Below are 72,089 nucleotides of genomic sequence, written 5' to 3'. Positions count from 1 at the left end.
AGGGAGTGCATTACTAATACCCTCAGCCTTACTACGCCTCACCCCTTTCTTTGTTGCCTGTTCACCTGCCCTCCCAAACTGTGTGATGGGACTAAGGAAAAGGAGCAACAGTTTCCACTCAGTTTATGGGGCAGGGCCATAGCTCAGTGGTACAGTATCTGCTTTGCATGCAGAGGATCCCAGGTTCGACCAGGTAGGGCTGAGGAGACCCTCGTGCCTCTCCAGATAGGGCTGAGGAGACCCTTGCCTGAAATCCTGGGGAGCCACTGCCAGACACTGAATACTGAGCTAGATGGGCAAAGTTCAAGGCAGCTCCCTATGTCCTCTGCTTCTGGGTGGTGGCATGAATTGGGACCAAAGGGACTGGGCAGGTGAATGGGTAGCAGAAACAGAAGCAGCAATAAGGAGAAAGTGAGGCTTATCAAGGAGGGGAAAGGCCCTGAAGTCACCATGTCCAAGAGTCCCTGAGCATAAACAAACTCCTCAAAGCAGACAATGACCTAGGGTGGAGCTACATTTGGATCCCCTATCTGTGTAGACCCTGAAGGAATAAGAAGATTATTAATCTATTCATTGCAGCCTTTGGGAACCTGGTGCCCTCCAGTTGCTTTGCACTACAACTCCCATCAGCCCCAGTTGGCTCATGTACTGGCTAGGCCTGATGGGAATTGTAGTGCAAAGCAACTGGAGGATATCAGGTTGCCGGAGGCTAATTTATTGGATGTTTCTGGGTTGTATAAAGACAACCTTTTCTCCTAACAGCGAGAACATTGCAGAAACACCTGGCTCATGCAATATGTCTCTTGTGAGCTTCAGGAGAAATGAACACTGTTGCACTGGATCTTTGAGGGTGCGTCTGGAGGGGGTTGGAAGCTTTTAGTTAACACGTGCTAAGGCTCTCCCTCCGATTCCAGGACTGTTGTGATCCATTACTGCCTCTGATGTTTCTCTGAATGTCACAGCTGTCTCAGCCCTGCACCGTTGATGTGGTGGAGCTCTTAATTAAGCACGCAAATGGGACAGCTGAATTTGCTGGAATGTCTTCTCTGTTTGAAGTTAAGCCTGCGCTTCGGGGCTTACTGGATCCAGACCTAGATAAGCTCCAATCTCTTAATGGGCTGGAGAGCACAGAGCAACAAACGTCCTCCCTCTGCACACATGCTCAGACACCCACATGAACACACAAACAAACTCTTAGCAAATGAGGAATTAAGTAAATACATAAATGTGTTAGTTTACAAACAGAACTGTTACTTGTTACTCAGAGTATTAAACATCGCTTTTCCTTTCCCCCCTTCTACCTCACTGGCTGGCTTGCTCTCTCTCTCTCTCTCTCTGTGTGTGTGTGTGTGCGCATGTATGTGTATGTTTTTTGCTAAGCTGTGAAAGACGTTTGTTTCAGTTGCCAACATCTCTGCAGAACTAATGTGGGTGGATTGTGACAGATATAATTTCTCCATCCCACAGTTTCATCAACTTGAGTTCTGTTAAACTATACCCGCTGGGCTTAGCTCCTTTTAAAGTTTCCGCTTTGACAGGTAGATTTATTAGTCTTGAAATTTGTACAAATCAGATGTCACTTGTGGCAACTTGTCAAAATGTCAGTCTGGCGAGGGAGGCATGAAAGGATTTTCTGGAGAGAGAGTGAGAGAGAGAGACTGAGCCAGACGGGAAGCAAGCTTTAAAGAACTCGAGTAACAGCAGAAGAAAGGAGGTTGTGGCCCCTCCCTGTTCCTTGATCCTAGGTTTTGCTTTATTAAATACATAGCGCCAGAAAGTGGGAGATGCCATTGGAAACCAGTCTTCTGCTTGTCAAGGCTGACAGCCTGCAGAGATAGCCTCTGCCTCTTATTGAATGAAGCTTCTCAGCTTGCGATGGGGATACTCAGTGGGCAAGCCAGAGAGACAAAATTTTAGCCCAACATCATCGCCCTTCAGTATTTCAACCATTCAGTTTGATCTCTTGACAAGCATGATCAATGTGGCAGAATGAGTTTCAGAGGATTCTGTTTTGAACATTTTTTTGGGTGGTGGTGGGGAGCTCAGCATTCGCTGAGGGTACATGGAAGGTTTTTGTTTTGTTTTTTTAAAGGAAAATGCTAAAATGCTGCAAAAGAAGGCAGGAAAAGCCAGGTTAAAAAGTGGGATTTTCTGCAGTTTTCTTCAGGTTCCACAGCAGAATAACTCTCTTTTACTTTGGTGAAAAAGGTGCTCAGCATGGCTTATCTTTTATCCATTGGCATAAAGTTAGCAAGAATATTGTCAAGATCCTCCTGATGGCGGGTTATGAATAGGGATGTTGGACCATTCCATTGGAAGCAGAATCTAGGACTGTGCACAAGACTCCCCCTTATCTGGGCCAGTGATACAGTTGGTGAATGGACGATACAATCCTGATGGGGTCTGTTTCCCCAGCATGTTCCCTGCAGCCTTCCCATTGACAGCCCCAGATCACTCTGGGATTATTATTTTTACCAGTCTCGGCCCATGTCTGGATCCTCCTGAATTAGCTTGATTCAGTTCAAAATTCGGCCAAATCTAGAGTCTACTCCTAGCAGAAACGAGATCAGAAATCACCACAGTTCACATGTTCGCCCAAGGTCAGGGATGGTATTCACCATTATTTCATTTTTAGTCTGCAAACATTACCTAATAATTATATTATTTTCTGCATTGTTTTTGCTGCTTCCTGTCCATTGAAATGCATCAAAGTTATAGTGAGTCACATAACTGATGGCGTTAGTTTTGGCCCTACAGAACAATGAGAGGAACACAGTAGGTTTTAGCAGAAGTCAAACTGTATCTGAACAGAAGGAGCGCTGTTTGTGACAGACACTGGATTGAACAGAAATCACTGCCTTCTTGCATTCATAGAATCATAGAATCATAGAGTTGGAAGAGACCACAAGGGCCATCGAGTCCAACCCCCTGCCAAGCAGGAAACACCATCAGAGCACTCCTGACATATGGTTGTCAAGCCTCTGCTTAAAGACCTCCAAAGAAGGAGACTCCACCACATTCCTTGGCAGCAAATTTCACTGTCAAACAGCTCTTACTGTCAGGAAGTTCTTCCTAATGTTTAGGTGGAATCTTCTTTCTTGTAGTTTGCATCCATTGCTCCGTGTCCGCTTCTCTGGAGCAGCAGAAAACAACCTTTCTCCCTCCTCTATGTGACATCCTTTTATATATTTGAACATGGCTATCATATCACCCCTTAACCTCCTCTTCTCCAGGCTAAACATGCCCAGCTCCCTTAGCTTTTTAGTTATGAAAGAGAATATAGAACAGATATGAAGCACCTCAAACCCAGGGCCAAATGTGGCCCTCCAGGTCTCTCTGTCTGCTCATTTGGTCACACCTCCTTCTCAGTGACACGCTTCCCTCCCCCCGGCCGTACACCCCACTGGCCTTGCTTTGCTCCCACCTTGAGTGTTTGTTCCTGGATGGAGTGCATCTGTGGACTCTGTTAATGACTCCTGCTTTGATCTGGATGCATGATAGAGAGGTTTGTGTGGAAACTAGCCTATTGTGCACAGATAAAAGTTGCATTCTTTATTCCACCCACTTTCCCCAGCTAGCCCTGCCCCCAGCATTGTGTACAGGCAACTCCCCATTTGTGCATGTTGGACACACCATTTTTGGTGCTGGAAGGGGGTGGGGCAAGCTTATGCACACCAAACTGACATGTGTGGTGCCTCGGAACGCAACCTCCACACAAATGGGGAGTTGCCTGTACTTTCATTAGCACCCCCTTAGTATCCATGGATTCAATGTTGGGCATGTGGGAGCACACCTTGCTCCAGCAAAGGAACAATCAAGCACTCACTTGAACCTCCTGATTGGCCCTTTGAAGCCCCACCCTCACCAACCTCATACCTGATGTCATTTATTATGCCAAGTGTAGGGTAGGTGGGCGTGGCTTTTCCAAAATGACCTGGTGAGCCAAATGGGAAGGCCTAATGGGCCAAGTTTGGTCCATAGCCTAGAGGTCCCCCACCTTTGCTACAGATCTTCATGCTGCATTTGCAGATGCCTCTGGGCCAGGATAAGATGAGCATATGGAACTGGAGTAGTGCTAGCTGACATGGCCACACTCCTGCATTCCTTCAGCTCAGTGGTTCACAATCCCCCCCCCTGTGCCACATTTTCAGAATAAAATTTTGCCCACACCACACTGAATCTTTTTATTGGTAGCAAATACATCGGAAAACAAAAAGAAACAACTCCTAGCAGGGCTTGACTTATAACATAGAACACAACTACTTTGTAATATGATCATGGGACATCCAGAAAGTATAATGCAATGCAGCCATGTAAGAACATGAATCATATCCATAATATAATTATAAATGAGCCTCTTGCATATGTATGTATACAAATTCAATGAGAGGTGTGAGCTTGCTTTTGCCAGGTGATCTCATTTCTATGAGGTCTAATTTGAGACAAACAGTCTCTTATCTCCTCATCAACACAAATTCCTGTTCACAACAATACGTCATGGAGAGCTGTAGAAGAACTTCTTGAAAAGAAGCATGGATTATGACTGTATATCGGGGGAAAAGTTATTTTGATATTATATTATATTACACTGAAATGTTTAAATGTTTATTTGATCATCCTTGAATCTTCCTGCCACACTTGCCATCCTCTCCTGCCACACCAGTGTGGTGCACCACACCCTTGGAGAACCACTGGTTCATCTCAGTGACTTGAACCATCAGAATGTGGTTCCAGAGATGTTCGGAACAAGCCTAAATCACACTTGTACTTTAATTTTTTTTAAAAAATAATGTCAACAGCAGGTCTTGGGGCATGTTGAGTATAATAAGGATCATATCAGATGCTGGATTGTGACTGTCTCTGTTCCCCTTTTATAGGGGTCAGCAAACTTTTTCAGCAGGGGGCCAGTCCACTGTCCCCCAGACCTTGTGGGGTGCCAGACTATATTTTGGGGAAAAAATAAAAATGAACGAATTCCTATGCCTCACAAATAACCCAGAGATATATTTTAAATAAAAGGACACATTCCACTCATGTAAAAACATGCTGATTCCCAGACCATCTGCAGGCTCAATTTACAAGGTGATTGGGCTGGATCTGGCCCCTGGGTCTTAGTTTGCCTACCCATGCCCTTTTAGATAGGATAGCATTGATTTGTGAGCCCTCCCTCAATGCACAGGGTTCGATTACATGATTTCTATATCTCCTTCCAGCCTTTCAGTTCTATGGTTATAATTAGGAAGGCCCTGGAAGCCATGTGTGCACATATGCACTAATTAGTCATACCCAGAACAACCTGTCATCAAATTGCCACCATAGTTGCTTCTGTTGAGTTTTTCTTTCCAACATGAGCAAGGAGTTCTGTGGTGATGCAATGAGAATGAAGCAACATTGTGAATCTTCCCACCTTGGCCACAATTTCTGAGTGCAAGTGGCTTTATAGCCAATAAGGAACAGAAAAAGTTGCCTTATAAGAAGTCAGTCCAATGGTCCGTCTAGCTCAGGAGTAGCTCTCCAGATCCCTCTCAGTCTTGGAGGATGGCCTAAAAATATATGATTGGGCACTAGTAGAAATTCATATTTTTATATCAGCTTTATGTTTACCATGCATGCACACACAGTAAACACATGGATATAGTTGGCAGTTAAAGGGGTTCCTACATACACCTGCAACAACCTCTTCTCTATATAGATCAGTCAAGTGGTTACCTTTGGGTGCCAAATTGAATCCTACAAATTCCTTGACCACTGAGGAAGACATCTCGGGAGTCAAAACACATTTGATATCCAGGTTTGCTTGTCACATCAGTTCGATGTATAGGTGTCATTTTTGAGAGATGCTATCTAGATCATTATAGATCTCACTGACTGGCAGTGGCTGTCCCAGGGTTCAGTCTGGGGTCTGTCTGAGCCCTGCCTGGAAAAGTCAGGCATTGAGCCTGCATGCAAAGCAGGTACTTCCCCCAGGCTGCAGAAGGGAAGAGAAGTGTGTTTGCATGTGTGCAAGCAAAAGGTTATGTTTGCTTTTGCCCCAGCTCCTTCCTATTTCAGCTTCACGTTCAGGGATTACACAAGTGTACCTTTGCATACACCTCAAGGAAGCAACATACTTCAGCTACAGATTCAGGGACTGCACAAATTTACCTCTGCATACATCTCAGCGAAGCAACAGATGCAAATGAATTATTGTTTCCCCTTTCTCTCGGAGAGGTGTTAACTAACCTAAGTCTTCAGGAGCTGCCTGTATCTCTTTTACATGTGCCTCTGTCACCAACTCATTCCATGGCTTTGCACAAGTCAAGATTTCATGGCTTGGAACGTCCCAGCTACAATACAGGAAGTGGAATATCCTGTCTCACAGGGCTGTTGCTAGAGGGGTAAACAAGAGGGGGACAGTAAAGTAGGAGCAGATGGCTTGGTGGAGTGCCACACTCACCTGACCTCCCATCAGCTGCATTGCTGCTGCTTACTGGGAGGGAGACGGGGGGGGGGGTAGGGTGGTGCAGTGCCAGGGCACCAGCAGGAGCACACAACTGCAGTAAGATGTGTTGCACAGAAGGACTCAATGCATTTCCACACCCTGAAATGCCACAGAGCAGGCAAATGGTGAAAGGATTAAAGCTGCAATCCTAACCCCACTTTCCTGGGAATAAGGCCCATTGAATTCAGTGTAACTTACTTCTTAGTAGACATGGTTAAGACTGTGCTGTGAGTGCATGTAACTAAATACAGCCCTACAATGCTTTAAGTACTACTACTACTACAATGTAGTATGTTCTAAACTTGCTTTATTTAAAATATATTTACAGCACCAAATGGTTGGAGGCATGCTGTTGTCCATGAGATGTTGCTGTACTCCAGATCCCATCACTCCTACCTACATGACCATTGGGCAGGGACTATGGGAGTTGTAGTCCAAGAATAGGGTTGCTATACATCTGGTTTTTCCAAGACATATCCAGAATACTGCAGTTGGGTTAGTGCATGTCGGCAGTTCCATTTTTGCCATTTATCCTTAAAAATAGCTCAAAACTTTAAAAACAACAACTTTTCTGTCTGGATTTTCTGTCCAAATGTTTGAAATATGGCAACCCTGTCCCAGAACCTCTGGAGGGCCTGCCTTTCACTGTTCTTTTTGCAAACAGGGATCTGTGCTGAAATGGGACAGGATGGACTTGCACACGTGAAAGTGTCATGAACCAGAAATAGACTGATTTGTCCGTCCCTAGCTATTGTGCAGATTTGAAGTGGCAAGCCCACAATGTAGGGAATGGGACATTTTTCAGCTTGAGGGACACCTTCCCTTGTGATAAATATTTGGGGGGGGGTGCACATGCTACCAGTGGGTGCAGCCAGAGGCAAAAGTGGGCTGAGCAACACACACACACACACACACACACACACACACACACACAACCTTTGCATATTAGATTAGTTCCCAAGCAGTCACAAACCCCACACTCTCCTCCATTCAGGTAAACAAGAAGCATTTTCAGAGTTGAAGGACACATTCCAGCAAGGCAAAAACACTCAAGGATGGTATGAATCAAGGACAGTGAGGGGTGTAGTCTGGGGAGAGGGTGTGTGGCCAGGAGAGTCCTGTGGTACAGATACAGTGGCCTCGATGACCACATTCAGTCCTGGGTTTGAGATTCCCCTACCCTTCGCCTACAGGAGGTTTGGTTTAATTGACAGCTCCCATTGCAACTCAGATTGCCTTGCCGTGCTGTGCCTTGCCATCAAAAGAGACGGAGGAGGGGGAGGAACGCTTCACACAGAAAGATTTCCTTTAAAAGCCCATCATTTGATGTCACTGTGTAGCTTCAGCTACTTAAATGCGGCAAGCGCATTATAATGGCTCATGCCGTGCTTTAAATACCATTACGGCAGGTACGCCAACCCCTTTCCTGCTTTCTAGGCCACGGTGATGTGCCTTGAACATACTGCGGTCACTTTCAATGTGTTTTCCTTTTAAAAACGATTCTAACGAGAGAGGGAAAGAAATCAATTTGGGTTGCTAAAGTATGATGTGGATTTCCTCGTATGAGAGTACAGAGTGTAGTCTACTTAGCGAGATCAGCTCCGCCAGCAGGAAGGAGCAAGCAGTGGAGAAGGAAGGGGGGGGGGGAATGTCTGGCAGGAGTTCAGAAAGCTCTCCAGCTCACACATCTGGTTCTTATATTTCAAAGTTAATTAGTCATATTGAGGCTGTCTGAAGATAAATTTATCATCCAGAAAAAACACAAACAGTTTGAAAAATGAAAGGAAGTGAGGTGACACGTCTTGACGTTTAAATAAATCATTTTAACATGATTAAAAAACTTGTCCTCTGTGACACCCGGAGCTTGGATACTTTGTAAAGACTTTTCTGACAAAGACACGTCCCTCTTTGGTATACAAAGCCCCTGCCATTCAATTATACAGAATAATCTTTGGCCAATTACTTTCCTGACTGACTACTGGCGAATACAATGCACAGCTGCCACATATTTTTTTTGTTCATTGGGCCTAAAGCTGAACTGTACAGAAACTTGGAGAAGGAAGAGTTCAAGAAGACCTTTACATTTATTTTTAATTTTTTTAGTGCAGAGGGTATAGAATACAAAAGGGAGGTTGAATGACTGTGTGTGTTCTCCTGTTGCGACTTGAGGTTAAAGAGCATTAAAGGGTCTAGAGATTACATCAAGCGCTATGGCCTGCTTCTGATGTAATGACCGTTGTCCAATAAACTGTAGCTTCTTGGATCAGGAGCAAACTAGGCACCTGGATGCTCTCTCATTCCCTCTCACTCAGATCTTAACTCAGTGCTTCCTAGGTTGTTACACCACAGTTACCTATGGCATCTGAACTGGGAAACTGTGGTTTGCTCCTACAAAGCAGGATAGTACGGTAAATTGGAATCAAAATCAAGATTAGTATTCTGGTTTTTAGAGAGCACACAAACCAGTTTCCTAATCTTGATATTACAGGAAACTGTGGTTTAACAAACTACAAAGCTAAGCTATGGTTTGTTGCACTAGGATTGCTACACCTGAACTAGGGCTCTTATCCTTTCAAGCTGGTCACAAAAGCCATTCACTTGCCTTAGGGCTAGTTCACACAACCCAGTTGACATGTTAGGAATGTGAGCAAGATGAATGAGTGCAGAGTTTGCCATGCATTGAAAGTGATCATGTAATTGTTCATGTGAACCTATGTCAATGTTTACATCCTTGAGAGGCTTCTGCATCCTTCAAAGAACACCTGCTTGATTTTGCTCAACCAAAAGGGCTACACAAGGAAGGGGAACCCGTGATGCTCCAGATGTTGCTGTACTCTAATTTCTATCCTGCCTCAGCCAGCATAGTCAATGGTCAGGGATGACAGGAGTTGTAGTTCATCAACATCTGGTGGGTTGAGGGCTGAGTTATCCATCACTGTTCTACACATAAGAATGATCTTCTAGATCTTTTGCCAGAACACCATGACATCTACTGGTGGCTGCTCTCTCTAGGTGTGGAACTTGCATCATCCGTATGTCTGACAAAACCCAAGCTTGAAACAAAATGAAAAAATCCCTTCCAGTAGCACCTTAGAGACCAACTAAATTACCGTAGTTATTGGTATTGGTAAGTTAGTTATACCAATGACTAACTTAGTTGGTCTCTAAGGTGCTACTGGAAGGAATTTTTTTATTTTGTTTTGACTATGACAGACCAACATGGCTACCTACCTGTAACTAAAACCTGAGCTTGTCTTCTGAGGGTGTTGAATGGTCAGGGAGCAGCTAGCAGATTCTCTTAATGGTGGTTTTATTTAAATATGATCTCTACCCCTCTATCATCTGCAGAGCAGAAATGCAGAGCAGAGGAACACTGTGGAGATAGCCACAGGCCATTTCCCACAGTCACGCTTTCCAGAATGCCTTAGGGAACAGAACTGTGTGTCATGATGAAGCAGTTTGCAGTTTGTAGGAAGCAGCAGAATTTAATATGTACAGAAAGAAAATGGAAAACTTGTGGCCACTCTGTAAAGTTAAATAAAGTAGGTAAAAATCCCCTCTTGAACCTCTTGGAGACATTTCATTCACCAAAAGACTTTGTAGGGATGTTTTATTTCATCCTCACCTGCTCAAGAAACGGCTTGAAAACAAATGCTGGGAAATTTCAGCATAGCTCTAATACATATATTTATTACAGTGACTAACAAAGTAGATATGAAATTATTAGAGCAAAATGTTTTGATTTCTGCCTTCTTCCACTGCTCTGATGATGATGTGCTTGTACCATAGACCACTGGCTTTGAGGTTAGGACAGATATTTAAACTAACAAAGGAACAATGCATACTACTCTTCTAGACAAATAGGCAACATGACTTGCTTGCACATGAACCACCTTCTCAACAAGTCAGTTTGGTTGCATGAGCCTCTGTGAGCCTGGCTTAAATTGTATCTACTCAGAATCAAGAGTGGAGGAGAAATTCAGCTTACTGAATTAGCACTTCACAAAACCGACATGTGAACAGAAACAAAAAGTCCAATATCATGTATAAAATATGTATATTAGGGGAATTGCTTGCAAAAGTGTGTGTATTAATCAAGACTGCACACACAAAAGTGTATACAGTGGTACCTCGGGTTAAGTACTTAATTCGTTCCGGAGGTCTGTTCTTAACCTGAAGCACTCCCTTTAGCTAATGGGGCCTCCTGCTGCTGCCGCGCCGCTGGAGCACGATTTCTGTTCTCATCCTGAAGCAAAGCTCTTAACCTGAAGCACTATTTCTGGGTTAGCAGAGTCTGTAACCTGAAGCGTCTGTAACCTGAAGCGTATGTAACCCGAGGTACCACTGTACTAGGAAAAACAAATGTTAAAATGCTGATTAAGTTACATGAAGATTTTATTTTGTTTCTTGCCCCCTAAAAATGCTAATTTCTCTGGAAATGTGGAGAGTTGAATTTAAGATGGGCAATATGAGAAACTGAGCGAAACTGAAATGGACAGATTCATCTCTTCAGGGGGATCCCATCCCTATTGAAGTCAATGGGACTTACTTCTGGGTAAGTGAGGTTAGGATTGTTGCCTTTGTCCCGGTTCAGCTGTCTGATTCTTAAAATTCACAGCTGCTGTTCTCTTTCCCACAAAAAGAGAGAGAGATACGCTGTTTGTTCATTTGCATCTGTTGGCCTTTGCAAAATGTACCATATTATCCAAGGACAGGGTGGGTGGGGAAAACCAAGCCAAAAGCCCCTATTCTCCAATTCCCCAGGAAGTGACCTGGTGGCGCCAGAATTAAAACAGGACGTCCCCCCACCCAGCACACACACACAAACAGGGCACAAGGAGTTCATGGTAAACTAGCGAGAACACCAAATGACTAAGCCATTTCCATGTGGTTTGCTGCCATGCCCTGACAGAAAGCACATTTCGATACCATAAATTTTGGTTGTCACAGAACATTCCTCTTTCCAAATGGTAACATATGCAGACTTCCAGAATTCCCTGCAGACCAGCAATGTTTTGAGATCCGTTTCCCAACTATGAGAAATTCTTGTTTAAAACCGGGGGAGAGGGAGAGAAAGAGGCAGAGCTGACTGGCAAACATCTCTGTTTGTCTGCTTTGGATTTTACAGGTTCAGTAGGGAATGGTGTCCCTGCCACCAACTCCTGGCTCCTGTGCATTGTTTGCCGGGATCTGCCATCGTGTTTGTTTACTGGACAGTGGTCATTTGAATGTATCATCTCTGTATGTGTCCACACTAATAGCATATTTGTAGTGATGAGTCTGCTGTGCTTCAACATGCATGGAGAAGGTAGATCTAGGTTCCATATCCTTGCTTTTCCTCCTCATCCTGTGGGGAGAAGAACATCTGAAGAAGGCTTAGATGTTGCTGAGATCTCCAAACAGCCTTCTCTTGATAGTGTTGGAGCTTCATGCTCCGGCACCCGGGGGCAGAGAGCAGGCAGAGGTGGGGCTTGCATGCACCCCAGGGGCATGGTGCGCTGCCTGCAGTAGTGTGACGCGCATCCTGGGGGCGTGGCACACCACCTGCAGGGGTGTGGCACCCAGCGCGGGCGGGGGGACAGCACCCCACCGGGATCGCACTTCTGGGGGCGGTGCGCTCCCCCCCACACTCCTCTTCCTCCGCCAGTGTCTCTTGGTCTATATGTCAGAGGGGCTGGGCAGCAGCAGGGCAGGCAGAAATCCAACCAGTAAAATGTTACCTGTCTAGGGGATGCCACAGTGGGCAAAGTGGTAAATTCTCCTTTGTTAGAAGTTATTAAACAGAGGATGGCTGCCCACCTGCTAGATGTAGTTGCTATAGCAGTGAATTTCTTCCATCAGGAGAGGGGATGGCATGGAAGACCTTTGAGGTCTCTTCCAACTCTATGAGTTGGATCCAAAGTAGTGCTATGTGAGCATTGCATCAGCACAGGGATTTCTGCTTGTGCAATGGAACGTTCTCCCCTGGAGTGCCCTTTAAATATGTTATAGGGGCTCCCCCAACCCTCTGCAGCAGATGTGGGAGGGTGTGGGGCCCCCAGAAGTGGGTAGGAGAAAGGGAAAATTCTGATGTTCAAATATAAATCCTTGGGCTAATGGAACAAGTGGATTGGACACCGCAACATCAACTTCGTTGGACTGATCATGTTGTGCGGATGCCTGATTATCGTCTTCCAAAGCAACTACTCTATTCCGAACTTAAAAATGGAAAGCGTAATGCTGGTGGTCAACAAAAGAGGTTTGAAGACTGTCTTGAGGCAAATCTTTAAAAATGTAGTATAAACACCAACAACTGGGAAACACTGGCCTGCGAGCGTTCCAGTTGGAGAACAGCCTTTACCAAAGGTGTCATGGACTTTGAAGACACTTGAACTTAGAACGCAAGGAAGAAACGTGCTAAGAGGAAGGCACGCCTGGCAAATCCACACCGTGATAAACCCCCGCCCGGGAACCAATGTCCCCACTGTGGAAGGATGTGTGGGTCCAGAATTGGCCTCCACAGTCACTTACGACTCATTGTTAAAACCGTGTTTATGGAAGACAATCTTACTTGGCTATGAGTGATCGCCAAAGAAGAAGAAGCTGTTAAAGGCACAGGACCTCTGCTAGGATAATAATGGCAGCTCTACTGTTGTGCCCTTTTGGTCACGTGGGAAGACTTTGGATCTCAATCAAGAGCCAGTCTTGCTGGGAACAGTTGAAAGGATGGCTCGGTGGCAGCAAAGCCTTTGTCCCCAGTGAGAACTGGAATTCTCACACATATTTGTTGGAGAGGATTTAACAGGACTAGAATAAATTCTTTGCTTATGCAATGTTTCTTGGACAGAGGGTGATAATTCATCATCACAGAAAAGCAATGACTTCAGCTTTCAGTGGTTTGGAAGCCTTTTCTTCTCCCTAAAGCCTGCAACACAACTGAGTTCAAGCTGAGATTCAGGAAATTACCATATAAGGGGCTGCTTGCCTATGTATGCCAAATCTTGCGAGGAAGGAATCCAGGACATTGCATTGGGGCTGCACAGTCTTATGAGCACCTTGAGAGGGATGTTGCTGAACCAGCACCTGCAATGGCACAAGCAACAAAATAAGCACATGAAACACAAAGTGCAAAATAAGGAGTGATGGGATATGCCCCAATGAGCATTGTTTCCAGGTACACCCCTTATTTTCTGTCCCTATTCTAGGATGCCTTAAAAAGATGCTGTTAACATGTGTGTTCCTTTGCAGTACACAACAACACAAGAGTCTGTTGGATCAGGCCAATGGCCCACACAGAGAACAGCATCCTGTTCTCTGAGTCATCAACCGGATTCCTATAGGAAGCCCACAGGGACCTGAGCACAACACACTCTCCACACTTGTGCTATTGGCCATCACAGGTCCTGCTTGTAGGCAGCTGGTTATTGACCGTGAAGACTGGCTGCTGGAGGAGGTGGACCTTTGGCTTGGTCCAGTGTCAGCGGCTCCCGACTGGTTGCCCAGGAAAGTATAAAGTTTCTTAACCGTACTTTTTTATTTCAATCTTTACAGAGAGAGGCTATAGAACCCAGCCTATTGGATAATGGTGTTGTCCCAAGTGAATCTCTACCCCAGTCTCTCCCACTTCCTCATTTGTCATTCTCATCATCTCCTCTAAAGAGCCAGCATTGTGTAGTGGTTAAGAGCGGCAGACTCGTAATCTGGTGAACCGGGTTCGCGTCTCCGCTCCTCCACATGCAGCTGCTGGGTGACCTTGGGCTAGTCACACTTCTCTGAAGTCTCTCAGCCCCACTCACCTCACAGAGTGGTTGTTGTGGGGGAGGAAGGGAAAAGAGATTGTTAGCCGCTTTGAGACTCCTTAGGGTAGTGATAAAGCAGGATATCAAATCCAAACTCCTCCTCCTCCTCCTCTTCTTCTTCTCCTTCTCCTCCTCCTCTACGGGTGCTGCTATGCACTCTCTGTCTTTGAGCTCTTTGCTCTCCTACTTTTAATGCTCAGCGGGTTCTGGAAGATGGAGGGTCTGGAATGCTTTCTAAAGACACTGTGTCAGCCAGCTGCTGCTCCGCTTCTGCCTCCTCCTCCTCTCCCATGATTTCCCAACTTTCCCCCTCCTCTGCCTCTGAGCTGTGACCTCCTGCAAACCACTGTTGTAAATCTATACTGTCTTCCTCTTCCTCCTCCATGGGAGGGTCAGTCCCTGACATCCAGCAGCACTCTCCTTATGTTATTTAATATATTGTTGATGTACTTTTGGGTGGGGATGGGGACAAAACATTTGTGTAGAATTTCTAGGCTGCACTCACTTGCCCTGCCTTCTGCCACTGATGCGCCCTGAGCCCACACACCCTGCTGGTCATGTGTTTGGTGGCCAGGCCAAGCAGCCCACCAAGCGGTTCCCATTCACAGGCCATGGCAAGTGTGCGCACCATTGTCCAGGGTAAGTTGCAACACGTGATCCTGCCACCCATGCAAACATGATGGTGTTTGTGAGAATGCCCTAGGCTTGGAGGTGGGTTTTAATTGTAAGCTCCTTTGGCAGCCAGCCTTGTCTGAAAGGCAGGGTAGAGATTCATTAACCAATTAATTAAACAGTAACAGCCCTTAGTCTATGTTCGTTGCTTTGGAACTGAAACATGATGTCAGCTTCTCTTGGATGATAGGCTTGGCCATCATGTTTTTTTATCATATTGCTTTCCTTTCTTTCGTTCCATTACTGATGCTATACAGGAGTGATATAATCCAACCTGAAAGTTTTCTCCTATTAGCAATTTTGTCTCATCAGTTTTGTTAATGGGATAACATGAGGTGCTGGTTAGGGTGCAAGAGTCTCATCATGTCGGTAATTTTCACTGTTACATGTTAGCAATCTGTCAGTATTTGTTCCCACTAATTCCGCACAAAAGTCTTATTAGATCAGTGGCTTTGATTTTTACATCCTTATTATCCAATCCCTCCCTCAACGGCACGAGGCTGGTGATAAAACGAAACACTCCCTGGGCACATCAACCAGGAGAAATTCTTGCATGTCAAGTTGACAGCATGTCTATGGGTCGAACATCAATCAATGTGAGGGGCAATCAGCATAGCTGATGACCCAAAGGATGTGCTCAGCTGGTTTTCATTCCTGTCTCTTGTTCAGTCCCAGATTCTGCATTTCCCTTAAAGTAGCTATGATTGCCGCTATTGACACAAGCAATTGCACAGCAATAGAGCTCTCTGTAGTTGCGTTCACACAACCTCATGAAATCCTTGTGAATGTTAAATTCACTGCCTGGGGCCAGATGGATATATGCAGCTCTCCAGTGCACATAACTCTGCCACAGTACATTCCCTGAAGAGTTTGTGTAGGGAGCCACTTGCACAAGAGGTAACTGGTACACAAGAATGTTCAGAGTAGTATCAGTTGCAGGAGCAGATGGGAAGATAGCAGGGCCGTCTTAAACATATCTGGCGCCGTGGTGCAAAGCTCCCTCCAGCACTGCCCCCCCATTTCCCAGAGTTTTTTAGGGAGGACAGTGCTGCCTGCGGGGCTGAAGGAGGCGGGCAGCAGCTGGAGGGCGGCTCCTCTGGCAGGGAAGAGGAAGGGGCTGGATACAGCACCTCCCGGCTCAGCTGGCCACTTCGTGCCGTGGTGGCCATGGCAGACGGAGGCTCCGGGCGTGGCGCTGCTTCGGCGCGACATGGCGGAGGTGGGCGAGGGCAGTCAGCTGATGCCGGGAGGCGCGCATCCAGCCTCTGCCTCTTCCCTGGTGCCCTCCAGAACTTGGCGCCCTGGCGGCCCGAACCACTATCCTCTATGGGTAAGACGCCCCTGGAAGATAGGTGGCACACTGAATAGTTAGGACAGGGATCAGAGAACCAGTGACTGCCCAGCTGACCCCTGGCAATGCAGCTGGGGCTGATGGGAGTTGAATCCCAGCTGCGTTGCCATCTGGAGCGCCACGGCTTTCCCATCCCTGAGCCAGGCATTCAATGGAAATCACTAGCCCTATTCACACATTCTCCCCTTGAATGATAAGAACACGGAAAGCTGCCTTCTGAATCAAACTTCCTGGTCCATCTAGCACAGCATTGTCTCCACTGGCTGGCTGCAGCTCTCCAGGGTTTGAGGTTGCGGCACTCATCTTGCTTTACTGGCCGAGAGAGCCGACGTTTGTCCGCAGACAGCTTCCGGGTCATGTGGCCAGCATGACTAAGCCGCTTTTGGCGGAACTGGAGCAGCGCACAGAAATGCCATTTACCTTCCTGCTGGAGTGGTACCTACTTATCTTCTTGCACTTTGACGTGCTTTCGAACTGCTAGGTTGGCAGGAGCTGGGACTGAGCAACGGGAGCTCACCCCGTCGCGGGGATTCAAACCGCCGACCTTCCGATCGGCAAGCCCTAGGCTCAGTGGTTTAGACCACAGCACCACCTGCATCCCCATTGAGCAGACTACAAAGCCTCAGAAGAATTGGGGCTTTAAATATTATTTATGAACTGCAAGAGCCCTCTTTGTTCCAGCTCTGTGAAGCACCCTCTCAAAGATGTGTGGATCTATTACCCTCTCTGGAATCCTGGCAGATCCAGGAGAAATGTGTCTGAGTGACAAGAGGGTAAGCTCCGCCAGTTCTTCTCCTATATCCTATCATTTCTGAAGACTGATTCACCAAACTGCTCCTGCCACAGCATGTGTGCCCCCCAGCCATAGTTTGCCACACCTTGCCCAGCCCAGCTTTGATATTAACTTGATCCTGCCCCAAAGTAGCAGGGGTTGCACTGAACACCAACTTTTAAACAGTGTCAATTGCCCCCAGTTGTTCCTCCATAGCTGTGACTTGCCTTTGGGGCTGTTTCCAATGCAAGCCCCTTTGCTTTTGGCGGGGAGCTGATCTACCCAGGAGCTGATTTACTTGACATGCAAGTTCAAAGTCCAATGGATGAATCTTGAGAAAGGGAGATCAGGGTAGGGCTGGCTTTGCCTTGCATGGGGCCAGTGGGCTGCGCCAGGCATGTTCTGCCGATTGCATCCTTCAGTTGTGGGTCTTTGGTAGCAGGTGTGCTCCTCTGAGATGACCCCCCCCCCCCAGTGTTCTTGGTGATGGTTGCTGGTTTCTTTGACATATGGCAGTGTAAGGTCTGCATTACTGAGACCTGGGTGGGTGAGCAGGGTGGCGTTGGTCTCACACTGCTGTGCCCTTTACCACAGCATCAGGGGAAGTGGTGTTTGCTGCGCAGCATGGCTGAAGCCCAGTCCCGGAAGCCATCTTCTTCCTGCGTGGCTGTAGGGGGACACTCAGCGCCTTCTCCTCCAGCTCCACTGGCCTGGTGGGAAGGCCCTTTGAAGGGGCCAATCTGGTCATGGGTGGAGGGGGATTAACCAGCTCCACCTCTGCTGTATTTAAGAGGGTGGCCTTGGGTAGCTTATCTTCTTGGGAGAATGCTGTGAGACCACACGTCACCAAGGCTGTAAGTGGCTTGCCCTAAGGTGAGTGAGTAGGTCAGGGTGAGGGACTTGCTATGGTTTATTCAGTTGCCTTATTTGGGGCCAGGGGAGATTTTTTCCTGCAGATGAATTGGCCGGTCTGCAGGTTTTTGCCTACCTCATAGCCACAACATGTGGGGGTAGGACATTGGGTTGGATCCTTAGCTGATCAGGCAGTCTGTTAAAGGGGTTCAGGAAGGGTGTCTCTGTCCAGGAGTTCACACTCGGGGGGGAGGCATAGCACCTCTCCAAATGGTGGCCTGAGTGTGATCGCAACACCTGGTGTATGTCAGAGACGATTCCCCAACTCACGGTTGACTCTACCCTACTTATCAGTACATGCCCAATGCCTTGTTCATTTAATCAATGAAAAGTTGTGACCTAAAGGTAAAGGGACCCCTGACCTCGTGACCGACTCTGGGCTTGTGGCGCTCATTTTGCTTTATTGGCTGAGGGAGCTGGCGTCCAGCTTCCGGGTCATGACTAAGCCGCTTCTGGCAAACCAGAGCAGCGCACGGAAACACCATTTACCTTCCCACTGGAGCGGTACCTATTTATCTACTTGCACTTTGACGAGCAACGGGAGCTCACCCCATCGTGTGGATTCAAACCGCCGACCTTCTGATTGGCAAGTCCTAGGCTCTGTGGTTTAACCCACAGCGCCACCTGCATCCCTATTGTGACCTACTTCAACACAAATACAAATCTCCTGCATTTATTTCTATGGTTCAACCCCACATAGAACTGTGGCCATCATGTTACTGTATCGGCAATTCCGTCATTTTGTTTGGTTATGTTCTCATGGACTTCAAAGTGGAAAACTCGTAGAGATTCAGCTGAAGCCATTTACATCAGCTGAAACCGTCAGATTGAAACGATACTGCAGATATGGTCAGATAGCAATGGAAATGTGTAGCCGTACATTCTATCTCATTCCAGAGCTCTATAGCAGCTCAGAGAACCTTATCAGGAGGTGTTTACTGTGATTGCAACTCAGTGTTATCTTTGTCTACCCACACAGGGTGTGACTGCATTCTTCAGACAGTGGATGACTTAGAGTTATCTCTGGGAGATTCTTCCATGGAACATTCCAAGCCTAGATAACAATAAATTAAACACAAAACAAAAATGAAGCCCTATCTTGCTGGGGAATCTACTGTAACTCAAGGCAGGTGGTCTTATAGTGCGGTCAGAGACTGGGTCATTGAATCCGATCAACAACCCATGTAGTAAAGGGCTGAATGAAAGTGGCCTCAAATTTCCCACTCAATTTGCAGCCAATGAAATCGGGGGAGCAATTTTGCCAAATTTTCTCCAGGGGGTGGTGAGAAATTAAAATGGAAGATTTCTGCAGAGCTACAGGAATAGTAAGAGGAGCAAAGGGGGAGGGAAGACAACAGCTTCATATTATACAGATAAATATAAGCTTTCTTGAGCTTGCAGGGAGAAGACACATGAAGCATTAAAAAAGAGGAGGGGGGGGAATGAAACCCTGATGGATTACATGAATATTCAAGTTGTTTTCAGCAAAGATTCTTTGACTTTGGTGCTACTTTACAGTTACAAGGTTTGTGCGTTTTCTTGCTGTCAAACCCTTTGCCGTAATTGTCCAAAAGTTTCTTGATTATCCCTAACAAAACTGTCAGCTGGCTTTGAAGTATCAGAAGAGTCTCATCATGCTTTATGAAATAATAAACATCATTTGCAAATGCATCGGTGATATAGACAACATGCCAGCAGGAACGTCAAATAAGAGGGGAGAAGTTTTCGCAAAGAGATACTCTACGGCGAAGATGCTGTTCTGCCACTGAAATCTCTGAGTTGTGAGGAAAAGGGTTGCTTTTGAGGCCGCCAGAAGTTTTCACTATTACTGTACTCAGTGATGGGGGGTATGCAATGCGTATGAAGAGCTTCCTGCTTATCAGCTGGTCACATTGGGCTTGGGTGGATGGCTCCTCAATCCTAGTAAAGTGTAGTGGTTAGAGCACAGAGGCCTCAGATCATATCCCCACTCCCTACTGCCATTCTGGGCACAGGAAGGGCAACAGAAAAAGGTTGGGAAACACTAGTCTAGGTTGCAAATAGTGATACCCATATTGTGCCTATCTCAGAAGCTGTTGACGTCTGTGTGCACACAGCTGCTCCATAGAGCATTGGAACTGCAAATGACAGCTTCTTGGTGAAATACCTTCAGGCCCTGGGCTGATTTTGCCCATCAAGGCTGGTCATTGGTTCCTCCTGGACAGGAAGGAACATAAAATGGCTTTCTGAATCAGTTAAAGCCTTGCTTAAACAACAATGTCCTTCCTGGGCTGTAAAGCCTTCTCTTCTACTTTTTATTGTTCAACGCCTTTTACAAAGTGCCTGAAACCGACTTCCAAAATATTAAGACACACAACAATGTATTGAACATTCAAAATCTATAACAGAATAAAAGAATAATAAGTGTTCATTCATCAACAAGAATAAAAAGTAGAAATTCCACCCCACTCCACTAAAAGGTGGCACACCAAAACAGGTCAGATTCATACTATATTAATATCAAATTATGATCCCATAATTTGCCCGGCACCTAAATGCTGACAATATATAAACAGTGATGAAGAATGATACCATTGGCTTTGTGCTTTGCTGCTTTCCTGTGGCAAAGTGACGAAGAGAGATAAACAACTTTTGCATTGGGGTGGGGAACCGCCAGGTCTTCTTGGGTTTCCTCTATTCCCCACCCCCCCACCCTGCGGCCAGCATGACCAATGATAAAGGATGATTGTAGCCTAACAAATATCTGGAGAAATATTCTTTTTCTTTCTACACACCCACCCACCCACCATTGATTGGGCTGTTATTTTAGTTGCGATGTTGACACTTCCATTTTGAATATTAGCAGCAAACATCTCCCCATCATAATTGAGTGCATATTTCCCCCCAGAAACAGCAGACAAAATTGCTTAATCACCAGCCAATAAAATATTCAAAGCAAGTCAAATGTTTTTGTGCCATTTCCAGTAGTGAGAAACTTTTACTGAAGCCTGAAGTGCCATTCAAGTGCTGGAGCTTCCGCAGAAGAGCAATTAGCTCTGAATTAGTAAAGTCTCCTTCTAATTGCTTCCAGGTGTGACACATTTTGTACTTAAAACCAGGGATGAGAATCACATCTCTTCCTCCATACGCCCCCTTCTATATTTGTGCTCAGAGCGGGGATTCACAGGGTCTTCTTGACAGCTTCATGTGAACATTTGCTTACTATTGTTTGGTTCTTCAAAATAATACTAATACTAATATGTCAGGGACTGGCTGGATACTGAGGAATGGTGGCTGGATTCTGATGGGTGGGCACCTGGAGAAGGTGGGGTTGGGGGTTGACTTTGATGAAGGGACCCGTGATCTGGGGGAGCTAATAATAATAATAATAATAATAATAATTTATTTGTACCCCACCCATCTGGCTGGGTTTCCCCAGCCACTCTGGGCAGCTTCCAACAAAGATTAAAAATACATTAAAATGTCACACATTAAAAACTTCCCTGAACAGGGCTGCCTTCAGATGTCTTCTAAATGTCAGGTAGTTGTTTTTCTCTTTGACATCTGACGGGAGGGCGTTCCACAGGTCGGGCGCCACTACCGAGAAGGCCCTCTGCCTGGTTCCCTGGAGCTTTGCTTCTCGCAGTGAGGGAACCACCAGAAGGCCCTCGGCGCTGGACCTCAGCATCCAGGGAGAACGATGGAGGTGGAGACGCTCCTTCAGGTATACTGGGCCAAGGCTGTTTAGGGCTTTAAAGGTCAACACCAACACTTTGAATTGTGCTGTAACAGCCAGGAGACCAGAGTCAGACTCAGGAAAAGCTGCAGAATTGGTGGAGGAGGAATGAGAGATAGGACAGTCTGGTGTAAAGTCAAGAGTTTCCACACTCCTCCTCCTGCCCCCATCTCTCCTAGCTCCACTGACTCCTAAGACCATAAGAGGATGGAAATGGGAGAAGCAGAAAGTTACAGACAGGCAGTCTCTGTGCCTGTTTGCTTGCAGCTCAGGTGGGGAAGATACATAAGCCGAGGTTGGGGGCAGAGGCGGAACTAGCTGATCTGGCACTCAGAGTGGCAGGGGCCATGGGGGCGGGGTGAGTGTCCCAGAGGGCGGTGGGGAGGGAGCCGCACCGCTTTGCCAACAGCCTTCCTCCCTTCCACCTTTCTTTTGACAGCTCGGGAGAGGTCCCCCCCAGGAAGCAGCCCAGGAGTGGGGGGTGGTAATGGCGCCACCTGCCCGCATCTGGAATTGGCAGAAATGACTGGCAGAATCCGAGACCAGGGAGAAGAGATGGTGAAAGAAGACTGGAAGAAATTTAAAGACTATTTACAGAAATATTGTAAAATTAATGAATGCTAGAAGGATGTTGGATAGAAACTAAGGGGTTTCCAGCTGTAATGCTTTAGGAGATACGAAAAAAAAAGGTTTACAAATGGGTAAAAGCTTAATGGTAAGGATTTGCTGAACTAACAAATTGAAGTGGAATACAAAGAAGGGAGGTATGAGGAGGTCTGGGGAAATAAGTGTAAGGAAGATATGTTATGGAAAATTATTTGTTTTTTAACGGTTTTTATGTTGTATTTTGTATCTTTTTATTTTTCATTTTCATTGTTATATTTTAAAAAACTTTAATAAATATCTTTTTAAAAAAAAGAAAATGAAGGGGGAAGGGGGGGAGGCCTCCGGCAAGGCGGTGTAGCTCTTCTCCTTCCCCCAACAGCTCGGGGTAGGCTTGGGAGTCGCGGGCAGGTGGCGCGCCAAAAGTCACCCCCCTCAGTGATGACACCTGGGCCGCACCGCCCCCACCACCCCCTTCTCTGCCCCTGGTTGGGGGTGGGGCCTGTCTGTTGTTGAAACTGCCTCATTGGATGCTCACCTAAGAGTAGTACAGTTGGTAGATCATGAGATTCTTAATCTCATGGGTTGTGGGTTCAAGTCTCTTGTTGGGCAAGAGATTCCTGAATTGCAGGAATTCAGGAATGGACTAGATGATCCTCGTAGTCCCATCTAACTCTATGATTTTTTGACGTAGGACTGAGAGACATGACTTTCCTAACTTGAAAGTGTACTTTTGACAACAACAGCAATAATAAATTTTATTTATACCCCGACCTCCCCGGCCAGAGCCGGGCTCAGGGCAGCTAACACCAATAAAATCACAGTAAAAACATATTAGGGGAAAAAGAGGAAGAAAAAACCCCACCCAATTTAAAATACAGGTTAAAATGCATTTTAAAATGCAGCCTCATTTTAAAAGTAGCCCATAGATCAAAACCATAAGGGGAGGGAAACATAAGGGTCAGACTGAGTCCAAACCAAAGGCCAGGCGGAACAGCTCTGTCTTGCAGGCCCTGTGGAAAGATGTCAAGTCCCACAGAGCCCTAGTCTCTTGTGACAGTGCATTCCACCAAGTCGGGGCCAGTACTGAAAAGGCCCTGGCCCTAGTTGAGATCAATAGAGAGTTAATTCCTCATTCTGGACATTCCTCGCCTGTCATGGCCATGACGTCATCATCTTCATCATGGTCCAGTCTAAGTGAAAACAGACCAATGTGAACCACATTGAAAAATCTTATTTGTGCATCTAGCGGAGGAAGGGAAATAAATTTAATGTTTATTTGGTAGTAAGTCCCACTTCTCTCAATGGGACGTACAATATTCTGACAAATATTAGCAGCTTTGGGTTTGATAGAACACTAGAAAGTTATAAGTATTGCAAACATCTACACACCTATATAGACACACCCTTGACATTTCCCCTGAGGTCGTTTCTTAATATCTAACGGCTTCTCTGAGTTCCCAATTACTCTTTGATGAATGTCACACCAGAAGTGGAAGCTCTAGATGTCTGCCAGTTTGGTTCATGATTCATTAGCAGACCGAACAGCAAAAGATCTTCCAAAAGATAGCCAGCCTTAATTCCGTATCAAAGATGTCTGGAGATCCTGTAAAAAAGATTTTAAATGCTTATCTGAAAGAGCAACACCAAAACGTTTGAAGTACCGTCATCCGTCACTGCTAGTCAAAGATCTCTTTTCAAATGGCAAAGCAGAACCCTTTACAGAAGAAATGGATTATTCTGAGTTGCTAAGCAGCTGCCTTTAAGATAATAATCTTTTCCTATGTGGTTGACATAGGAAGCTGCCTTAAACAAAGTTACTATGTTTGTTCACCTAGCCTAGTAGTGTCTTCTCTGACTGGCAGCAACCTCTCCAGGGGTTCCAGTGCAGGTCTTTCCCCTCATGGTCTACCCAGTGATACAACACCAAGAATTGAAACGGAGGTCTTCTGCATGGAAAGCATGTGCTCTTAGCATGTAGGCTGCACACACATGACCATTTACTCTGTGCACTCCCAATGCTTATACCTGAATCCACATACAGATGTTACCCATGAAGAAGAAGAAGAGTTTGGATTTGATATCCCGCTTTATCACTCCCTTTAAGGAGTCTCAAAGCGGCTAACATTCTCCTTTCCCTTCCTCCCCCACAACAAACACTCTGTGAGGTGAGTGGGGCTGAGAGACTTCAGAGAAGTGTGACTGGCCCAAGGTCACCCAGCAGCTGCATGAGGAGGAGCGGGGACGCAAACCCGGTTCCCCAGATTACGAGACTACCGCTCTTAACCACTACACCACACTGGCTCATGATGCAGAGCTAGCCTGTAGTTTCTTGAAAAACACTGCAGTTTGATGTGGTTTTCCTCAAACCAGCTTCAGTCTGAAAGGAAAATGTAAGCCACATTCACTTTAAGATGAGGTGTGTATGTATATGTGAGACAGCTCTGTGCATGCTGTTGTTATTTCATTATTCACTGAGTATTTGGAATAATAATAATAATAATAATAATAATAATAATAATAATAATAATAATAATAATTTATAACTTATACTCCACCCATGTGGCTGGGCTCCCCCTGCCACTCTGGGCGGCTTCCAACAAGAGATTAAAAATACATTAAACAGTTCTTATTTCTCCACCCCCTCACACAATTTTCAAGGCAGGGGTTCCTCTTTCTTGATACCTGATGAAAAACTTCTGGAACTGTCAGAGGAGGAGGAGGTGGAGCACGTTGCAAAAGCTTTGGGGGTTAAACTGTCTCAGAAATCTCCTCAGCAAAGAATCCCCCAGTCCTAAAAGCTGCTCCTCAAAGAGCAACCATGGCCATAGCTCAGCTTCTAGGTATCTCACCAGAGCTTACACCACACAGGTAGGGCAATGAGGTGGAAAAGAGAAGGCGGATCCTGCACCTTCAATAAGTTGTGTAGAATAGTTGCCATGTGAGCTAAACCAATGGACATTCCCTCTTCCTTGCAACTATTAAAGGTGTAGTAACCCTCCCCTCTTTTTCACCTGACTGCCCCATGTTGTTGTTGTTTAGTTGTTTAGTCGTGTCCGACTCTTCGTGACCCCATGGACCAGAGCATGCCAGGCACTTCTGTCCTCCACTGCCTCGCGCAGTTTGGTCACACTAATGTTTGTAGCTTTGAGAACAGTGTCCAACCATCTCGTCCTTTGTCATTCCCTTCTCCTTGTGCCCTCAATCTTTCCCAACATCAGGGTCTTTTCCAGGGAGTCTTCTATTCTCATGAGGTGGCCAAAGTATTGGAGCCTCGGCTTCAGGATCTGTCCTTCCAGTGAGCACTCAGGGCTGATTTCCTTAAGAATGGATAGGCTTGATCTTCTTGCAGTCCATGGGACTCTCAAGAGACTCCTCCAGCACCATAATTCAAAAGCATCAATTCTTCGGTGATCAGCCTTCTTTTTATGGTCCAGCTCTCACTCCCATACATCACTACTGGGAAAACCATAGCTTTAACTATATGGACCTTTGTCAGCAAGGTGATGTCTCTGCTTTTTAAGATTCTGTCTAGGTTTGTCATCGCTTTTCTCCCAAGAAGCAGATGTCTTTTAATTTCATGACTGCTGTCACTGTCTGCAGTGATCATGGAACCCAGGAAAGTAAAATCTCTCACTATCTCCATTTCTTCCCCTTCTATTTGCTAGGAAGTGATGGGACCAGTGGCCATGATCTTAGTTTTTTTATGTTGAGTTTCAGACCATGTTTTGCGCTCTCCTCTTTCACCCTCATTAAAAGGTTCTTTAATTCCTCCTCACTTTCTGCCATCAACGTTGCGTCATCTGCATATCTGAGGTTGTTGATATTTCTTCCGGCAATCTTAATTCTGGTTTGGGATTCCTCCAGTCCAGCCTTTTGCATGATGAATTCTGCATATAAGTTCATGGATCACTGCCCTGTCATGGCAAAGGGGCTTGAATAACTCAGAGAAGCTATGAACTATGCTGTGCAGGGCTACCCAAGACTGACAGGTCATAGTGGAGAATTTTGACTAAAAGTGATCCACCTGGAGCAGGAATCAGCAAGCCACTCCAGTATCCCTGCCAAGAAAACTCCATAGACAAAGACAACAGACTGCCCCATACACAAGGTCACAATTTGCTTTCCCTGGTTCTTAGTTTTCAAATCACACTGCTTGGTATTTCTGTTTAACTGCTCTTGCTAATATTTTTATGGGAATTTAATTTTGATATTATGTGTTTCTGCTTAGAAATTTGGTTATATTAAGCAGCAAAAAAGTGGTATGCTCCCATGGGTGCCCTCAGGGGCTGGGCCCCAATTCTAGGAAGGTATAAGCAGCGAAGGGACACAGGTGGCGCTGTGAGTTAAACCACAGAGCCTAGGACTTGCTGATCAGAAGGTCGCGGTTCGAATCCCCGCGATAGGGTGAGCTCCCGTTGCTCTGTCCCTGCTCCTGCCAACCTAGCAGTTCGAAAGCACATCAAAGTGCAAGTAGATAAATAGGTACTGCTCCGGCGGGAAGGTAAACAGCGTTTCCATGCGCTGCTCTGGTTCGCCAGAAGCGGCTTAGTCATGCTGGCCACATGACCTGGAAGCTGCTCCCTCGGCCAGTAAAGCGAGATGAGCGTTGCAACCCCAGAGTGGGTCACAACTGGACCTAATGGTCAGGGGTCCCTTTACCTTTATAAGCAGCGAAGGCAAATGGGACAGTGCTACACCAGCCTAATTCTGACCTCAGAAACATGCCACCTGTTTGCCTTTTTACTTACAAGCAACTCTTGCTGTTTGCTTCTTCCTCCTAAGTCCCAGTTTTGCACCCTTGCAGAACTCAGTAGGGAGGAGGAGGAGGAGGAGGAGGAGAAGAAGAAAGCCAGAATTAGATGACTCTGCCTGTCATTAGCTCTGCCTGCCATGTACTTTGAGTCTACCTACCAGTAGCCTCCTAGCCTTCCACCCTACTAATCCTAATGGGCACCAGACACCACTTGGTACAAGTCTCCAACTCAAGAAGGAAAGCAGGGGTGATGAAGTGGCACAGACCAAGACAAACGAGGGCTACAAACAGGGAATTGGTCCAAAATATGATTCAAATGCAAATTCAGGCAGAAAGTCAAGGTCATCACAAAGCAGCCATGGGAGCCAAGGTTCAGGATCAAGGAGCCAGAAATATGTGTCCCCACCAACTGGGAGGCTCAAAAAGAAGAGTTGATGCACTCTGGCCTCCCAGAACACACCCTAACCAGAGCTGCTGGTAATGATGGTGTTTCACTGATTCCTTGATCTCAAGGAGACTGCTGCTTGAGGAGCCCTTTAGTCCCAAGGTGCATGAGTATTCGGGGTCTGCAAGCAGGTACTATGTTGACCCAGGGCTGGACTTTTTGATGCTGGCATCCTTGAGGGCATCAGCCTTTGTCTCTGGTAGGGCTAGGATTTATTCAGCAGGTCTTTCCCCTGAGGGCCTCTCAAGGGGTTCCTCAAGGCCCTTAGTCTGCGGGTTGTGCAGTTTGTCCTCTGAGGACCATGTTTGGTAGTGGGTCAGGGAGAGACTAGAGCTAGCCTGGCTCAGTCTTTATGACAATAAATTATAAAGATACATGAACAGAATAAAACAAGAACTTTGAAGACTCCCCCTCACTACAGCCAAGTTTTGTTGTTAGATGACGTATGTCTGTGTCACAGCAGGGATCAATATTTAGGAGAGACATTCCTTCTTTAGTGAGAGCAATGGGGGGGGGGCTTCTTCCTCGATGGGCCCCGCAATGTACAGCTTTTTTCCAAGAACATATATTTCAAATGAGTTAAAGGGTTCTTGTTATTTTAAAAGGCATGTTGCTCAATAAATCGAGGGGAACCAGTTTAGTTGATCCAAAGATTTGAAATGGTTAATCGAAAAGTTTTGTTTGTTCTGTTGTTAACATCTCTTTTTCATGTTTCTGGATTTTTAGATTTGCTGTCAACATCCTTGCCAATTTGGTTTTTTAAAAACTAAACAAATCTCAATAACCCAAACATAGACAGAAATTCCCCTGAAAGCCTCTTATGGGAAAGATGGCAAGGGAGGAGAGAGAGGATTCAACCGAGGCTCTTGGGGGGGGGGAGTGTTTTGATTTGTAGCGATGAATAGGCCTTTTCCATGCTTCTGTGACCCAGAGAAGATGCTGATCTTCCAGAGGTGAGGTCTCTTTTATTGCACCATGTGCACCATCATCCTGAATTGTAGCCCTTGTTGTTGTTCTTGCTTTGTGAAATCATGATGACTAGGCAAAGCCTTTCTCACCTCTTCCTCCCCTGGGTCAAGGCAAGAATGTGGTGCTGCAAACACCAGCTAAACAGCCCAATGCTGACATTTTATAATGTGTACAAAAATGTGTATATTAGGGGAACGTGTGCGTGTAAATACATACATTTTAAGTGATGATAACATACAAAAACGCATTATATTACGGAAATTTGCTTATAATAATGTGTATATTAAGAGAAATGTTTCCTAAAATGCAGACAAATTTGTGTGACTCTTCTTCCTTTAAAAATCATAATTTGATGTGAATAACTGAATTTAAGATTAGAAAAATAAGAAACCGAGGAAACCCAAAAATAACAGATTAGTCCATCTCTACTAGTAAAGGGCAAGATTTTTTAAAAAAAGAAAAGTCCACATTTAAAGGCAAATTTGCCTAATTTCCACTTTCTGAAACAAAATATCCTTCCAAATCTGCCTGTTTCTGAATTTTGCAATGGAGTTCTCCTTCCAACTAATATGTACTAAAATGCATAAACTATAAATGCATATATTAGTAAAAAAAATATGCCGTATAGTTGGACAAATTGTTTTGCAAAAATGTGCATGCAAGCATGTGTTTATTGGGAGAGATTAGAACTGAAATTCTTATGAATTTTCATGCAAAGTTTTTTTTTTTTAAAAAAATTGCAGCCTGATGTGGAAGTGTGGAGAGGCAAATTTAAGACTGAAAAAGTGAGAAGACGAGAGAAATCAAAACTGACACCAATCCCATGGGGCATGTCTGCCATTTTTGCACCACTATGTTTTCTTCTCCCTTGCTAGGTTATACTTCTATAGGTTTACATTGGTGTAGCACCAACAGCAACAGCAACACCCCACCTTCCCCTTCTCCAGCAAAACTGGAGTTCAGATTGTAATCACATCTAGGTGTGTATGCAATCGTGCTGTTAACATATGCAGCTTTGATCTGGCATTATTTCATTTTGGACTGTATGTCTCCTTACAGGCATTTTAAATAAAAATAAATAAAAAGAATATAAGCTAGTAAAACACACACACAATATTATCTAGAACTAAGTCTGCAATCCTTCAGAATTGCAGAGCAATTCTAAACTCCCTTTGGGTGAGGTTGGGGACGAGTAGGATGGGGCAGAGGTGTCTCTTTGCCAAGCACTGTCAACCTCCACCAGTCTCTGCTTATGGAGTGATGCCAGCACAGTGCCCTGCCCCCCCTCCCGACCTTCCATTTCCTTAGGGTAGTTGGGTAGGTGGAAGCTGTGCCACAGAGTTACCCACTTGAAGCAATCAGCAGAAAGCCATGAAATGAAGTGTTCTGGAGAGGGAGGGGCTGAGATGGCCTGAAATCCATTGGTTCCTTGGGTGTTATGTGACATCATCAGGCCCGATGGCTGTGCAACTGGCCCCCCTCCACACTGGCTGGAAATTTGAGCAGAGCTGCAGATGCAGCCACTCCATTAGATCCTGCCAGGCAGTGGCTGGGGCCAGGATTGTACCCCAAATCTCATTTAACTTAGTGGGACTTGGAGTCAATATACACATGCTGGTTCTGCACATCGTGCAATAGGATGAAGGCTGCCACATTACATTTTAAAATAGTAAAATATCTCTAAAGGTCTTCATTTTCCATTGAAAAAAGCAATCAATTTAAACAAACTCACTTCTACAGTGTCTAACGTAATAGTTGGGGTTTGGTAGTGAGTTTGTCAGCAGCATAAAAGCCACAAAGGAAAGGGACTTAAGGACATTAAGAACTGCTTAGCAATCTTCAGTGAAGTATAAGAAGCAGCTGAATAAGTAACAACAGCCGAGACAACTAGGAAATTGCAGCCAGAAGATCAGATTAAATAAGGCCTGGTCTACACATGCAGAGGAATGAAGGGGTAGAGCCCATACCCTCACACCTTGCACAGATGGAAATGAGGTCAAACTTGTGACACCACTATTTTTCATACCAAGGATCACTGCCCAACTTCCCCCCAACCCCCTCCATACCTTATGTGTTGCTGGAGGCTATTCCAGCTGCTGTATGCTGTATTCTTACTGTTCTATGAGCCAAGACGTTTTGTGTTCTTTAGATTAAGAAACATGAAAACTGAAATTGTTATTGGGGAAGCTTCTACCACCACCACTGTTTCCCTGACTTTGAAGTTGTCGTCCTGTGAGATTCCTTGTGAGCAGGAACGTTCTCTCCTTAAGTCGGGGATGGAGAGGTGTTTTCAGCTCAATGGCCACATTCCCTTTTGGACCATCTTCCAGGGACCACATGCTAGTTGTGGGTGGAACCAGCAGATGGATGAATACAAATGTTATCTTTTGTGCAGTGGGCCAGTTTCTTCACTCTTGCACCCTGCTCTCTATTATCCACCCAGGCACGCATGAAGCATGATTAGCATTAAAGGACACATTCTAGCCAGGCAAAAACACTCAAGGATGGTGCAAAGCAGAGCCAGTGATGAGTGTGGTTTGGAGGAAGGGGCTGGGAAGAGCCGTGAGGGTCACAGAGAGATTCCTGGAGGGTTGCCTCCTGGGTCTGAAGTTCCTTATGCTTGCTTTAAGTCCACAAGTCACCATCAGCTGGACTTCACCCTGTCTTTATTGTGAACCTTGCCTTAGAAATCTATAGCATGGACCTCAGCTGGTTAGAAGGGTGAGTGAGAAAACTTCAGAGCAAAAGTTATATCACTCCAAAGATCTGATCTAAGAAAAAGACAGGTTACAAAAAATAAAGAAATATTGTTTGCCTAATTCATATCTACTTGAATTAAATCATAAAGATGTGAAAGTGAAGTGCATTTCTACAGGTCAAGGGCCTGGGGTCCATCTTGTGGCCTTTGCACAAGTTTTCCCAAGTGACAGTGATGAATGCATCTTTGAAATTATCCATTTTTATGTTGATTCCCAGGAGGGAAAGTAGCAGAAACCAACAAATGAGAGGGAAGTTGTGGAGGTTGATCTCTTAGGGCAACTGCAACATCACCCCACCTGTCTTGATCTGCCCTCACCCAGACTTTGTTCTTACAACCAAGTCCAGCGTGTTGCAGCAATACCTGCCAACTTCCTTTCCCTTAGCCTCAGCGTTGTTATTGTAGAACTCAGCAGAGAGGAGGATGGGGGACAAAAGTAGAATTAATTGGCTCACTTAAGATATCACTGAGGAAATGACTCCATGGCAAAAAAATGGATTTTCCCCCCCAAGGGAGGAAAAGATATGGGTTTCGCTCTGTTACAGTCCCATAATTAGGGATGGATGAATCTCCCATTTCCAGTTTCCAGTTTTTCCAGCCTTATGTACCGTTTGCTACATTTCCACACCAGCTCTATTTAAAAGTTGGCAAAAAATATTTCTCTTTTAATGCACAGCTTTCCTAATACCTACATTTTGTATATAATTTTGCCCAACGTAATGAACTTTTATACGTTATTTGCAGTAATATACACATTTTTGTGAGCATTTACCCATGTATACTTTTTATACAGCTGTACCTGGGTTTTCGAACAGCTTAGTTGTCGAACAAATCGGCTCCCGAACGCCACATACCCGGAAGTAAAGTGAACGTCTGACGCAGCTTCTGCTTGAGTTCAGGAAGCTCCTGCAGCCAATCGGAAGCTGTGCCTTGGTTTTCGAATTGTTTTGGGAGTTGAACGGACTCCTGTAATGGATTAGGTTCAAGAACCAAGGTGCCACTGTAAGTGAATTGTAAAAAAATTGGAGGGGTAGATTTTAAAGGATAGTCATGTTTCAGAGTGTGTGTATTGGTTTGGGAAGTGTAAATTGGGTCAGTTTGCATTCAGATATAAGCCACACAAATTTCTCCTCCACATTTCCACAACCCATTGAGAAGTCTTCAAAATAAACCTCCCTAGGACTGGGTAGTAAATGAATTTAAGTAAATCTTAAATTTAATTTTGGAGAAGAGATGGAATCGCTGTTTGAATATTTTCAGGTCCAGTATTATTATTTTTTTTATCAGACTTGTTAAGACCACCAGGATCAGTATGCCGAGATCTTTCACAGTTTGAAATTAGAAAGTTAGAGGGGAAAAATGAGACATCTATTACCACCAGCGGGATAGCAGGCATTTTTACACAGAGGAAGGAAGTTGGACTAGGATATATATTAAAATGAGAAAAGAGCGTGGGTGTTGTTTTCTGTAACACTTGCTTGGAGAAACAAACTTTATGAATGGCTTGCAGGTTATCCAAGCAGCCCAGAGGTGTTGCTTACATAATCGTTACCCATACTTATGAAATATGGCAGCATATTGGGGGGAAATAAAATGTAGAAAGCCACACAGAAGGGGTGTTCCAATAACCTCCTTCATTCACTGAAAAAGTGTGTAGAGCTTCACTTGCTGGCTTTGCTTTCGATCCATGGGGACAAAAATTTTTTTGATCAGAATACTAACAAGTCATGGAGAAAACTGCAGTTATTTTCACGAATATATGCATTTTATGCATACTTTACCCTAGCATATACATTTATGTATACATTGTGTGACCCGGCGGCGACAGCCCCAGCCCCCAGGGATCATAAGGAAGGAATAAAGACTTTGACAACATTATATTTCCATTAAAATTAGGCCACAACTTTATTAAACTTCTGAATGTAGGAAGACCTTGGCTTTCAGCGTATGGCCAGTGACTCCCATATATATAACCCCTTTAAGAGGGGGACCCTGGAATCACGCCGCAGGGGGGTGAGTCACCACCTCCCCCCCCCCCCAACAGGGAAGAAAAGACTAAAAGATTCCACCCAAGGCCATAACGGTCAAAGTTGTGATGAATTGCTACGGGGAAGACAAAACCTGCCAATGCAGGAAAATTTCTTCCCGGTCCTTCAACAGCAACCAGTCAAAGACCGTAGCAGCGCCCGCTAAACAGGAAGGAAAAGTTAACCTGCAAACAACAAACATTAAACAAAGGGAGGGTGGTGTTGTTTAGTCGTGTCTGACTCTTCGTGACCCCATAGACCAGGCACTCCTGTCTTCCACTGCCTCCCGCAGTTTGGTCAAACTCATGCTGGTAGCTTCGAGAACACTGTCTAACCATCTCGTCCTCTGAAAGGGAGGGTAGGGAAGGTGAATCTCCAGAGCCGACTGCCTGGCTATTGTCGGCTCCACCCCCTATTTATAAATGGGGCCGGCCCCACATCCGAGCAAGAAACTTGATTACTGAGGCTGGGCATGAACCTCCAAAAATCCACCCTGAGAGGCAAGCCAGCCCCTGTTTGCCAGTGAGCTCCCTGGGAACTGTAGCTATCCTGTAGCTACGCGCTATCCTGCAAAGGGCACCCACAATGTAAAGTGTGAGTGCTCATTACATGGCTGGACAACTGCATTGCGAAATACAGAGAAGTGTGAATGTCAAAGGATGGCTGTGTTTTAGTTTGCACACAGTTTCAGAAAGTGCAAATTTGGTAGGTTCACCTTTAATGTGAAATAAATGGAATCCCTCCCCTCCATCTCTAGCTACAACATTCTGTTGCAGTTCCCACATATTTCTATAGCTGCCAAAGCATCCAGTTCACTGGAGTGAAATGAACTAAGTTCAGCAAGGACGCCTACATCAAGATTAAGAGGCACTAGTTACAATGATTGATTGCCTGAATGAATGGTCAGGTAATAAAATAAAAAAGTGCTTTAAAGAAATTAATGGATACTCTTTAAAACAAGCACACCAGGCAGAGACTTAGATAATGCTCTAACAGCACTATTTGACAAAAAAATATATGTATGCCACAAAGTAAAGAAAAATATATGGACGCTACAAATTTTTGAGAAAGGCAGAAAGAGATCTAAAAAGCAAACCCACCCAGCTAAATTGCAGCATTACGGAAGCTATTAAAAGAAGGGGGGAAAGGACATAATTTACAAAGTGAATTGCAAATCCAAATGTGGAAAAACCAAAAAAAAAAAAAACAGCATAAATTATGGCAGCTTAAATGTAAGAAGAGAATGGAATTTGTGGAGGAACTGCAAGAATTTTGGAAAACACAGAGAGACATAAAAGCCACCGCAGAGAAAGACGTTCATTAAAATGTCACAAGTGATTGAGTCAAACAACGGATTTGTTGTATCTGTTTTCACTGAAGAGGGTGTTAGCAACAAGCTTCCTGCACCTGTATATAATCAATTTGTGATAGATCTCCATATTTACAAAACCATAGGAGAGGTTCCAGGGTAAATTGATAGTTTAAGCAGCAACATGTCACCAAAAACAGATGGCATCTCGCAAGGACTTTTGAAGAAACTCTGATATGAAGTTGCCATCTACTAGTGCCAATAAGCAGCCATGATCAGTAACTTTCATTTTCATTATTACTTCCCCCCCTTCCATCCATTTACTGCTACTGAAGGAAAATGAACATAATGGTCACAAATTGAATACATTCAGGACTGGCACAGTTCATCAGAAATCCAGTTGCAGCAGACTTAACTTAAACTTAACAATAACGTATAATAAGACTAAACTTAACACTATATACAGAACAGAACACCACACCCAAACAAAGATATAGAAAAATAACATAAGTGAAACCCAGATTCCTTCTGGCCTATTATAGTCAGCATGACCTTGACAGAAGGGTAACAGAACCAATTTAAACCAGCTTTACTTAGCTTCTCAGAAGGAATAACCCAAACAAGAGCCTTCTTCCACACAGAGAAGAAACCTTCCAGAACCCTCTTGAACTAAGCAGAACAGGAAAGATCTCTACACATCAGATCAATACTTTCTGCCTTGGTCGCACTGGTTGATGATCTCCGGCGGGCTAGGGACAAAGGTGAGAGCTGTTTCCTAGTTCTGCTGGATCTCTCAGCGGCGTTTGATACCATTGACCATAACATCCTTCGGGACCGTCTTGAGGGGCTGGGAGCTGGGGGCACTGTCATACAATGGTTCCGCTCCTTCCTCCTGGGCTGTGTTCAGAAAGTGGGGGGGGGGATTAGTGTTCAGACCCCTGGGCTCTTACTTGTGGGGTGCCTCAGGGTTCTGTCCTCTCCCCCATGCTTTTCAACATTTACATGCAGCCGCCGGGAGAGATCATCAGGAGGTTTGGGCTGGGTGTTCATCAGTATGCGGATGATACCCAGCTCTACCTCTCTTTTAAATCAGAAACAGTGAAGGTGGTGAAGATTGAGGTTGAATCCTGACAAGACAGAAGTACTGTTTTTAGGGGACAGGAGGCGGGCAGGTGTGGAGGATTCCCTGGTCCTGAATGGGGTAACTGTGCCCCTGAAGGACCAGGTGCGCAGCCTGGGAGACATTTTGGACTCACAGCTGTCCATGGAGGCACAGGCCAAATCTGTGTCCAGGGCAGCTGTTTACCAGCTCCATCTGGTATGTAGGCTGAGACCCTATCTGCCTGCGGACTGTCTCGCCAGAGTGGTGCATGCTCTGGTTATCTCCCGCTTGGACTACTGCAATGCACTCTACGTGGGGCTACCTTTGAAGGTGACTCGGAAACTACAACTAATCCAGAATGCGGCAGCTAGACTGGTGACTGGGAGCAGCCGCCGAGTCCATATAACACCGGTCTTGAAAGACCTACATTGGCTCCCAGTACGTTTCCGAGCACAATTCAAAGTGTTGGTGCTGACCTTTAAAGCCCTAAACGGCCTCGGTCCAGTATACATGAAGGAGCATCTCCACCCCCATCGTTCTGCCCGGACGCTGAGGTCCAGCGCCGAGGGCCTTCTAGTGGTTCCCTCATTGCGAGAAGCAAAGCTACAGGGAACCAGGCAGAGGGCCTTCTCGGTAGTGGCGCCCGCCCTGTGGAACACCCTTCCAGCAGATGTCAAAGTGATAAACAACTACCTGACATTCAGAAGACATCTTAAGGCAGCCCTGTTCAGGGAAGTTTTTAACATGTGATATTTTAGTGTATTTTTGGTTTCTATGGAAGCCGCCCAGAGTGTACTAAGAAATGCTAACTGACAGTAATGGCACCAGGTGTGCGCAGGTAAAAAGATAGGTGCTTTTAAGTCGCCCCAAACAGCTAGTCTTTCTGCTTTAGAATGTTGCGTCACCTGACATCATTGTGACATCAGGTGGATTGCTATTTGTCAAATTTGGGCCCAGGGGTGGGAGTAGGGGAAATAAGAATCTTTCAGGTCCCCATCCCTGATCTATCTAGTAATTACCAAAAACTAAACTCCTAACTAAAACTAAACTCATTATTACATTTATATCCAGGGAACTCCGGGTGGTGTACATGGTTCCCCCCCCCACCCCGATTTTATACTTAGAATCATAAATTGCAGAGATGAAAATGACTCCAAGAGTCACCTGGTCCAGCCAGCTGCAATGTGGGATTAGCCTGCCTGTGAGGCTCGGTTAGGCCCAAGGTCCCCCTGTGAACTTAATGCCTGTGGGGGCTTATTTTCCTAAATTATAGTCCAACACTAACCACTCCATCACACTGGTTCTATTGACCCTTATTTCCGAGTAGTGTTAACTCTAATTCTTAGAGGCTCCAGAAATGAGCACAAATAAAAGCAACCAACATGGCTCCAAAAATATGTATTAAATCCACGATGTCAGGGGTTCAGAGACAGAGGCACAGGTGAGTGAGGAGACGGAGAGCGACGAGGAAGAATCCCAGGACAGTGAGGAAGAGGATGACAATGACTTGAGATCTTCCATGAGTCTCTCAAGTGAATCGGAGGATTCTCAGGAGGAGGCGCCCCTAGTCAGGACAAGGGGGGTCACAGGGGGGACCTGCCAGGAGCAGGGAAGCAGCAGAGAAACCCCGAGCGGGAGTGGGAGATCGGGGCCGGCTTCCCAGCAGGAACGAAGGGAAGAGAGGGGGGTTCCCAGCGTTACACACGGAGCGGAGCAGGAAAGAGACAGGGGAAGGAGATCTGGGGAGAACGTCCTGCCGGAAGAGGGGGAGAGTAGTACAGGGAGTAGTGTCAGTGTCAAAAGGAAGGTCAGGGGTAGCGAGCGCGCGCCAAGTTCAAATGTGGAGGTGCGCGGAAATGGAGAAAGCCCGGAGGAGGAGCCCAGCCCCAAAGCACGAAGGAGGGGGGAACAGGCATCTCAGGAATCTGCTTCGGGAGAGAGCAGGAGGGAAGGAACCCAGGGGGGCAGAAAGACCCTGCGGAAAAGGAAAGACAGGAAGCGGTGGTCTAGCACAAGCCTTATAAGTTGGTGCAGGGGCGGGACCGAGTCAGAGGGGACTTCAAATGTCTGACGTTAGACACTCGGGGCTGCACGCCTCGGTTGTGGAACCAATAATGAACTGCAATAAACATCCTTGTATATAAGAAGAGCTTGGCGTTGGTCTTTTGTGAGCTGAGACCAGAGGCAGCCCGTGACACACGTTAATTCCATTACACCTCCAGAAATGCAGGCCATGTTTTGGCAAAATAAAAATAAAAACCATTCTGGGTAGAGTTAAGTAGAATTGGAAAATTGTCTTAAGATAATTCTCTTTCAGGTTCACACTAGTAAATGTTCTGGGAATATTTTTGAATGCCCACATCCATTCTGATTCAAAGATTATTAACCCACTATTTGTTTAGTCCCATTTTCTTTTATATGAAGGATGGAGAAATTCTTTTGCACATATTGAGAGTATTAAAGAGATCTTTGTTATTAAGTTAATCATTTTGCTCAAAAAGACGTTCATATGAGGTTCTTCCACATGGTAACCCCCAGTTAACTTTGAGTTGTTCTACTATATGTCTCAGTTGAAAAAATATATATGAAATAATGGTGAGCATCTATGATTATTATTGCTGCCTGTTCATATGAAATGATTTGATCCTGCCCAAACCAGCTACTACAGTATAATTACTTGTCTATGAAACAGTTTCTTAAAACTGGAGATAATGTTGAAAATATTTTTTTTGAATATTTTTTTGAATATTGAATATTTTTCCTTTTTGTCTATTCAATGTACTTTAGAGGGTCCCGCCTTATGTTGCCCCTTTCCTCCTTCATGTGTCATTTTTCTTTTTTCTTTCCCCTTTCTACTTCACTTGTTTTCTTTTTTCTTGACAAGCAGGTTTGTTTGCTATATAATGGTCTTGGCTACAAAGTGTAATAATATGATATTAAACAAATATTTAACAAACTTGGGCATAAGGTAGCGTCAGAGCAGGGCAAGGCAACCTTTCACTAACTGCAGACTGATATTTCAAGCCTTGTTCCAAGACTGGCTCAAATGTAATTTACTGTCGCATTCAGTAATGGTTAAGCACGCTCTATAAATCAAATGCCTTTATGTGTAGAACATTTTAGAAACCCATTGTATATGTTTCTGTTCCAACATATATCTGCCTGATCCACAGCTAAACAATGCAGGAGCTCATGTTATTGACAAGGAGGGAACCAAAGATGACCAGATTCCATGATGACCTGTATACACCAATTGCCCTGTTTTCTAGGGATAAGTCCCTATTTCTGTATTTTCGGAAGATTTTATGGGCATCCTTTGCCAACCTGGTACTCTCCAGTTGCTGTGCCAGTTGAGAGCCAGTGTGGTGTAGTGGTTAAGAGCGATATACTCGTAATCTGGGGAACCGGGTTCGCGTCTCCACTCCTCCACATGCAGCTGCTGGGTGACCTTGGGCTAGTCACACTTCTCTGAAGTCTCTCAGCCCCACTCACCTCACAGAGTGTTTGTTGTGGGGGAGGAAGGGAAAGGAGTTAGCCGCTTTGAGACTCCTTCGGGTAGTGATAAAGCGGGATATCAAATCCAAACTCTTCTTCTGTGGCACAAAGAGTGCTGGAAACTCACTACTTGTGGGTAGTAGTAGTAACTGATGGGAATCAGTTAAATTTGCATTCAAAGGTGAACCTGCCCAGTTTTCACTTTCTGAAACAGTACATGAACTGAAACTCAGCCATCCTTTGAAATTTGCGCATCTCCGGATTTTGCCATGCAGTTCTCCAGACAAATCCAACTGTGTTTTTGTTTTTAATGGTGGGATGGACATAAAATGCATATACTGGTGAATCTGCCTCACATCAGGGAATACAGTGGTACCTCGGGTTAAGTACTTAATTTGTTTCAGAGGTCCATTCTTAACCTGAAACTGTTCTTAACCTGAAGCACCACTTTAGCTATTGGGGCCTCCCGCTGCCACCATGCTGCCACTGTGCAATTTCTGTTCTCATCCTGAAGCAAAGTTCTTAACCCAAGGTACTATTTCTGGGTTAGTGGAGTCTGTAATCTGAAGCGTATGCAACCTGAAGTGTATGTAACCCGAGGTACCACTGTATTGCTCTGCCAAAAACGTGTGCTAAATAATTTTCATGGGGACTTTAAAAAACAACCCACTAAGTGATGTGGAAATGTATAGAATGGAACTTAAGACAGGAAAAAGTGGGAAAGAGAGATAAACTGAAATTCCCTACTTGCAAGCCAGCTTGGGGAAGAAGACACAGAGCATTGCTTTCTGATTTAGATATATATTGGTTACTGAGAGTGACATGTGGAAAATCCTGGTGACTGCCCACTCTCCTGTGTGTTTTGGATAAGAATGGAAAGGATCTGTTTGCGTCTCAAAGGCTACCTCTCTCAGATTTGGACATGGCAGGCTGAGCATTGACACTCCATGCCTGATTGGATCAAAACAAATGCAACCCAAATGGCGATGTGAAATGGTGATTGGCTTTGGACATCTTAGACTAGCTGATGTTGTGCACATCTCTTGGAAACAACTGCATATTTTCACAGAAGGGCTCCTCAGCTAGATGCACTATCTTTACCCATTTGAGTGATTTTATTTTGCTATTTTTTTTTAAAAAAAGATCTTAGCAAATTCATATTTCCAAGAATTCCTCGGAGAAGGATGAGTTCTCACTCATTAGGGCTGCTGATGAGTGGGATCTTTGTTCCCGTCCTCTGCATGTTTTCATGCTTTTAAAAGGAAATGACATATATGTCAGGCACTGTGCTGGCCAAAGAGAATGTAGGCATTTGGTTGCACTCCTAGCCTTGGGAGATACAAAAGATGAAGGGTGTGTGGAATTGCTGCCCCAGCCAACCTCCCAGTTTCTCCATGAGCATGAATGCAATGCTCTTATTTTCACTGCTAGAGGGGAAATGTCATGTGGAAATCAAAAGATTGCACATTCTTTGAGCATGATGTGTACAAGACTCTCTGAAGCTATGTGACTGACGCGCAGCCGATCAGCCGGGCTCCCTCAGCCCCGCTGGCTGTTTTGCAGTTGGTGGCTTTGTCACTTTTGATCGATTCCCAGTGCTTTTTCCAATAGTCGGCTGAGTTCCAGAGTCCAAAAGCAAATGGGAGATTGTGTCTGCTTTTTAAAGTGCTAAATGCATTTTATGAGCTAGCAACTCTCCTCTCATTTTCCACTTGCCACCTCTTTCGCCACTTCCCCTTTCTGCAGTCCCCATTTTTCTTCTCCAGCCTGCTCACCTCCTTGGGCTACAGCATGGGTAGGCAAACTAAGGCCCAGGGGCCGGATCCGGCCCAATCACCTTCTAAATCCGGCCCGCAGACGGTCCAGGAATCAGTATGTTTTTACATGAGTAGAATGTGTCCTTTTATTTAAAATGCATCTCTGGGTTATTTGTGGGGCATAGGAATTCATTCATTTTTTCCTTCAAAATATAGTCCGGCCCTCCACAAGATCTGAGGGACAGTGGACCTGGCCCCCTGCTGAAAATGTTTGCTGACTCCTGGGCTACAGGGCTGGTTCTGCCATGAGAAGCAGATGCTGAAGGGGTAGGGGTAGGTCAGCAATTCCCCCCCTCCATCTCCCTTGAGACACCTAAACAAGCTAGCCTGCTGCCCTGAAATGAAGCGAAGTCTGCTGCCCCATTGCCGGTGTTGAGGTAAGATTCCTGAACTGGACCAGGCCGATTTGGGGGGGATCCAGGCTTGGGCAGAGTCAGGTAGAGCCAGCCCTGTTTTGCTGTGGGTTGCGCCTCCTAAAGCAATCTGGGACTGTCAGAGGCAGAAAGAAGGTGAGGTAGGCAGCCCCACCACAGGGAATAAACTACAGAAGCAAAGCCCGGCAAGATTGAATCCTGGTGAGCAGAGAATTTGATTTTGCAGACCTATGTGCTTTGCAAATGCATTCTCTGTGGGGAAGGCGCTTGTGAAGCAACACTGTGCAGGCTCAAACCCTCCTGCTTTTGGTGGCACAGTGTCTCTAGCCCCCTTCCAACTGTATTTTTTACTCAGGGCTTAAAAAATTCTAGTGAAACATTAGCCCCACCCCTGAACTGATTTGGGGGCAAATCTGGGGGCAGGGGATAGGTGGTCCCTGGGTTGTAGGGAAGCTTAGCCATAATTGCATAGTCATAATTGATAGATCCTCCATACAGCTGAGAGATCCTTGACTGGCACCTTTTCCTCTGTTACTTGGATCTTGGCTGCTACTCAGGATGGGACAATGATACCCCGACAATTGGGGGCTGTATTCTTGCGCTGCATCAATTTTTTTGTGATGGGGCCGAGAAAACCTTTTTTAAAAAATCTCAACCTGTTAGATAGGCTTTGCTGCAACACGGGGTCTGACTCTTGGTAATAGCAAATGCCAGAAGGCAGCCTCTCTTAACGTCCAGATACAGCGTTAATTACAATGATTCTGCCAACCTGGAAATGTGGCTCTATGAGTTGGTGGGAGAAGAGACACAACAGATGGCAAATCCCCCTTGCAGCTCTCGGGTGGTTGCAGCATTAATTAATTAATTGCAGAGGCCCTAAATGAGCAACACATGCCACAGTTAAAAACGGGATCTGCAAAACAGAATTCTTTTGCCATTATTTGCTAGGGATGGGATTTATGCCTTTTGGATTACGATAACTAGCGAACACTAGGGTATGTTAGTTTTCTCACCAAACCACTACCTCCCTGTGGTCAGCTCCCACATTGCATTAGTAGTATGCCTGAGACCACTCAGTAATCACATGGTTCCCTTGGAATGAAGGGGACTTAGCTTTGCTTTAGACCTTCCCTTTCAAGAGTTATATGTGCTCCTTTATTACATTTCTGCAACAACGTTCAACCATTAATTAGAATAAACTGCATCACCTTGGGGAAAGCCGAGGTGTAACAGGTAAACACGTCTTTATTCATGTACTTACACACCAAACCCTCCCCATCATTGCATAACCACAACACAAAAATGTGGGAGAGGGTGGGTTTGTTATAAGCTTACCTGTTAGGTTAGGGAGGCCAGAACATGGAAGAGTCAACAATCCTTTTATGACACATAGTTCCCCTCCCATTTGTCCCTCCCGGCCGGACGTCTCCTGAAGAAAAAAGAAAATATGTTGATGCAATATAATTGCCTATGTATTTACGAAGTCAAATTTGGGAAGCTAGATTCAAATGTTGAGGATCTGGGGGACCTATGGGTGTTGATTAACCTTCCTCAATGCATCATTGAACTGTTGCACCAGGGCTGGGCAGGAGATCAGAATCTATTGCTTTAGTGGGGAGTGGCCAGCCCACCAGGCTACCCCATTTGACCTGCAAGGCTACTTGGCCCAAGACACATCCACAAGGCTGTTTGGTCCAAGCCATGACCACGTGCTCTACAACTGACATCATATACAGGATGAATGGAATTAGATCAGCAAGGGGTTCCCCACCTGCCATTACAGGCAACTCCCCATTTTCATGGGGTTTTGTTCTAAGGCACCATGTGTGTTGGCAGGATGACTTGAATGTGCACAAATGGGGAGTTGCCTGTATTTTAACAGGAGGAAGAACCATCCCCCCCCATATAAAAGATAGAATTTCGGAATCTTGATTGAGAAGTAGGTTTGCACTTGGATATGCAGGACATTGCAGTGTACGGCTTGTGGTCTACAGTAGGCAGCTGTCTCAGTTTCCCCATTTAGGTTTTTGCTCCAGCGGCTGAGATCTTTCAAACCGGAGCCTCACTCTGCTTGTGTGATGCACTGAATATTACAGAGACCTGGTCCTCCTCCCTCCTCCATGTACACACAGAGGAGGAATGAAGGAGTCTTGACTGTGCATAATCTAGAAAGCAATGGGAGGTGAATTGTAAATTTCTAACTTATCAGTGTTGCTCTGGAAAAATAATAACAAGAAGAACAACAGGCCATTGTGAGCCTCCAAATCCAGAGGAACATTTAATTGGGAATAATTTCCTCAGAGCAACCACCAGCAACCTGAAAAAAGCAGGCACTGCTCCTGTTCAAACCAGGCACTGTTGAACGGCATGTAATATGTTCAGTCCTGTCAGTGCAACAACCAAAGTACTTGTCATGCTGCTTACCCTTAGTATCAGTCCCTCTCTCTCTCTCTCTCCACCCGCCTCCCTTTCTGCTTTGCTCTGTGCTGCTCTTCCTCCGAAACTCTGTGTGTTAACAGCTTGCTGACAGGCTGTTGCTTGCTAATTGGGAATCTCAGAATGGAATTACAACAACCAAATTTTCTCAGGCTGGACTCCGATGGCAGCCTGTGTGTTCAAACCTGAATGATCTTCCTTGCACTCTTAATAAGGGCCTCGTGCCGTACCTGTCAGTGCTCCTCCTCAGTGAGTGGTGAGTTTTAAGGGCTCACTGAGAGAACATTTAGAGATCCTTTTGTGTTGGGGAGAGGAACACCCAAGTGGATTGTAATTGGTCTGTCAAGGTTTTTTTGCTTGTCACTGGAGGTGTAAACATAAAACCGCACTGACTGGGGAAGGAGAGCTGGGAGTTCATTTGATCCAGAACGGGGAAGAGCAAGTGAATCTTCCTGGGCTGACCTTGAGAGGTCCGACTCTGAATTAACTTGCTTCCAGCCCATGGATGCTGCTGCTGTCAACATCACCTGCAGAATTTGCACTCCCAAGTGCAAGTTTACTCTCTGTGGCTGCATTCATAGGCCAGTTTATTCCATTTCCCCAACTGTTAATTTCACAATATACTTCCAGATATTTAGAAGAATATAGGGCAAGGCTGCATTCACACAACAGTTTATTCTCCTTCCCAAAAATTTCCCTAACTGTTAATTTTTACATTATATTTGAGCCTTCATTTTATGTTTTAGGGGGAAAAAGGCAAGGAAGGACAGATAGAGGTGTCTGGGATTGTGGAAAAAGTGTATAGGGATATGTTTTTCTCCCTTCCTCAGAATACTACAACCTGGGTTCATTGAATGAATGTAACTGAATGCTGGAAGAATCAAGACAGACACAAGAAAATACTTATTCACATATCACCCAAATAGTTAACTTAGAGCCATCTTCATTGTTACATGTATTTTTGTTCCTCGTCCCATGATATCTGCCTGTGACATGGGTATTAAAAAACAGCGAATATTTTTAAGAGATTTTTTTTTTTTAATGGTATGCATGCCTATGTTTGGGTTCTTGATTAAAGAACCTAAACTAGTCAGTGTGGACAGACACCGTAGTTACTTTTGTCCTACAGCCTGAAAATGAAGGGCAAATTATGCCAATCCTCTTTTCAGGGTATAAGAACAACAATTTCTTTTTCTGGAGAACATACCTAGCATTACATTGGACCTCAAGATAAAGCTATATCCACCATTAAGGCAGAGAATTCCTTGATGACAAAGGAAAGGTTTAAAGTCATTTGAGGAAAAATAGCTGTCTCCAGTACCTGCTTCTCAGTGGATGAAGGGGTTATAAGGGTCAGGAAGCCTTTAAAGACTTTGCTTGTGCCAGCAAACCTTGTTTCCCATTGTGCTTGATCAAAACTTTAGAGTCAACCTAAGTGACCCCCTTGTGGTTCCAGAAGAACTGAACCCATATCCTGGAAGGCAAGAAACAATGTTCTTCCTCCCCGCTAGCCTGTCAGCCCAAGCCAGATTTGCAGAATCACTGTGATCAAAGGAATCTCACGTGGAATGCAGACTCATAGTGGCTCCAGTGGAAATCTACCAGGAATGAAATTTGAGGGGTGCGAAGGTGGGGAGCGTTGCCCAGGGAGATACGGTTGCTTATGAAAGCCAATGATGGATGCCCCATTTGAATGTTGTGGGCTGGCTTTGAAGAGCAACACCCGGGAGGTCAGATCCTTATCAGGCTTTCTTGCACCAGCAGACTGAGAGGCTTGATAATATCTCTGAAGAGCTGACTTTGTTGTCACATGCGTTTCTGTCTCTGGTCCCATGATATCAGACTCCCCCGCCCCCCCTCCATGTGAATTGCTTGTATTCTTACATTCTGATCCTTGCCAGAAACCCAACAAACAAATTTGCATTTTCAAGCATGATATTTCCTCGCAAACTGCATAGTTTGGGGGACTAGAAAAGAGGGGTTTTTTGGCAAGCTGTTTCATTATGATCAAGGGCAGAGCAAGAATTCTTTTGGACTGGCTAGGAGACTAGCCATATGCTTTTTTGGCAAAACATTTGGCAGGGTGGGGACCTGAAAACTGGCATTTTTTAAAAAAAAACGTGGAATGCCCTCCTCTTTGTCAACCATGAAGTAGAACCATCGGTTGTACCAGATGTCATGTGGAGACTTACCTATTTGCCCAGGTTTTGTGTTTGTATCTTTTGAATTTCTGTTTAATCCACTTTTATTTGTTTTATCACTGTTTTACTAATTTTATACTGTGTTTTTGACATATATAGAGAGAGAGTTAGAGAGATGTTTGAAATAGCAAGCAGTATATAAATACTTTAAAATATAATAAATAGCAAGACTTCTGCTGGATCAGATCAAAAATTAATCTTGTTCGGAATAAAGCTATGTACTAAAGGGCTCTGAAATTTCTCTAACCTACCAGGAATTGCTGAAGAATTGAAGCTGAGACCTTCTGCACGTGCTCTGCCACTGCTCTCTCCCCTCACAGCTGCTTTCTCAAAAAAGACCTTGGACATTGAGAAAGTAGGCAACTGGTTCCATGCACAATGTCAGGAGCTGCTGATATCTGTGCACAGCTGCCCAGTGTATTGAGCCACTAAAAGCAGGTGACAGCTTTTGGGTGAAGTAGCCTTGTGCCCTGCATGGAATCTGCCCATTGAATCCTCCCGGACAGGGAGCCCTATAAGAGAGCTCCCTGCGCATGTTAAGCCATACCTGGGCAACAAAGTCTTACTGAGCTCCTGTGGGTTCCTGTATTCTTGGTTTATTTATTATTGCATTCAGATCCCACCTATCCCCCAGGGAGGTCAAGGTGACATACATAGCTCCCCTAATCTCTCCCTTAGATTCCCTAAAACTAGATCAAATCACTGCTCAAAGACTGATCCGCCAAAGACTGGATGACATCGATTTACAGTGAAATTATATGCTGGGGGGAGGTGTTTGTTCGCCCCAGAACATTGGTATCACTTTAACTTACTGCGTTCCATCATACCTCTCCTCCCTTTCGACTGTTGCCCATAGACTGGCCTTCACCAAAGCGAGGTTTAACGTTTTTCCCTCCAATGTCCTGAGACATAGATTCTCAAAGGGCCAAGCCTCCGCCATGTGCGAATGTGATAAGGAGACGCCGGAGTCGCTTCAGCACATTATGTTCACTTGCCCCTTATTCAATGTGCCACGGGCAAATTTGTTGGGATCAATCATACAGAAACTAGAGGGTACCCCACCAAAATTCCACCTTGCCCAAATCCTGCAGGATAAGGATACCCATACGACCCTGAAAGTGGCTAGGTTTCTGGTCGCTGTCCTTACCCAAAAGCGTTGCCAAGGAGCACCACAAGCTAATTAAGGCGCAGTATGCCATTCCATCTTATAGTATTTTATTGTTATAGTAGTGTTTTAGCGGCTGTTTTTTCCCACGTGCGCAAGCTGTTATTTATGTCTTGTTTTTATCTGTATGGGCCTACGGCCGTAATAAAATTATTATTATTATTATTACATAGCTCCCCCAGATTGCATTCTCACAACAAACCTGTGAGGTGTGTTAGGCTGAGAGACAGCGAGTGCCTAAACATCACCCAGTGAGCTTCATGGCTGAGTGGGGATTTGAACCCTGGTCGCCCAGTTCCTCCAATGACTCTCCTGTCCTGACTTCTTACTTCCTCTTCAGTCTTATCTCCTGGCTTATGCTTTGGTTCCACATGCAGCTGCTGGGTGACCTTGGGCCAGTCACACTTCTTTGAAGTCTCTCAGCCCCACTCACCTCACAGAGTGTTTGTTGTGGGGGAGGAAGGGAAAGGAGAATGTTAGCCGCTTTGAGACTCCTGAAGGGGAGTGAAAGGCGGGATATCAAATCCAAACTCCTCCTCCTCCTCCTCCAATGACTCTCCTGTCCTGACTTCTTACTTCCTCTTCAGTCTTATCTCCTGGCTTATGCTTTGGTTCTTACTTGCTGTTCAGATGATTGGCTTTGTCTTTTGGCCTCCTCATTTCCAGCTCCTAGCCCACCTCAGATTGCTGCCCATGGCCTAGTCCCGTTGCACCCACTCCATCTCTTCCCCATTATATTGAAACTACATTTCTCCTTTCTACCCTTTCCAGCCTTCCCTCTTTCTGTCTGCCCACATCCAATCTGCCCTTTGGGTCTCACTCTAGCTCAGGGATGGCCAATGTGGTGATAAGGAGCACTAAGGAGCCCACCAGTGCCTTGTATGTCACTTGTAAAAGTCTCGGTAAGCATCCCCTCAAAAATCCAGAATACATGAGAGACTATTATTTGATGATATTATTATTATTATGCCTAGGACCCTCATACCTACGGGACCGCCTCTCCCGGTATGCCCCACGGAGAGCCTCAAGGTCCATAAATAGCAACACCCTAGAGGTCCCGGGCCCTAAGGAAGTCAGATTAGCCTCAACCAGAGCCAGGGCCTTTTCAACATTGGCCCCGGCCTGGTGGAACACTCTGCCTCATGAGACCAGGGCCCTGCAGGATCTGATTTCTTTCCACAGGGCCTGTTAGACAGAGTTGTTCCGCCTGGCCTTTGGCTTGGAGCCAGTTTGATTCCCTCCCCCTCTTTCTTTTTCCTTTTTCCTTTCTCCTCCTGTGATGAGGCTGCATTTTAATATTTTAATGTTTCACTATTTTAATTGTTGTATTTTAATCTTGTTTTTAAGTTGTATTCATTCAACTTGTTTTTATTATTGCTTGTTAGCCGCCTTGAGCCCGGCCTTGGCTGGGGAGAGCGGGGTAATAATAATAATAATAATAATAATAATAATAATAATAATAATTTACTGCTGAATATGAAAAGAGGCACCATCTATTTTTCTGCTATTTCAGATGTGTCAGCCATTTTGTATTAATGCCACTCCTCCATGGCAACCATTTTCTGACTGCCAACCACGACACTTTCTCAAATTCCAATTGTGACCGCATGCCAAAGGAGGTTGGCGACTCTGCTCTAGCTGCATCAGAAAGACATCAATATGAAAATTAAACTATTTCGTGAAGTTTTACTGATGCAGTTTATATCACTATGTAGTGTGAGTAGGTGCTAAAAAGAAATTCTATCCTATCTTTCCTTTTTTTGGATGCCACCCCCTCCCGGAAATATATTTAGTATTTGATCAGCCAGTTTCTAGCATCATTGTCCTATTGACAAAGGCCTTAATCACTTCTGCCCATGGGGACTGTTGGGGAAGTTGAGGAAATGTTGTTAGTGCTGAGAATTCTGATCACTGCCAAGATGGGAGTTTTCTTCCCCCTCTGCTGATGGATTTTCCTACTTGGTAAGATTTGTCTGCTAAGCATGACTTCTACATCCCTAGAATTAGTCAGTGTTCTCCCCAAGACAGCTTCAGTATTATTACCTCCAAAGTCCGGCACAGAGGGAGGGAGAGAGATAAAAACCTTGGCATCAACTGCATCAGGAAGTCTAGAGATTGCTCCATAAATACAGAACCGTTGACACTTCTTTAAACTCACAGCATTAGCACACAGCTTGGTGTCTCCATCTTTATCAGAAATCTGTTGACAAGGATTGCCCAAAAGCCTACAAATAATGTCACACGGGACACGTTGAAAATGTATTTGTGGAACATTTTGGTAAAGGACGTCACAATTTCTAGTGGATGAACTCATCTCCTGTCAATGTATGTTCTTAGTAGCCTTATTCTAGAATTGCTTTGGTTTATATTTTGCAACAATGTTTTGATCCACAATCCAACTGTGGGCATGCCCAGTTGGGTGCATATAACAAGTTGAGGTGCCTAATCAAAGAGGGCATCCTTAGCATCGTCAAATGATGCATCCGGCCTGCTCAGAGGGGCCTGCATATAGACTGCCACAAGACTGGAGTTGACCAATCTTTAGTTCTGGTGGGAATATGCTTTTTTTATATAAAAAAAATACATTTTTATTAAAGTTTTAAACAAACACACAGACATACACAACACACATAACAAGTATAATTTCCAATCCTTATTTTCTTAACATCTTTCCCTGACTTCCCCACACCTCCCCTTCTTGTATTCCAATTCCAATAATTAGCTCAGCAAGTTCTTGTCCCCAACTTTTACCTTATTATTATTATAATACTTAATTCATCTTAATTAACCAATTTTAACTTATAAACCTCAATTTAAACAATACTCATTCTTTACACCCTTTTCTAAGGTCGACCCAAATTCCCTTCCACGAATTTCCCAATTTTTATATTAATTGCAAAACAACATAACAGAAAAACAACATAATTATACACCCTTTGGAATCCAAGACTCTCACCCCCCCCTTTCCCGGTTTCGATCCCCATAAAGTGTCCATCAGTCCATCAACTATCAGCCTGGAGATCTTACGTCCGAGGCCCTCAAATCTCTCTCAGTCCCTCTCTGCCGATTTTTTTGGTAGTCCTTTATCTTAGACATCAGTTCTTGGAGAAGCTATGTCCCAATAGGGTCTATGTTTCTTCCAACCAGACCTCCATGTTCAAAAGTGGAGCCCAAATCTTGTTTCTTGTTACTTTTAAGTCCAAATGTCCCAAATGTCCCAAAAGCTCCAACTATCGCCTTGGTCAAATTTGTAATCCATAGGTCTTCAGATCTCCCCATAGGGAGATCCCTCCATTCTTCATTCTCTAATTCAAACCAAGCTCTCATCATCCAAATCTTGTTTTTTTTTTCTTAGCATCTGTCTTAACAGGCCTCAGGCTCTCCTTTGTCATCTGTGGCATTTCAGCTCCTCCTTCCCACTCCTCTGGAGCAGCACATATCTCTTCTTGTTCAGCTGCATAGGTTTCTTGAGTCAAGTCTTTGACACATTCAACCAGATTGTTTACTTTTAAATTCAAAGTTGTAACATTTGTAGCCAAAGCTTCACTCTGACCTTGTAATTTTCCCAAGAGAAAAAACATTCTATCCAGCTCAGTCTGTATTTTCCCACATGCAGCCATTGTAATGTCTCAGAACCCCCTCTAGAGGGATTCTGGTTACTTAGTATTCCGTCCAACTCCAATCCAACAGTCAAGTTAATTTGTTTCTATTCTTCTTATTTTTCGACAGTTTAAAATCAAATTGTAACAAAATCAACCAGCAAAGATAGCAGAAACCAAAATTTATTTCCTTTTCCAGCTTTGACAGCTAATTTGACAGCTGTCAAACTCTTTATGTCTCCTCAGCAGGCTCTCTCGCGGATCACTCCCGGGTCCTGGGGGGTTGCACTTCGGCTCATAAAATCAGTTCTTATCCTCCAGCAAAGTTACTTATATTGCCAAGTTGTGGAATTTATAGCTTTTATCCCGTAAAAGGAAGGATTTTCTCTCAACCTTAGTTATCGATTCTTGCTTTGTCTACAGGAAGGGGAGACGGACTTCCTTTTTGCACCTCCCCCGATCGTGCCAAATTAAAAAAAACCCCGATTTTTAGTTCCAATTTCTGTATTACTCACGGGTTGTTACTTTTAAAGTCCAAATGTTCAAAGGAAGAAGTCAGCGCTCTCCAGCCATGGCTTGCGGCTTCACTCCGTAGAAGAAGCGGTTTACTCTCAGCACCACGCCACTCTCCATCCCCCGCTCCGAAGCCTTTAAAAAGGCTTCTTCGCGGGTCGGGGGGGGCGCAAATGGTGCCCGCCGAGTCACCAGGTCCACAGGCTTCAGCACCTGTGGTTTCTGAGGGTCCCCGCATCGCTGCTGCGGCAAGACCCGTCTTCTATATGTTATTTTAACTAATATATGCATTTATATATACGCTTAATTCCAGTATGCATTTGTGTATGCATTACTTTGCTGGAGAGCTGCATTGTGAATTTCAAAGGAAGGTTGTGCTTTGGTTCATATGTTGTTTCAGAAATTGCAAATTAGTTAGGTTTGCCTTTAATTGTGAACAGCATTGAACTTCTCCTGCACTCCTACCTGCTACAGCTAAGCACAGAGTAATGTTGTACGCATAATTTTTAATTTTGTTTGATTATTCCCAAAGGCATAGGCCATGCAACAGTTGTCTGTACAGGAGATTATATGGTGAATTTAGTGTTTGAGAGCTCCCTGCCTGGAAAAGCTTACAATTTAAAATTACACACGGGCAAACAACTGAGGAAGTAGAGAGAAATTTAGGCTGGGGCAACCATAGAAGGAATACAGTTGCTGGAATCTTTTCTGATATTTGCTTTTATCACTATCCTGTGAATAAGATCTGTTCATCCAGTAAGCCTAGCCTCTTACAGAACGCATGCTTTAGAGTTAGGGTTTGAGTACCCTCATTGAAGTTAGATTTCCACACTGAGACAGTGACTACTCTACTTGCAGATCTCCATAATTTATTGCTTTTTTAAAAAAAAAAAAATTGATGGTTTGCACTGCATCCTTGATTCTGAGATGTTTTGTCTCACATAGCGGGTTTCCATCTGTTCTTTTAGTTTTCAGGGGCTGAGTGAGATGCTCCAACTTGAGATCTTGAGATCAATTGCTTATGGCATTTTCGTAAGTGATGCTAAGAACACCCTCTTCATTTCCTCATGTTAATTCAGATGCATTATCTACGTAGGGGATGTTAGGGGAGGGTTGGTACCTCCGGTGGGAGACACATCTTTATCCTTCTGGGTTGTTTGTCCACCTTTGGTTTGTCCACCCTGCACTCAGCTCTCACCTGTGGCTCCTAGAAGCTGTTAGCATGCAAAACCGGCCACACCTTGGGAATAGCTTCAACTGGCTAGCTAAACCAGGTGAGAGTGGCCGATGGGTGTCAAGCCCAAATAGTGGGTCCAGTAGTCAAGAAGGTACTTTCCACAGGTGCTGTAGACAGAAATGAGTGGCAGATGGGGCTCTTCAACCTAGGAAGCTAGCCCATCTAAGAGAAGGAAGGCTCTGATTCTTAACCTCTGCTGCCTTGCGGGATATATTTGGGAGAAGAAAAAGCTAAGGAGTAAACAATACACAAATCCTTAGTGGAATCTCTAAGATGGTTGGATGGCACCTAGTACACCATTTCCTTTGGACCACATCAGTGAGGCTGAGAGGGGGGGTCTTGTTGTCTGGGCAGCCCAGCACCTCCATACACACTGCCCAGGTTTGTGCCCTGGGGAGGTCACTTCAATGCTGCCAATGCAGCAGTTTGACAATGCACCCCATTGTCTTTAAAGACTGATGGATTCCAACTATCTATGTGGGATGAAGCCATGGCTACTGTTTTTTAAACAACTCTGTATCTTTTCTCCCCATAATTTATCCCTCTTATCTTGCATTCACACGTAACACCATCTTAATTACTTAGGAACAGATTTATAACACCACTTTTCAGAGAAAATGCCCTTCCAAGATGGCTAGAGAGCTTAGATGCACTTGTAGATCCATTCACATGCAGTTCCAAACCCTGGTTTAATGTTAGATGAAAAAGCCTTGTTTTCATATGTCCCCCTCATTTATTCTCCTTCATCCACTCATAGACTGCATAAATTGAAGATGTGGGGAAGGGAGACACATGGCTTGCCAGTAGTACATGTGAAAAGGTTTCAGGAGTCTTAGACCACAAGTTATCATGAGCAAACAGGGTGATGCAACAGTAAAAAAAAGGCTAATGCTAGTCTAGGCTGTACAGTGTACTAATCAATGGAAGTCATAGTACCACTCACTTCTGCCTTGGTCAGAGTACAGCTGGAGTATTGTGTCCAGTTCTGGGGGCCACAATTTGAGAAGGTTATTGACAAGGTAGTACATGTGCAGAAGGGACGCGGGTGGTGCTGTGGGTTAAACCACTGAGCCTAGGACTTACCGATCAGAAGGTCGGTGGTTCGAATCCCCGCGACGGGGTGAGCTCCTGTTGCTCGGTCCCTGCTCCTGCCAACCTAGCAGTTCAAAAGCATGTCAAAGTACAAGTAGATAAATAGGTATCGCTCTGGCGGGAAGGTAAACGGTGTTTCCGTGCGCTGCTCTTGTTTGCCAGAAGCGGCTTAGTCACGCTGGCCACATGACCCGGAAGCTGTACGCCGGCAAGATGAGCGCCGCAACCCCAGAGTCAGCCACGACTGGACCTAATGGTCAGGGGTCCTTTTACCCTTTACCCTACATGTGCAGAGGAGGGCAACAAAGATGATAAAGGGTCTGGAAACCAAGACATATAAGGAATGGTTGAGGGAATTGGGTATGTTTAGCCTGAAGAAGAAGGAGCAGACTGAGAGGAGATATGAAAGCCATCTTCAAATATCTGAAGGGCTGTTACATGGAAGATGGAGCAAACTGGTTTTCTCCTGCTCTGGAGGGCAGGACTTGAACCAATGGCTTCAAGTTACAAGAAAGGAGAGCCTAACTAAACATCAGGAAGAACATTCTGATGGTAAGAGCTGTTTGACAGTGGAATGGACTCCCTTGGAAGATGGCAGACTCTCGTTCCTTGGAGCCAAGGTTGGGCGGCCGTGTGTCAGGGATGCTTTAGTTGAAATTAATGCATTGCAAGGAGGCTAAACTAGGTGACTCTTGGGGAACCTTCTGACTCTACGATTCTAGGAATCCTGCCATGAAATGAATGAGTGAAAGAGCTGTTTGAGGAAAGTGCCATAGCTTAGTGGAAGAGCATCTGTTGTTCCTGCAGAAGGTACCAGGTTTAATCCTTGGCACTTTCCAGGTAGGGCTGGGAAATACTATGTTGCTTGAAACCCCAGAGTGCTGCTGCCAGCCGGTTTAATAATAATAATAATAATAATAATAATAATAATAATAATAATAATAACAATAAATATTTATACCCCACCCATCTGGCTGGGTTTCCCCAGCCACTCTGGGTGGCTTCCAACATAATATTAAATTACGAAACCAATTAAACATTAAAAGCTTCCCTAAACTGGGCTGCCTTCAGATGTCTTCTAAAAGTCTGGTAGTTGTTTGTCTCTTTGACATCTGATGGGAGGGCGTTCCACAGGGCGGGTGCCACTACCGAGAAGGCCCTCTGCCAATACTGAGATAGATGGAACAATGGTCTGATCAATGCCGGATTTGTGTATAAGCTAAACAAGCTATAGCTTAGGGCCCCACTCTTTTGCGGGGCCCCTAAAAATTTAAAGAAAAAAACCCCTGGATGTACATTTCCAAAATAAAAGATAAAATACAAATAAAACAAAACCTACATACAGCAACAGTGTTTTGTGTTGTGTAGGCTTCTATGATGTAAATAATGGGCCCCGCCTGCTAGCCTGCTCCCTAAAATATCACATATAAAGGGCCCCAAAACCTTCAGTAGCTTAGGGCCTCATCGAACCTAAATCCAGCCCTGCGTCTGACTCAGTATATGACAGCTTCCTATGTTCCTAAAACCACACTTTCTAGGAAATATATATTTGTCCTTTAATTTATGAGCATTTGGTTTCCAAATGCGGTTTTAAAGTGTCACTTGTGAATATGCCCCGAGTTTCTCATAATCCGGCATCTGCTGCACTTTGCATGCTGTTCTTGTTGATGATCCCCTTTCCTCCTGTAACGTGTCATTTCCTCCCTTGGTAAATAGCACAGTATGTGGGGTCCAATGAAACATTTCACCAGCATCCCTCCTGTTTCTGAAGAAACCTTTGGCTTGTTACAGTGCAGGAAGGGAGTCGATTCCCAAGAACAAGGCTGCTTTCTGCCCAATCCACCACACCGCCACCTCCTCCTCCTTCCTCTGGCCATTCTGCTGTGATTCCAGCTTGCGCAAGAGAAGTGATGATAAATTTCCAACAGTGGCATTACAGACAGTCATAAATAATGCCTTGCTCTGTGGTGCCGGCAGTTTCCATTAGGGCTGTCTGGATTGGGCTGTTGATACCCTGGTCTATGCTGGGACTAGCAGTAAAATTTATCAGCCTGCTTTCTTCACCTCATAAATCATCCCAACTAGGAGCCATATGGCAGAGAAGCCCTTAGAAACACATGACCGCCAGCAGCAGCGGGCAGGCGGAACAGACCCTCCTGGAAAGAAGATAAGAGAGAGAAAGGGCAGGACGTGGCAGAATCACCTTCCCAGACGCCTCTTTTCAGCCCCCCCCCCTGCTGTACTGCTGTTGTCATTATTTAATGGTATTAGCATTATTAGCATTCTCTTTTTTAAAAAGAAAATCTGTTGCAAGCATTATTATCATATGATTTCTTGCCTGTATTACAGTGCTCATCCAGCAGTGGGGTGGTTCGGAATAACCCTTTTTATAGTCATGGAGGGGCAAGCATGTCCAGGCATTTTGCTGTTGTTTTTAATGATTCTTACACTACAGTGGTACCTCGGGTTAAGGACTTCATTCGTTCCGGAGGTCCGTTCTTAACCTGAAACTGTTCTTAACCTGAAGCATCACTTTAGCTAATGGGGCCTGCTGCCGCCGTGCCACCGGAGCACGATTTCTGTTCTCATCCTGAAGCAAAGTTCTTAACTTGCGGTAATATTTCTGGGTTAGCGGAGTCTGAAACCTGAAGCGTCTGTAACCTGAAGTGTATGTAACCCGAGGTACCACTGTATTTGTATTTTATGGCTTTGTACATCACTTTGAGACAACTGTTAGTGTGAAGGATAATAATAATAATTAATAATAAAAATAAAAATAATCACCCCAAAGTCAACAAAATGTATTAAAGTGAATATGGTTGGTAAATACACAAGTGGATGTTGAATCAAATGGTCTTTTTTCAGGGGGCAACTAAATAAATAAATAATAAAAACGACTTTTGCATTTCGTTCCAATAATGTCAGGAGCCACAGGGGCTAAAAACTGGAGCCCCCTCCTCAGCTCTCTCCCCCTTCCTCTCTGCACAGCTGCTCCATGTTGGTGAGCTGCTGGAACCGCAGTTTGGATCGTATTCCTAGCAGTGATCTCAACTTGGGGCTTGCCATTCCTCTTTCTGTGTTAGTCAGGACTGGGGAACCTTTTTAGTCAGAGGAGCAACCTTTCATGGGGCACCTGCTGGTGATGGGAGAGGCCAGAGACAAAAGTGGGTAGAGCGTTTGTACAAATTTTAGCTTTGTACAATAGGTTAATTTGTACACGCATACACTTCTTCCATTCAAGAACCCTATTCATAGTTCAAGGACACATTCCACCCAGGCAAAAAAACACACAGGTTATAAAATGGGGTCCAGCCTGTGGAGAGTTCTGTGGACCAGAGTACTGAGGATTCCCATTCCTGGTATTAGTGAATGTGGGAATGAGTGAAGTATCTCTGCTCCACAGCAGCATCCCTACCATCCTCCATAACGTAGAGGGCAAAGTTGTGAATGCAGGAGGCTCCCCACTTCACAAGTTCATCCTCCGATTCATGGAGTGTGAAAGGCAACAGGAGCAGAACCAGCTTATTGACTGTGATGTCCTCTAACCTCCCATGATACCACCTGACATGAATAGGGAGCAGCCACTACAGATGCAAATAAGTTAACTGCCCTAACCCAATAAAAGCTTTGCTACATTCTCAGTCACTGGTTCTCCAGTCTTGGTGGCCATGTGTTCTTCTAACAACACAAGAAGGAGCCCTGCTAAATAGGACCAATGGTCTATCTAGCCCAGCAGTGCTTTGTGAGTCGTACCTTGGCCAGCCAGAAGCTTCTGAGAAGCCTACCAGCTGAGCATGAAGGTAATAGCCCACCGTTTTGTTGCCTCCTAGCAGCTGATACTCAGAGGTTTACCATCTTTGAACCTGGAGGATCCCCACAGCTTTCTGGGTTAATAGCAATGGAAAGACTCACTCTGTCCATGGTTGCTAGCCCTAATGGCTATGTTCTACCTCCACTATCAGAGGCAGTATTCCTTTGAAAACCAGTTTCTGGGGATCACAGGTAGGCAGCATGCTGTTGCACTCAAGTTCTGCTTACAGGCTTCCCATGAACATCTGGTTGGCCACTGTGAGGACAGGATGCTGGCCTTTGGGATAATCTGGCAGGGCTTTCCTTATCTCATTTTCCTCCATAGACTTGGCTAAGTCCCATCTTGTTGCAGTAAATTAGGGAAAACTTCCTGACTGTGGCCGTGGGAGGTGGTGGATTCTTCTTTGTTAGAGGATTTCAACAAAACATGGAATGGACACCAAGGGTGATCATAGAATCATAGAACTGTAGAGTTAGGAGGTACCACGAAGCTCATCTAGTCCAATCCCCTGCAATGCAGGAATCTTTTGCCCAACATGATGTAGAAGAGGAATTCCAGCATCACCTAGAGGCTGGACTAGGTTGGACCTTTGAGATCCCTTCTAACACTATGATTCTATGATATCTATGAATTTCATACAATCACTCATATTATTTCTGATAATACTTTGGGTGCTGCTGGGTTCTGCAAAATCCACTGGTTATTAACAAGGCATGAATGTCAAAAAGGCATGCTGCTTAGGCGATGTCCTGCAAGGATTCCCCGTAGCAGATCTTAGGGAAAACGCTCCATCAAGTGTCCCCCATTTTTGCCTAGCTACAGAATATAAATTCCCTGGAAAGTCTCCATGTAATAGCTGCATTTCTGTGTAATGGAGGAGTGCCTACAATTAATATGTTGACTATTAGGGACATGTGTATGGGAAGCTTAGCAACTGTGCAAAATATTACTGCGTAATTGCTCAGCTTCTAAAGTGTGTTTTCATAATTAGCGGCTGGTTAGTTAAAATAAATATCATGCTTATTAAATATGAAATACTTTTCTACGTGCCACAGTTTGCAGTGGAAAAGCCACCGAGGAGGACATCTTCCTCAGTTTTTGCTTTTTAAAAACAACAAGAGTTCTGTAGTCATCCCAGAGGTGTCCTCACAGCAACTAGACAGTCACCCTCAGTTTCCTGGAATAGATGGGCCAGTTCAGCCTCACCCATGAGAGCACATGCGCCCTCACTCAGTCTACTTTCCTTCCTACTTGGAACCAGTTCAGGGGATAGCCTGGCAGTCAGCTTCCTTTGTCTCAATGTTGCCTTTGTAGAACTCAGCAGGGAGCAGTGGGGAGACAAATCCAGAATGAGTTGGCTCTGCCTGTCATTGGCTCTGGCTCCACCTATTGTTGGGCTCTCTACCTTCGTAGAATCATAGAGCTGTACAGCTGGATGGGACCACAAAGGTAATCTTGTCCAATTCCGTGCAATGGAGGAATAGTTTGCCCAACATGGGACATGATATTAAGAGTCCCATGCTCTACTGACTGAGCTACTCTCACTCCTTCCACCCCACCAGGCCCAATGGGCACTAGGCTGCACTGGGATGGTCAGGGGATATATTTCTGCCCCTCAGTGGTGGATTATGGAACATGGTGGCTGGGTTGACTGGTTGCTTACATGATGTTTGTGTGTGTGTTGGGGGGGGGTGTCTTAGAAATCTGATAGGAGAGTTGTCAGTGTGCATGCCATTCCACAATTATAATTTTGAAGCAGGATGTGGCATTCTGGAAGATGTGTGACAACACCAGAACATATTCACATACATATTTGGTGGTCATGCCAGTCCAGGTCAACAGCTCTTAGTTATACATACATACAATCACCTTGAACCCAAATACCATTCTACTGGGGTACTTAGAAGAAAATTATATCCCTTGTACACAGCTGGAATTAGTATTTTTTTAAATAAAAGCTGCACAATTCCAACTGCTTCGCAATGGAAATGCCTCCATGTGCCACTTCTTGAGGCAGGAATGGGGAAACTGTTGCCTTCTAGGAGTTGTTGTATTCCCAACTCACAACAACCCAAGACTGGCATGCTCAATGGTCAGGGGTGATGGAAGCTGCAGTCCAACCGCATCTGGAAGGTCACAAGTATGCCATTCATATAATAATAATAAGCATTTTGAAAGAAGCATGGAAATTGTGTAAAATGGGCAAAAAAGTTTATCCAAATTAGAGCTGCTGGTCTTCTGTGCACCCTCACGTTAAGCATGATTTCTCGATGAAAGAAAGGTTCCTATTTTTGGTATGTGTTGAGTCTAAAAACTGGATGGAAGTTGTTGGACTACAACTCCCATCTTCCCTGATCACTCCCCATTCTGACTGGGGCTGATGAGATTTGGAGTCTGACAATATCTGAAGTGCAACTATCTTTCCATTGGATATTCATGTGATTAATTTGATCTCTGAAAAGAGAATATGTATATGAAAATGGGTGGCTCTATCTGAAATGAAAGATGGGTAAAAGTAATGCTGGTTAGTGCATTGGTCTATTGTAGTGGAAAAAAGTTTTTTTAAAAGGTCTCCTTCCTTCTGGTCAGCTAGTGTCAATAATAAGATTCAAATATTGTGGTTTTGTGCCAACATATATCTTTCCAGGGCATACAAGTCTGTGTGTATCGTTGCCGGAACAGAATTCCAGAATGCTAAATCTTGGTGAACGACCGCTCTTGCAATTCACACTAACAAAATGTAGTGGTGGCATCTGGGTAAGACTTTGGGGCAGATGTCCAGGGCCCACTAAGCAGAAAGAGCAGGAGGCCACCCCAAAGCAGCAGGGCTGGCTTGCCACATTTTAAAGTAACACATATTGCCATCTAAATGGTCTGGGTGGGTATCTGTAAGACCACTTGAAATGAGTCAGGTAATGCACTTTTCTATCTAAGAAGACAATCAAGGTGTGTTTGGCCCATTGAGTCCAGAAGTTCCACCATAAGACATTTAAGCCTGGAGTCTAAAGTCACCTAATTTTTCCACTAGCAAAATGTTAGCCTGTTAACACTGAAAGGCAAAACACAGGGGCGTGATGAGGAGTCACTGGATTTTCCAGAGATTGGGACCAGAAATGCAGACTTTCTAATAAATAGCAGGCTGAAACGGTACCCCACTCTACTCCTGCCATATTCTGCTGCATGTTTAGGCTGAGGAGGGGCACTTACACATCACCCCAAAAAGGATAAAAGGGGTGACAAAGATATGCATAAAATTGGTCCATCCTAATTGATATGCCTGGATGCAAATTTAGAAGTTAAATTACTATGATTTAATTAGAAGGACAACGGGACGCGGGTGGTGCTGTGGGTTAAACCACAGAGCCTAGGGCTTGCTGATCAGGTCGGCGGTTTGAATCCCCACGACGGGGTGAGCTCCCGTTGCTCGGTCCCTGCTCCTGCCAACCTAGCAGTTCGAAAGCACGTCAAAGTGCAAGTAGATAAATAGGTACCACTCCAGCAGGAAGGTAAACGGTGTTTCCGTGCACTGCTCTGGTTCGCCAGAAGCGGCTCAGTCATGCTGGCCACATGAACCGGAAGCTGCTCCCTCGGCCAGTAAAGCGAGATGAGCACCGCAAACCCACAGTCAGCCACGACTGGACCTAATGGTCAGGGGTCCCTTTACCTTTAATTAGAAGGACAACACATCTCTTCCTAGTGGGAAAGACTGTGACCGGGTGGCAGTTCTGCCTCCTCAGCCTCTTCAGGTGCTCATTGTTGATGGACAACTACAAGGGCTCTCCTGCTCTCTCCACATTTGGCTCTTCATCTTTGGACTCGTGGCCTGACGCGCAGCGTAAATTAATAATGCAGGGTTTAAAAGAATAAGAGCTTTACTGAGTTAAAATAAACTTCTTCATAAACAACATGGTTCCAAACAGTTTGACTGAGATTACATACTGCTCACGAACACAGAGAGAAAATGGCTGCTAAGTCACATGTGAGAGTGATTCAACAGTTAGCACTTTGGCCTGAATAACTTTAGTAGGCCCAAATTGAAGGACCACACATATTTGCTATTTGGGTCCCTGAAGCACAGATTCACACAAAGCGGCAAAACGCTCTTGCAGGTTATTAACAGGATTTTTATTTGAAGTGCATATGCAGAACAAAGGCACAGGGTGATCAGTACGCAACCTGTACACAGTAGTCAGGGTGCGCCCCTTTATATAGATTTGCAAAATAGAATACCACCTGATCTCTTGCGGGTCACCTGATTTCTTGTAAGTCACCTGATTTCTGGGAAATCAAAACTTATAATAAGTTCCTATATTACCATATAAGGTCTTGGTCTTCTCTCCCTCCTTCCTGCAACCTCCCTCATCCTGGTGTGACAATAAATCCTTGTTCTTTATCTTTATCTGCCCAGGCTAGACATTCTGAGGGGCCCATTTGCAATCTAACATTTAATAATAATAATAATAATAATAATAATAATAATAATAATAATAATAATTTATTATTTGTACCCCGCCCATCTGGCTGGGTTTCCCCAGCCACTCTGGGCGGCTTCCAACAAAGATGAAAAATACACTAAAATGTCACATATTAAAAACTTCCCTGAACAGGGCTGCCTTCAGATGTCTTCTAAAAGTCTGGTAGTTGTTGTTCTCTTTGACATCTGGTGGGAGGGTGTTCCACAGGGAAGGTGCCACTACCGAGAAGGCCCTCTGCCTGGTTCCCTGTAACTTGGCTTCTCGCAGCGAGGGAACCGCCAGAAGGCCCTCGGTGCTGGACCTCAGTGTCCGGGCAGAACGATGGGGGTGGAGACGCTCCTTCAGGTATACTGGACCGAGGCCGTTTCAGGGCTTTAAAGGTCAGCACCAACACTTTGAACTGTGCTCGGAAACGTACTGGGAGCCAATGTGGGAGCATGTCCTTCAATAATAGAACAATTATATTGTAATATGCTCCTTCAAAATGACTGTGCAATCCCAGCACTTCCCAGCCTGCTTTGCTGCTTCTGCTCTCATGTGTCTTTGACACATGACAGGGCTGGCCTTGCCTTATGGGTATAAGGCAAGGTGAACCGATCACCTTGAGCTGCAGGATTCACAGAGGCAGCAGATCTGGCCTCCAAGAAATGCATTGCCTGCTGCTGCTGCACTAGCAGAAATGGCTGTGGCACACTCCTTGGAGGCCCCTTCACTGCTGCCTCTACAATGGCCTGTTGGCAAATAGGAGGTGCTGCTGGTATCCCCACACAATAATAATAATAATAATAATAATAATAATAATAATAATAATAATAATTTATTTATACCCCACCCATCTGGCTGGGCTTCCCCAGCCACTCTGGGCGGCTTCCAAAAAAATATTAAAATACTGTAATATATCTGCCCTCTGCAGAATCCTGGCTGTGCTCCTGCCTGGTGTGATTAAGAGTGGGACCCTTCCCTCCCTGCAGCAGCCTCAGAATCTCACTTCAGCTGCCGAATACGGTTGATTTGACACCCCCTTGTTCCTGATGCAGATCTCACTCACCCCTCCTTCCCTGGCAGGGGAGAAGAGCGCTATTTTGTGCAAAAATGTCTTGATTCAAACAGAGGACTGTCCTCCAGCAGCCCATCAAATGAAGGGCTGCCCAGTGCCTATGTTAGCCTTTCTCAGAGTAGGCCCAGGCAGATTCATTGAGCATGACTAACTTAAGCCCCTTTTATTCAATAGGTTTACTTTGAGTATTACTTGGGCACAGCGCCCTCTCTGAACTTTATCTTAGAAATAGGAAGGATTTATAGGCCATAACCAGCACTTTGAATTGTGCCTGGAAATGGATCCGTTGTTTTATCAGGGGTGTAACATAATCCCTGTAACTGGTCCCAGTCAGCAGTCCGGTGGGAGCATTCTGGACCAGCTGAAGCTTCTGAACACTTTTCCAAGGCAGCTCCACATAGAGTGTATTGCAGTAGTCCAACTAGGATGTAACTAAGGCATGCATCCCAGCTCTAGGTCTGGGAAAGACTCCTGCCTGAAACCCTGGAAAGCTGCTGCCAGCCAGTGCAGGCAGTACTGAACTAGATGGACAACATGGTTGGCATAAGGCAGCTTCTTCTGTTTTGCCCTTTGTCTCCCTTGCTTGCCTTGCAGAGGAAGGCTGCTAGAAACTCATCAGCTGAGTGGATAGCTGTCTGATGTTTTCTAAAGCTTCAGCAAATATATGTGTGTGCGTTTTGTGTTTAAACCAGAAAGATATATTTAAAAAAAAGCGAGAGCCCAACACACAACCTTTCTGATGGCAGCATGTTTAATACCTCCAAGGAGGAAGCTTGATAGGAACACAAAAGCAAGCTTGCTTCCAAAGTGTAACCAATATTTGCACATTGCAGTGACTAATTCCCTACCCCGCACTGCAGAACAATAGGCATAATAGCAAAGTACATTAATGCAAAGCGGGCTCGTCTGGTGCCTTGGTTATTTGACACATAAATAAGGAGAGAAGGTGGGGGGAGATTTTTTTATCTACCTGTATAACTATTCTCTAAACAGCAGGCTGCGAATGCAGCTCAGAAAATGCTGACCCAGGCCTGCTTGTACCCCTCCTGCGCTGGGTTGGCACATGATTTGCAGAACTGCAGGAGTTCTATCACTGACCTCATTAGCAGTGCATTTCCTGCCTTGTTAGCATCATATTTGTATAATTTACAGCACCTTGGTTTTTATGGAATGTGTTCCTTGTAGAGTGTAATGGCAGTAATATATTTAACCTCTTCTATTTAGGAATGCTGCTGCTGCTGAAGGCAGCCCGCAGATATAAAAGGGACTTTCCCCCCTCCCTTTCTCTCTCCTTCCCCACATGCACTCTCTGTCCTCCCCCTCCATTTAGATGCTATATATCCAAATATATGTGCAACCTGTAAAATGTGCATAAAAGGAGACGCAGAAGCAGTGCTGGGGGAAGGAGAGTTGCTGCTGAAGCCTTCCCAAGGTCAAGCCATTAAATCCAGACCATGTCAGGGTTAGAAAGCCATCCTTCGACTGCATAAGAGAAAGACTGCATGGGACCATACGAAGCAGACTCATGAAAAGATTGGACCTTTTGCCCATCTGACACAGGAGCATAGAATGCTGCCTTGCACCAAGTCAGATCATTGGCCTATCTAGCTTTGTATAGTCTACTCTGACTGGCAGCAGCTCCCTAGGATTCCAGGCGGGATTCTACCAGCTCTGCGGAGAGATGTCAGGGATGAAACGTGGGATCTTCTATATGCAAAGTAGATGCTCCACCACTTAGCTATGGGCCTTCCTCCCTGCTGGGAGTTCTAGATGAAATATGGATATAAAATTTACAGCATGCTATGGTTTAAGACAGGCTTCCTCAACCTCGGCCCTCCAGATGTTTTGAGACTACAATTCCCTGACCACTGGTCCTGCTAGCTAGGGATCATGGGAGTTGTAGGCCAAAAACATCTGGAGGGCTGAGGTTGAGGAAGCATGGATTTAAGATTAGAAAATATGACCTCGGCCCAGTATACCTGAAGGAGCATCTCCACCCCCATTGTTCTGCCCGGACACTGAGGTCCAGCGCCGAGGGCCTTCTGGCGGTTCCCTCATTGTGAGAAGCAAAGCTACAGGGAACCAGGCAGAGGGCCTTCTCAGTAGTGGCGCCCGCCCTGTGGAACGCTCTCCCATCAGATGTCAAAGCGATAAACAACTACCTGACATTCAGAAGACGTCTTAAGGCAGCCCTGTTCAGGGAAGTTTTTAATGTGTGACATTTTAGTGTATTTTTGGTCTCTGTGGAAGCCGCCCAAAGTGGCTGGGGAAACCCAGCCAGATGGACGGGGTACAAATAAATAATAATAATAATAATAATAATAATAATAATAATAATAATAAAAATCAAGAACCAGCAAAGTACCCCAACCTTTTAAAGGTATTTAGGGAATCTGAAGGGATGATTCATATGACATGTAGATGGTAGCATTATTAATGAGTGTTATTTATTTGTTTCATATATTTATCACTTGATATCTAAACAGTCACTCCCGCCCTCCTTCTCTCTCTCTCTCTCTCTCTCTCTCTCTCTCTCTCTCTCTAAATCTAAAAAGGCAAAAATAAAACATACAAAGCACCATGTTGTTGTTGTTTTAAAAAACTATAATATCCTTAATATTTTTTATTATAAAGACACCCAAAGCAGGCTGTTTCAGGGGATATTGGCCTTGTTGCCTGATCTTCCTAATGCTCTTTCAAACTTTCCAACAAAAGTCATTTGTTAGAACTGATGAGTTTCTACCTCTTTGCCAGTTCTGAAAGGGCTTCCTTTTCTTGTCAATTATGCACTCAATCTCGCTGTCATTCTCATCAAACCAGTCCTGGTGTTTCTTGGTTTGGTATCCAATAGTTTGTTCACAGGCTGTAATAATGGATGTTTTTAGCTTGGTCCAGTGTTCCTCAATGTTATCAGGGAATTCTGAAAGCAGGTGGGCCTTAAGAGTCGTTTGGAAGCAATCTTGCTTAATGGGATCTTGAAGGGCTTGAGTGTTCATTTTGCACCTTGGTTTCCTTCCTTGAAGTCTGTGTTGAGGTATAATCTTGATAGCCATCGTGGCGCTTATTAGTTGGTGATCTGTCCAGCAGTCGTTGGCACTCGTCATAGCTCTGGGAAGGAACACAGGACGGCGATCTTTAGCACAGACAATAACATAGTCTAAGAGGTGCCAGTGGTTTGACCGAGGATGCCTCCATGAAGTTTTAAATTTATTTTTTTGTTGAAAGAGTGTCTGGTTGTGTGCTGCACATATCGTTAAAAGTAAGATTCCGTTCCAGTTGCTGTTGCCATTTCCTTCTTCCCCAATAATCCCAGGCAACAGATTGAAATCTCACCCAACTCTTGCATTAAAATCACCCAGGAGGATAATTTTATCTTCCTTAGCCTTCTCAATGGCTTTCTGCAGCGTGAGGTCTGGCTTGGCGAGGAGACACCGTTGCAGACGGATGTCCCAGACCCCGCAGACGATTTGATCTATCAGGGCACCATTGAGAAGCTGCTGATCCGCAAGGCCCGCGTCTTGCTAGGAAGCCAGTCCCAGTGCATCATGAAGAGGCCAGCAGTGATGAGGCATCCTCCAGTGAAGACGATGACGTGCACCAGACAAAGCGGGAGTTCCAAAAGACATCCAAGGGCCAATCGGAATGTGCCGGCTGCGGAGGCAACTATTCAGTGTCGATTCAGAGACGCCATCTGTCGGAAGTGTTCCAGAAGGGGCCACATCGTTAAGGTCTGCCGATCGGCTCCGTCTGACACCCCCCCTTCACCGACTCGCAAGTCCAAGTCTTCACTCCAGTCCGCCAAGGAGAGCTGTTTCGCTCTCACCAACTGCCACTGCCCGTCTGGAACCATAATTGGCCAAACTGACTCGCCTATGCGACGCAAGCTGAACGTCACTGTGCTCATTGAAGGAGCTCCATGTGACATGGAGATCGACACTGGATCTGCCCTGTCCATCGTGTCTTGGAGCACCATCAAAAGTCTGGTACCCAGAGTGTCCAAAAGGCAACTCAACTCTCACCGCGTACACGTGGTAGGCGTTGGCCGGTTCTGGATCGCCTTCAAGGATTTTTCGGGCCTGCTCCGACTGGTGGTGGTCGAAGGTCAGCGGCCAAGCCTCCTAGGGCTAGACTGGTCTGATGCCCTCGGCCTGGAAGTCACTGGCATCAACTGCATCTCTAACGCAGAGACTGAGGGTCTGGTCAAAGACTTTGCCAAGGTTTTTGACGGCACTTTGGGTCAATATACAGGTACGCCCATCTCCTTTAGCCTTGATCCACAAGTCGCCCCCATCAAGCTAAAGCCACGCCGGGTTCCCTTTGTTCTCAAGGCTAAGGTGGACGAACAACTGGACAAGGTGATCACCCAAGGAGTTTTGGAGCCAGTTGACCACGCCAAGTGGGAAACCCCACCAGGTTCCCTGGTGGTGTGGGCCCCCGCAGATTTCCACCATTGTTTGTTAATCGGGTTAAAACGTTAGCAGGGTGATTGTAAATTCAGTAGTGTAAAGTATGCTAGATATAGTGGGAAGGGAGAAATGGGAATATATGGGGAAATTAAAACAGGCAATCTTAATGGAGAAAAATATAGAACCATGGAAGGTGGAAGGGAAGTCAAGGAAAGAATGTACGGTTGTATTCAATGAAATGTAAAAGACTCAAATGAAGGCCTAAAAGATACCTTGTCATCATGTCCTTGCAGGTGTTCCCAAGGCGGAGTGATGGCTCTGTGGATTTTGACCAGGACTGGGATTCTTGGAAGAGAGCTTTTGGAAGCCAGCTGATGGAATTCTGGCTGGGAAATGACCACCTTCACCTGCTGAGCTCCTTGGGTAATTGGCTCTCCTTCTTCATTCAAGTCCTTCTGCTCCGACCACCGCTTTCTATTTCACTGCCATCTCCCGGGTCCTCTCCTTGGGAAGGTGGGAGAGGCAGGATGGTGTGGGACGGTTAGAGTGTTGGACTAGACAGAGAGGGGCCCGGGTTCAAATCTCATGGCAAGACAGTGGTGCAAGAGTCACCTAGTGCACATGTGAGAAGCTTCCTGCCGGACTGGGACTGTGTCTAGGTCTCCTTCCATAGCCATCCTCCACCCCCCTCTAGGGAGGAAGGGTGGCTGTGGCATGGAATCGCAGGGCTGGGGAGAAGCAGCAGGCAGCGTGACTCCCCCCAGACTTGTGAAAGTGTTTGGGCAGCTGAAGTAGGCAAGGAGGGTGAGGCCCTTCAGGGGTGGGGGCAGGGGTGGGGAGGATGGTTTTTTGTGTGACACCCTTTAAAGACCATTTTAACCTTCTTTGTCACACTTTGCGGGGGGGGGGTATTACAGCTGCTGCTGCTGCTTTGGAATCTGCGACCCAAGGTGTTGCTACAAGCCTCTCCCCCCCTTTTTTTTACTACAAAGGGTAATAGACCTTGGGTGACTCTGTTGCACCCCCTGGTGATGTTATTGGGAGTGCAACATGGTCCAGCTTCCCCCTCCCTCCCTTACAGTTCAAAGTGACTAAACTAGCCTTCCTGGCCATTATATAGGTGACGCTGTAGCAGAGGAAAAATGAGGTCAACAGTTTCCTTTGCCTCCATGGTGTGGAGGCTTTTCCCCTCTGTTGCCTTACAAATTGGCAAGGGAGGGATTGGCACATAGGTGCAAAGTTGGTCTGACTTTGACTGGAGTTTGTTCTCTTCCTCACAGGCGATTCGCTTTCCTATGATGCCTTTCTCAGCCAAGGACAGACAGCAGGAGCCCAAGAACCGGAAATGGGCAGATGTATATCAAGGAGTCTGGTGCTACGACGACTGCCACCTCTACAACGCCCACCCCTCCTTTGCAGAGGGGCTGAACTGTGAAAGTGGCCAAGAGTACCACGATTGCTCCAAGCACTCAGAAATGACATTCAGGAGCATGTCATCCCCTGGCTCGATGTTCTCCTTTCCTCCGGAGGCTCCGTGTGTCTTTCATCCCCTGATGGGGTGGACTGGAGGTTTGACTTCAGGGTGGTTTTTTTAGGCCTTTCCTCCAAGGTGATTTTGTTCCCTCGGATGCCCCCTTTCTCTATCTTTTTGGCTTCCTTTTGGATCTCGTAGGATTTTATCTTTGGGGGGTTCTCTTTATTGGGGTTAGGTGTGCCAGGTCTCCCCTATCTACCTTCCCACGGGCAGGGCAGCTTTTTCTGAATAGGTTTCAGGGTCCTTCTCACTTTGCTTCATTTCTTTTCAAAAATATATATATTTGTCATTAAAGAATTATTAGTTTCAAAACATATGTGCATTGTCTCATTTTTCAAGTTGCGCTTTCCACAGATCAGCTTCATTTGTTGTGAGACATTAGTGTTACATACAGTGTTAGGTTAGGAATAAAAAGGGGCAAGAGGGGGTGGCAATGGTGAGTGGGGTGGGGTGGGAATGCTTCTATTCTTCTACGTAGTGTATGTGGGGGGCATTTGTGTCAGTGTCACTTGTGTGGGTTCTCTTACTATAAAAAGGTATAAATCTAAATCAAACAAGTGTTGGAAATGTAAAGAGAAAGAAGGTTCTTTTTAGCATATGTGGTGGTCTTGTAGTAAGGTTAAAGCTTACGGGGAAATGATATATAATGAATTGAAAAGGATAGAATCATAGAGTTGGAAGAGACCACAAGGGCCATCAAGTCCAACCCCCTGCCAAGCAGGAAACACCAGAGGAGCAGTCCTGACATATGGTTGTCAAGCCTCTGCTTAAAGACCTCCAAAGTAGGAGACTCCACCACACTCCTTGGCAGCAAATTCCACTGTCAAACAGCTCTTACTGTCAGGAAGTTCTTCCTAATGTTTAGGTGGAATCTTCTTTCTTGTAGTTTGGATCCATTGCTCCGTGTCCGCTTCTCTGGAGCAGCAGAAAACAACCTTTCTCCCTCCTCTATGTGACATCCTTTTACATATTTGAACATGGCTATCATATAACCCCTTAACCTCCTCTTCTCCAGGCTAAACATGCCCAGCTCCCTTAGCCGTTCCTCATAAGGCATCGTTTCCAGGCCTTGGACCATTTTGGTTGCCCTCCTCTGGACACGTTCCAGTTTGTCAGTGTCCTTCTTGAATTGTGGTGCCCAGAACTGGACACAGTACTCCAGGTGAGGTCTGACCAGAGCAAAATAACCTTTGTAAAAAACAAACAAAGAAACAAGAAGCTTTTCCTTGGGGAATTATAGGGGCAGCACTACGTAAACTGTATAGAAATTTATTTATGTATGCTACTACAGCAGCAAGAATGCTACTCACCCCAAAATGGAAAGAAGCGAAGTCCCAGCAAAGGAAGAATGGATACAAAAACTTAATGGAATATGCAGAAATGGCGAAACTTACTGGAAGAGTAAGAAATCAAGATAACAAACTTTTTATTAAAAAATGGAAAAGGTTTATTGAATATTTACAGATAAATTGTAAACAGATAAAAACACTGCCAGGATTATTGTAATAACCTGCAGTTTCATGAGAATATATATTTAAAGAAGATGAATAAATGAGCAAATTAAGTTAATTAGGATATGCAGAAGATATTAAAAATAAATATAAGGAACCGCAGAAAGAGGGGGAAGGAAGTCAAGTTTTAGAAATGTCAAAATGATTGTACAATCAGTGAAATGTATAAACTTGAAAAGTATAAATATTTTTTTTTTAAAAAAAGAATGAACAAGGTTGATTACCTATTGTTGCAAAGGTTGCAAGCCACCCCAATCTCTGCTGAGTGGAAGCAATATTCCAGGTGGTTCCAGGAGGTTTTCACATAGGGCTGTGCTTTGGGTGGGAAAGCAAGGTACAGAAGAGACCAGTGGCTTCAAGAAATATGGTTTATTGTCTGTACATGTATTTACACCTGGGTGTACTTTGGAGAGAGGGGCTTGTTCCCTCAGCAGTGCAACTCTGGATTCCCAAGGCATCCTGACCGCTATCTCCGTGCCTCTGTACCAGCCTGCTAAGATGGTTCTGGCCTTCAGAGTAGCTCATGGAGGTCTGCTTGCTTCCTTTCCACTTCCTCAACCCCCCTGCTCTAAGTAACTCCTCCCCATCTGTCTGTTTGCCACCCCCCATCCAGTCCTTTTTAAAAAAGGACCACATTTTTCCTGTGTGACATCATGCCCCCGTCACCTTGGCAACCTCCTTCCCTCACTGGCAGAACCTCCTGCCTGGTTCACAGTTTCCATTGATGGGTTAATGACTTGCTTCCAGCACCTTTTGTTTCTCTTAAGGCAGGGTGTTCAAACTTTTTGCAAAGAGGGCCAGATTTGATGAATTGAAGGGCCGTGAGGGCCAACCAAAGTTGTTGACCTTTTTTTTTTATTTGATGTTGTTGAGGGTTTTTTAAAAGGATTTTACCACAGGAAATTAACTGCCAGATTAAACTAACTGGCGGAGCAGATTAGACCCCCAAAATGCACTTTGGACATACCTGTCTTAAGGATTTCTATCCCAGGTGAGGCCCTGGCCTGGAAAAGAAGCTTAGCCTGTGTTTTTTGACTGTCCTGGCATCTCCCCTTCCATACTCCAAATATTTCTAAATCCTACCATTTATTAATAGCTTGCTCACTCTAGCCATTTGGGGTGCCCTTGCACCTCCAAACTTTGTTACTGCAGATCTGTAGCAATATTTCCAGATTTCACTTATGGCAGTTGCAAAGCTAAATTGCTCATTGTCTGCCAGTAAATGAATGGGGGCAGCACAATCCTAATGAGGGGCTGGGGAGACGCAGAATGGGGGACCCTCCACCACATTGGAAGCCCGGCTAGTTCTCTAAAGCCAGGGCAGAAGTTGGGGACAGGTTTTCTTCTAGTTATGTCACTTCCAGGTTGCCATAGTGAGGAGACTGAGGACAGGGCTGACCCAAGAAAATTTAGCAACCAAGGCTAAGCACAAAAATGGCTTAAATTCCCTGGCCAGGGAAGAATGGGTGAGTGAAGATATACATCAGGGGAAAAGGAGGAATAAAGACCTACATCAGGAACATGGGTGGATCCTGCTGCTTAAGGCAGACACCTTGTCTTGCTTCATGGGTGGGCTGGTCCCTCCTGAGAAGGGGCAGATGGATCAAAAGTCATTGGTGACCCATCAATTCCTTAATCCAAGTTGTTTATAAATAATTGAACAACAACAGGCCCATGACAGAACCCTGTGCCACACCACACTTGTGTCACTTTTTT

At 45.1% G+C, this 72,089-nt stretch overlaps 1 protein-coding gene and 1 long non-coding RNA gene across 2 annotated transcripts; one reads left to right on the top strand and one right to left on the bottom strand.

Moving 5' to 3' along the window:
- Positions 1-23,153: 23,153 nt before the first annotated feature.
- LOC308574272 lies at positions 23,154-44,486 on the bottom strand. Its single transcript, XR_014002424.1, has 4 exons — positions 42,672-44,486; positions 32,012-32,212; positions 23,677-23,890; positions 23,154-23,477 (listed from the first exon to the last, which is right to left on the bottom strand). It is a non-coding gene; the product is annotated as an uncharacterized lncRNA (long non-coding RNA).
- Positions 44,487-66,604: 22,118 nt separating this feature from the next.
- On the top strand, positions 66,605-69,174 carry LOC308574049 (uncharacterized protein). The gene is made up of 3 exons (XM_081171507.1): positions 66,605-67,170; positions 67,622-67,751; positions 68,609-69,174. Exons 1-2 carry the CDS (start codon positions 66,795-66,797, stop codon positions 67,639-67,641), a joined length of 396 nt encoding a protein of 131 aa, XP_081027633.1. The 5' UTR covers positions 66,605-66,794; the 3' UTR covers positions 67,642-67,751; positions 68,609-69,174.
- The last annotated feature ends 2,915 nt before the right edge of the window (positions 69,175-72,089 follow it).

This window comes from Podarcis bocagei (assembly GCF_964188305.1).
Source record: "Podarcis bocagei genome assembly, chromosome: 15".
NCBI classification, from domain to species: Eukaryota; Metazoa; Chordata; class Lepidosauria; order Squamata; family Lacertidae; genus Podarcis; species Podarcis bocagei.
This window is presented reverse-complemented; position numbering and strand designations above follow the sequence as displayed.

Bases quoted from the DNA above. Each gene is read 5' to 3' on its own strand.
- LOC308574049 (XM_081171507.1), top strand. From the start codon at position 66,795: ATGCGACGCAAGCTGAACGTCACTGTGCTCATTGAAGGAGCTCCATGT. The intron at 67,171-67,621 runs GTACGCCCATCT...ATGTCCTTGCAG, and splicing joins CACTTTGGGTCAATATACAG to GTGTTCCCAAGGCGGAGTGA.